This window comes from Pistacia vera, unplaced genomic scaffold (assembly GCF_008641045.1).
Source record: "Pistacia vera cultivar Batoury unplaced genomic scaffold, PisVer_v2 Contig1043, whole genome shotgun sequence".
NCBI classification, from domain to species: Eukaryota; Viridiplantae; Streptophyta; class Magnoliopsida; order Sapindales; family Anacardiaceae; genus Pistacia; species Pistacia vera.
Window position 1 is genome coordinate 1 of NW_022195075.1, and position 64,753 is coordinate 64,753.

General features: G+C 37.8%; 3 protein-coding genes and 1 long non-coding RNA gene across 5 annotated transcripts; 1 reads left to right on the forward strand and 3 right to left on the reverse strand.

Moving 5' to 3' along the window:
• Window positions 1–17,675: 17,675 nt before the first annotated feature.
• LOC116126869 (mitogen-activated protein kinase kinase 9-like) lies at window positions 17,676–18,608 on the reverse strand. The gene has a single exon (XM_031412546.1). The coding sequence runs from the start codon at window positions 18,606–18,608 to the stop codon at window positions 17,676–17,678; it is 933 nt and encodes a 310-aa protein (XP_031268406.1).
• A 5,618-nt stretch (window positions 18,609–24,226) lies between these two features.
• LOC116126879 (probable xyloglucan endotransglucosylase/hydrolase protein B) lies at window positions 24,227–25,085 on the reverse strand. Its single transcript, XM_031412554.1, has 3 exons — window positions 24,695–25,085; window positions 24,505–24,605; window positions 24,227–24,415 (listed from the first exon to the last, which is right to left on the reverse strand). The coding sequence occupies exons 1-3, from the start codon at window positions 25,083–25,085 to the stop codon at window positions 24,227–24,229; spliced, it is 681 nt and encodes a 226-aa protein (XP_031268414.1).
• A 1,169-nt stretch (window positions 25,086–26,254) lies between these two features.
• Window positions 26,255–28,618, forward strand: LOC116126887 (acyl-coenzyme A oxidase 3, peroxisomal-like). The gene is made up of 9 exons (XM_031412567.1): window positions 26,255–26,265; window positions 26,320–26,346; window positions 26,482–26,599; window positions 26,685–26,792; window positions 26,922–27,100; window positions 27,210–27,309; window positions 27,411–27,449; window positions 27,779–27,898; window positions 28,514–28,618. The coding sequence occupies exons 1-9, from the start codon at window positions 26,255–26,257 to the stop codon at window positions 28,616–28,618; spliced, it is 807 nt and encodes a 268-aa protein (XP_031268427.1).
• A 34,101-nt stretch (window positions 28,619–62,719) lies between these two features.
• Window positions 62,720–63,849, reverse strand: LOC116126912. 2 transcript variants are annotated; one of them, XR_004127554.1, is made up of 3 exons: window positions 63,461–63,849; window positions 62,960–63,057; window positions 62,720–62,862 (listed from the first exon to the last, which is right to left on the reverse strand). It is a non-coding gene; the product is annotated as an uncharacterized LOC116126912 (long non-coding RNA). The 2 variants fall into 2 exon arrangements; XR_004127552.1 differs by having other exon boundaries at window positions 63,414–63,849.
• Window positions 63,850–64,753: the final 904 nt, after the last annotated feature.

Sequence of the window (64,753 nt, forward strand, 5' to 3'; positions counted from 1 at the left end):
TGAATTGATATTCCGTGTTTTCATATTGCTTTCTTAATTTAGTTTAACCTCAGTTAAATTTCATTTTGTTGTTTTTAAATTAAAATTTGCTCCCACCAATCCAAAGAATTCGATTGCTTCAACTAGACAACATTAGGAAACTCAGTGCTTTGCTTACAATCCTCGTGGGAACGATACTCTACTCATCAATATATTACTTGTGCGATTAGTATACTTGCTACATTTGCATGTTGTAGGAAACAAGCATCAACACACACTCAAAATGAAACAAGCAATGGCACAAGTCTGCAAACAGGGTGCACTAAGAATGATGTGCACATAATAGATGAAACAAGCCAAATAAAAGGATTGGCAGCTAGTGTGCACACATAACTGTTGTGCACACACAACTCATAAGTTTGACAAAAATGAATATTCTACAGTACTCTTAATATATATGTGTGAAAATCAAAGACCAACAAACAATTATGGTAACTGTATGGGCCAAAAATCGTCTTGGGTCTTATGAGGCCCAAGCATGAAACATCTACTACATGGCCAAATTCTAGTTGGGTCTACGTTAAGGTTTATGTCATGGGCCAGACCCATGACACTAACCTAGCCTGTCCAATTTGGATCATCCAGATTGGGCCTTGTCATTAGCCCATCTAGGGTTAGGCCCTTTGGTCTATGATATATTCTAAGGGTTCAGAATCCCACTAAAACCCTAATACACCTACTTTTTATTTAGGTTTTATCCTAATTCACTCAAGATCTTATATCATATGTAAATAAGGACTCTTAATCCTACAAAGGCAAATAAATCAGTTTCTTTCCTATTTATTAGAACTCTGACATTGTGGACTCAAAGTCCTACTAGGATTCAAAGATCCTATGACCACTATATAAAGAGAGGTCTTGCCTCTCATTAAGGATCTATTACTCAATACCACCTACTTCCAATCAAAGTTCTTGCTCTTAAGAACTAACACCTTCACTGTAGCTCTATTATCCGATTAGACTTTGATAAACCCTTCCTTCCCCTAGCCCTTACTAAATAACCTCATTCAAGCTTACTAACTTGAGCATCGGAGTGCCTACGGCAGACACCACACCGGTGTTTTACGTAAGCTTTACGCTTGTGTAAACCCCGCGATATTATTCCAATGCCTTAAGGTATGAAATTTACTTTTTAAGTAATTTTCTTTTTTTGAATGGAAGGGTAAAATGGTCAATTTACATGTATTTCGAGATGTGGCCATTATTAAGTGTAAGGGGTGATGTCATTGAAGAGAAATGAGGGTAGAATGGTCATAAAGTTGATTGATATGGTTAAATGGCGTAAACGGTAACCAAGGGTATAATGGTCTTTTCATACAAATCCATATATAATAAGTATCCATAAAAGTGCATTAAGGGTAAATTAGTCATTTACCTAATGGGATTGCTTAATTGTTAAGTGTTTTAAAGAAGTCAAATGGCATTAAATGAGTGCTTATCTTTATGTTGTGGTAGAAATGACCAAAACGCCCTTATATGAAAAATTTATGCCAAATGACCTTTATATCTAACTTTTATTGACCAATCACATTAGAGTATCAATGGAATGAATATTTACAAGGTTTAAAGAGAGAGTAGTCGGCCTTGGAGACCCCAAATATATCATCTTCTTCTTCATCTCTCAAATCCACCATAAAAGCCACTAATCCAAGCTTTTATTCTCAAATTTTCTTAGGATTTCAAGTTGATTTTCAAAGGAGATCACCATCCACCCTTAAAGAACTTCAATTTCAGGGTTAAAGGTGAGTTTCAAAACCCTAGTTTTTCTGAATTTTTTAGTTAAAAGAGAAATTCATAAGTGGTTATGTGTGTAAGGTAGAAAGGTGAAACTTTGGAGCCAAGGAGGAGTACCTTTGTGCTTTGAATACTAAGGTAAGGAAAAAATCTCCCTTATGACTACAATTGATAACACCTAGGGTTTATGAAACTTACATTTATTTATGTTAATATGAGTGTGATGCTATGTTTTGGTTATGGATTGTTTAAATGGGTGTGTTGATTGGTGTATGTGTGCATGTGGAGGATGATTATGCCAATTAAGAGATTTGTAGTTGGACGATGTTTTGGCACTTTTTGGTTCTGTAAAAAGGGAGGTTTTTATGGCCTTTTATACTTAGAATGATATGGCAAATAATATGAATGTGCAAATGAAGGTGACATGGTTAAAATGAATAGAATTCGGATTTGGCTTTTTTAGACTTATACTGTACATGCTTCACTGAATCAGTCATAACTGAAGTTATAGAAGTCTGATTGAGTTGATTCTTGAAGTGTTAAAAAGTTTAGAAACAGACCTAAAACGTTTATGTTTTAGCCAAAAATAAATTCGAATTAGAAGATAATGGAAAAATTGCTTGAAAGTAACGAACTGTATGGCATCCACCTTCTTAATGGAAATTCCCATTTGTTTCTAATTCTAATAAACCCCTGAATAATCTTACTACTGAAATTCCTTGTATTGTATGAGAAATTGAATGAATTAAGTTAAGAAGTTTAGTAGGAGAATATAGTATGATTGAGCATGGAATATGTTAGTCCATATGTTTGCATTCATAATGGTAATGCATATAGCTTATTTAGTTGTCTTATGAAAAATTTATGAAATGTTAAAGAATGAATTCCATGAGTCTCTTGAGGTATAAACCAAGATCAGAGGAATGGAATTCTTATGGAAACCATGAGTCCTTTGAGGTGACGACCAAGAACAAGGTAATGGTTCAAATGAATCCGATCGGATAACAAAGACTAATGAAACCATCAAGTATAAAGACAAAAGAAATAAGCATGCCATGTACATGAATATTTCATAAGTCATATATGTTCTATGTTATATTATGTATGATTATGTTATGACTTATGTTTATGAGAAAAGTCCAAAGTGTATGATATGTTTTATGAACTTGTTATGTTAAAGAATGAAGGTCATATTTTGTAGGTAGGTAAGGTCCTAAGTAATATACTTGTAAAATGATGTATAATGAACCTTAATAGTTTATAAATGGCCATATTCCTTACTGAGCGATTAGCGCTCACCCCACGAAATGTTTTAAAATGTTTTGCAGGTAAGGATTAAGGCATGAAGCTGGGAGAGGATTCCGAGGGACGCTATGAGCATGAAGGGATGTTTTAATTATGACTTTTGAATGGTTTTGCTAGTATTTAGTGTAGTAATTATGTTTATATCTCATAATGCAGTAAATATGTCCATGTTATTATGGAGTATATATGTTTGTGTTAATAAAAGAAATCAAATTGCTAGTAAATTTTGTAAAAGTGTGTATGTTCTCGTAAGTACTACTATGGATTTCATAATGTACTCCAAGAAAGGAAACTATATTTTTGACTTGTACAATGAACTTATTATAGTTTAGAAATTAAAATATTTTAAAATAAAAATAGATATATTTTTAAACTACAAGTTTATTCTTTTAATAGGATTTTAAAATAAACTTCTTTCCTAGGCGTGCGTTTTCTAGGTTCTCAATGGCCAAGGGATACTTAGGAAATACTTGGCTAGGGAGGGGTTTTACAGCTTGTTTTCTTTGTGTGCAGGTTCAATGGATTGTCAGTGACCTCAACCTCATAGGATCAGACCTCATTCCGTAGACTTTAGGGTCTACAATTTGTCACGCACCATGGGGCCTCTGGCAATCAATTTCCATTCAGCAATCTGCTCTATAGAGAATTGTGTCATGGCTAAAACCACAATAATGCCTCAGTAGACCTCACGACTAAGGTTGAGGCTCTCATTGCATTAATGCAAAGCACACCAATAAGGTCACAGCATTGGAAATCGAGAATACCAACATTCGGGCCAAGAACTAGAACTTATGGGAAAAGGTAACATGGTTTTACTCTCTTGATTTCCCAATTAACCAAATACCAGAAAACCACTTTCGCGTCCTTGTAAATTCCATGCAACCCCTCATGACCCTAGACCCTAGATCCTTGGCTTCAGACCCTCAGTTTTCCCAACTCCAATCATCTTTAATGGATGGCCGAATCCTTGCCATTACAAACACAACTAACCCAGCCATGCAAACACAACCCTTATCAGTCGACCCATCACTCACCCATGACCAAGTTACTCAAATCATCCCTAATCAGCAACAACAAAATATCACTTGGTCATGGGTGAGTGATGGGTCGACTGATATTTTGAAACACCCTATCTCCAAGTCCCACTCGGCTCGGCTCTTCCTCATGGGTCGAGTAGCCACCCTTACCAAACACCACTCAACTCAACTCATCCTCATAGGTCAAGTGGTCCCCAAACTATCCTTTAACTATCCATGCTAGTTGAAGCACCCAAACTATTATACTCGGGATGAGTAATCCTGAATAGATGAATAGAGATCGTAACACCTAAGCAACCAACCCAGATGGAGCCAACCACCATGCTACACCCTATGACTCGACTCATCCTAATTCTCCGAGTAGGAGACAAACCCATCACCAAGCCATCAATGCCGATCTTCTATCTACCGCCACACCTCTTGAGCAAATATTGGCAAAGCAACTAGCGGACATAGAGGCCATGATGAGGCGCATACTCGAAGTCTCCACCCTAACCAAGAAAAGTCTTCCCCATAGCTATGTTGACTCATATGTCGTGGATTCCATAGCCCTATCCGAGATGCCATGCAAGTTACTATACCCAATATGAGGCCCTCTAATGGCACGATCAAACCGGATGACCACATTGCTTCATACAAACAGAGGATGTTTGTTAGTAAATGATCCAGTTACACAGCGGAAAACAAAAATATTTACGACATGGATTGTTCCTTAGAACCAAGATCAGGGCACAAACTTATAGTTTATATATAAAATAAGAATCTGCAAAAAATCAGTTTAGAGTTTAAGAAATCATACGCACATTTGGAGGCTCCTCCAACTTGTCTTTGAGTGCATTTCGCTAACGACCCAAGTGTAGGATCGAACCGGTGTAGTTCACACAAAGATAACCTCAAGGAACTAGAAAGGGATTTGCTAGATCCTTTTTAGCCTTTAAGAACCAAGAAGAAATCAAAGTGTATTTGATTTTAGCAAAGAATGCAATCTGGCGTGAGAGTGTCTAAGGGGCTGGAATTTTTCCTTTCAATGATTGAATGAGTCAATTAAAATATTTCACAAAGTGTGCACTTAGATAGTGCACACTATACCCTATTCCATCACCCTAATCATAGGGTTCTCACTATCAAGATTTGAAACACTTGATACCCTCGTCACAGTTCTACCATTCTAAGGACATATATCAATACATACAATGATGATTTACCCGAGATAGTATAAAATGCCTTTTATTGATCAATGAACATTATTACAAAGAGTCAATTCTACAATAATTGATTGGCTTTAGGGCACCTACTCTAACAATGTTTACCGCCTCAATACCTAGAAACCTGAGAGAAGCCTGCATGTGTAAGAGTTTTGGTTCCAGCCTCTTAGGACCGGCTTTACAATGATACACCAAGTTCCCCCAAAATACCATAGGTTCCCTCGCCCAACTCATTGACACCTTCGTTGAACAGTTCGCTAGTATCAAGAACTAGAAAAGCTATCAATCGACCTATATCGTGTCTACCAGAAACAAGATAAGCCACTCTAAGAGTATGTCAACCGGTTCAATAAAGAGAAGATATACATTCCATCTTGCAATCCTGAGATAACAGTGGACATTTTTAGGAAAGGGCTTCTCCTTGATGGAAAACTCTACAAGGACCTCACCAAGCTTAGCTGTAGCACCATGGAAGATGCTCTAGGCTAAGTGATCATCCAAATTAGATGGGAGGAAGACAAGATGAACTGTAAGAGATACAACCCCTATGATGACTGTCGACAGAGGCGAAGTGACAAATGCCCTGAACTTCGTCAACATGAAACAAATCATTTACCTCCATCACGTGGCTCCAATAGAAATAATCAAAAACCATATGACCGCCAACCAACTCAACCTACAAACCGACCCCCAAATTCTACTCCATCCATAGTCCTAGAGTACAACCTAAGTATTGAGCCAGCCCAAGTAATAGCAGTAATGAAGGGGATGGGTCCAACAGTAAAGTGGTCGACCAAGCTCAACCCTGACATTAAGAAGGACACTTCCAAGTGGTATGAGTTCTACCATGACCATGGCCACAATACAGTCGACTACATCATTCTAAGGTTAGAGGTTGCAGCTTTACTAAGTAGGGGACACCTTCGAGACCTATTAACAAACAAAGGAAAAAGCACCATCAACCACAGAAATGACAAAGATCAATCCTCCTCTCCCTTAGATCCAAAACCAACAGGCTTCTACAACATCATCTCTGGTAGGTCAGAAGTCAGTAGAGTAAGTCTCAGCCAAAAGACATGTCCGAGCTAACCATCATCCTAAGGCTTGCTCTTCCCATACACTCTCATAAACACCTACCAAACAGGTCATCCAGTTTGAAGTCAATCACCCTAACTGCCCCACATCATGATGCCCTAGTCATAACCCTATAGATTGTCAATATCCTTGTCAAAAGAATATTCGTGGATGGAGGTTCTTCGGCCAACTTCCTTTTCCTATAAGTTGTAAAACAATGTGCCTGGATGAGTTAGACATCAACAGATGCCCTCACCATCCTAGTCGAGTTTAGCTTTGAGCAAAGTACACCATCGAAGAGATCTCACTCCCTGTCTATGCCAACGGAGTGAACAAACAAACAACCTTCCTTGTCCTTAACTGCCCCTCACCCTACAATGTCATTCTAGGCCGACCCTAAATCTATGATATGAGAGCAGTCCCATCAATCTTCAACCAAACAATCAAGTTTCCCACTAGATGGGGAGTGAGAGAGATCAAAAGTAACACTAAGGCTTTAAGAGACTATTACAAGAACGCCTTCAAAGGTAAGTCCCTTGCATTGTAGCAACTATAGACCCACCCGACTCTTCAAACCAAGCTAGATCAACCATCCATGGAAGAGTTGGATGAGGTTCAGATTCATCTAGACCATCCTAACCGAAAGACACAGATTAGCTCCTAACTAAGTCTTGAGATAAAAGAACGACTCATCGGCTTCCTCAAGCAGAACCATGACTATTTCGTGTGGTCTCACTAAGATATGATAGGGATAAACTCTTATGCAACTGTGCACCACCTCCAAGTCGACCCTTACTACCACCCAATAAAACAAAAAAGAAGAAAAGTTGCTTTGAGCGTAACCGAGCTGTCAATGAAGAGGTAGATAAGCTGCTAAGTAATGGGCTAGTCTGGGAGATACATTACCTCAACTGGCTCGCCAATGTGATCATGGTCTAAATGAAGAATGGGAAGTGGTGAGTCTGCTTAGACTTCACAGACTTGAACAAGGCATGGCCCAAAGACTCCTTCCCACTCCCTCACATCAACAAGTTAGTCGATACTACAGCCGATCATGGGTTACTCAGCTTCATTGACACCTTCTCTAGCTACAATCAAATCCGCATGCACTTGGGAAACCAAGAGAAGATAACTTTCATCACGAGAGGGGCATATGATGTTACAAGCTGATGTCATTTGGCCTTAAGAATGTCAGAGCCACGTATCAACGACGTCAACAAAATGTTTGTAGATCACTTAAAGGACACAATGGAAGTGTACATCGATGACATGCTCGTCAAGTCCCTTATAGCCAAGCAGCACATGGATCACCTCAGTCAAGCCTTCACTGTTCTCATAAAGTATAACATGAAGCTCAACCCAACCAAGTGCTCATTCGAGGTCTTCTCTGGTAAGTTTTTGGGATATATGGTGATTTAGCGCAGGATAGAGGCTAACCCTAATCAAACCAAAGCTGTCATAAACATTCCCTCACCCTCATGCATCAAGGATATCTAGTATTTTTCTGGAAGAATGGCAGCCCTGAGTCGGTTCATCTCTCAATCAGCCGATAAGTGTCACCACTTCTTTGCAACTCTTCAAAAATCAAAGTAGTTTGAATGGACCTTAGCTTGTGAAGAAACCCTACAACAACTAAAAAGGTACTTAACTTCTCCCCTACTCCTCTCTAAGCCACTAACTGCCCTACGTTGCAGTCTCGGAGTTAGCTATCTCAGTCGTTCTGGTTAGCAAAGATAATGCGAAATAGTTATCAATGTACTATGTAAGCAAGTCGCTACTCGACGCTGAGACCGGGTTCAACCAGTTAAAAAAATGACACTCGCACTCATCCATTCATCTAAGAAGCTCCGACCCTACTTCTAGTGCCACTCCATAGTTGTGCTTACCACCTTCCCACTCAAAAAGATCCTACACAAACCAGAGCTCTCGGGTCATCTCTCCCAATGGACAATCGAGTTGAGTGAGTTCGGCATCTTTTTCCAGCCACGCACTATCATCAAGTCTCAAGTTTTAGCTAATTTTATAGCTGACTTCACACCTAACACTTCCATTCAAGCAGGGAGAGAGTTACTATGCATGAACAGTATGGCACCTTCAAAGTGGACCCTCTTAGTTGATGGGCCAAGTAACGTGAATGGAAATGGGTTGAGCATAGTACTAATCACACTTGAGGGAGACAACATTAAGTGAACCATCCGATGTAGGTTCAAGTGCACAAACAACGAGGCCAAGTATAAGGCCCTAATAGTCGGTCTTTCACTTACTAAAGAGATAAAGGTAACAAAGTTGGAAGTTAAGTCTTATTCCCAACTCGTGGTCAACCAACTACAAGGCACCTACCAAACCTGAGACTCAAAGATGACAACCTACCTCAACCTGGTTAAAGAGCTCCAGTCAGCCTTTGAGGAGTTCACCATCAACCAAGTCCCAAGGACTGAGAAAGCCCATGCTGATGAACTTGCTAATCTTGGCTCAGTTATTCAAGGATCTTCCCAATCATTCCTCCCACTACTGTTTCTCCAATGGTCGGCAAACTGGAAAGAGCCCCCAAGCAGAAACAAAGTTTATCCCCAAAGAACCTTCTAAAGTAATAGAAATCTACTCAACTTACTCATGGATGACACCCATCTTTCAGTACTTAGAAAGTGATGTACTCCCCTCTGATGAGAACGAAGCTCACCGACTCAGAGCTGAAGTAGCTAGGTTCACCATCCACAAGGGTTAACTCCTCAAAAAGTCATTCTTCAGGCCTTACCTTAAGTGCATCAGTCTGAAAGAAACTTAATATGTAGTTGCAAAACTCCATGAGGGCAAGTGTGGGAACCACGCTATGGGGCACAGCCTGGCCCATCAAGTGATCACTTCTGGATTCTGTTGGCCCATTATGCGCTTAGACTCAGCCTTATATGTCAAGAAGTGTGACAGTTACCAACGGTTTGCCCATGTCTCATACCTACCTTCTGAACAACTCAACTTCATCCTCATCCCTTGGTCATTCATGAAGTGGGAAATAGACATCATTGGTATGCTTCCAACTGCACTTGGGCAGTGAGTATACATGCTAGCAATCATCGACTATTTCACCCAATGGATTGAGGCTGAGGCATTCGCCCAAGTTAGAGATAGAGAGGTAAAAAGGTTCATTTTGAAGAATGTCCTCTATCGATTTAGGATACCAAAGGAGATAGTCACCGATAACGGGTTTCAGTTCATCAACTATAGCTTTAGAGACTTCTATAAAATGTGGGGAATTAAGCTCAACTTCTCAACACCTCGCAACCCTCCATCAAACGGCCATGCCAAGTCATCCAACAAAATAGTCATGCAGATTATGAAGAAATGCCTTCAGAAAGCGAAGGGCACATAAGCGGATAGACTAATAGGAGTCATTTGGTCTTACCAAACCACCGCCCACTTGTCCATTGGAGAGACACATTTCTCCCTTGCATATGGCTCAGAAGCAGTCATCCTAGTCGAGGTGTCGATCCCATCACTCAGACTCTAGTGGATGGACGAAGAGTCAAATAGCCAAAATCTATGCCACAACCTAGACACCATTGATGAACTCTAGGAACAAGCTCACATCAGAAACGCCATCTACCAACAGTATGTCACTCGACATTACAATCGTAATGTCCAAGTGAGGACATTCAAAGAAGACAACTAGGTCCTCCGCAAAGTCTTCCAAAACACCAAGGAGATCAATGCCGGCAAACTTGGTCCCACCTAGGAGAGACCATACGAGATCATCAAAATAGTCGGCAAAAGCGCCTACAAACTTCAATCACCAGAGGACAAAGACATTAATAATAACTAGAACGTCATCCACCTCAAACGCTATCACTTCTAATAGGTCGTGGCTTAGCTTCATTTTTTATGTAATTCAAGGGGATGAGTGGGTCTGTCCACCTCCCCACCTTCAATTGGCTTAGTCGAACGATGCCTTAGGGCACTTATGTTTCAATAAATCAATAAAATGTACTATTCATAAAAAATTCTAAATGTTCACTATGCATTTACCTTCAATCGGTCATGCCGACTCGGCCTTGCCGACTCGGCCTTAGGGCATTTGTGTTTTATTGATTTACAATCATTCACATTCAGTCGGTCATGTCGACATGCCTTAGGGCATTTATGTTTTATTCATTTATAGTCGTTCACCTTCAGTCAATCATGCCGACTCGACCTCAAGTCATTTATGTTTATTGATTTTACTATCATTCACCTTCAGTCAGTCATGTCAACACGACCTCAAGGCATTTATGTTTTATCGATTGATTACAATGCATTTATGCCTTCAGTCAGGCCATACCAACTCTATCACAAGCCTTAAGTTTGAAGTTCATTTAAACTTATCACGATCAGTCGGCATAACCAACCTAAGGGCATTCAACCCTCGACACATTCAATTTGTCTATACCAACTCGGCCACCAAGCCTCAAGTTAGAAAGAAATTCTAACTCGCCATGGTCAGTTGGCCTACAGACCCAAAAGGCATTCAACCCCTCACACCTTTAACAGTTCATACGGACTAGGCCATAAAGACTTATGTTCTAATGAGATCTATTTACAGTCAGCACACCGGGCTCAACCAAAGGAAACTCAACCCTTTACCAACTGGCCCGACTCATCTTGACATTAACTCAACACTTGGGCCAAGAATACAATCCATAAATCAACATTTATAAAAAGCCTCAAACAGTTGAGTGTCTAGTACATGATAGAAAGGCATCATATGCCTCAAAATTTAAAGACAAAAAATACAAAATACACTAAGGATCACCATGCTCTTACTCATCATCCCAAGCCAACTAATCTACGTTCGACCTTACCTCATTTTTCTTCTCTTTCCTAGCTTACTCCTCCACATCTGCCTCATCCTAATGAGCAGCTTCAGTTGACCTTGCCAAAAAGCCTTCCAAATCCTCAGCAAACTTTTTCATCAGATCTTTGGGATTTGGCTCGGCTCAATCCTCCTCCTCTCGACCTACCCCATGGTTGACTCGGCCTCGATCTCCTCTTAGGGTTTGACGTCTTTATCAAGATTCCAATGCATAGTGTTCCTGGCCTTGTATTCCCTCATCAGTTCGGCACAAGCTTTAATAATGGCATCTCTGGCAATAGACTTGCATCACTCTCTAAAAGCCACCGACTCTTCCTCTTGCTCAGCCAGCTTCTTCTTTGCCTCTGCCAACTCCAACTCTGCTTATTATAGCTTGGTGGAGCTCTCTTTCACTATCTTTTTTGCAACTGCCTCCTTCGTGTGCAGATTGGTGTTAAACTTGGCCAACTCTTGAATTTTCGCGTCCGGGGTGATCACGGTCTTCTTCAAATAAAGGCTCATGCACAAGAACATACAGTTAGGAAGATTACAACTTAACAAAAGAGTAAGTTAGAATATACTTGAAGTTGCCAAGACACTTCCCACTTGGCTACAGTTGTCATCCCCATTTGAGTCAGTCGACTCTCGTCTGTGGGAAGAAGAAGAAAGTTGGCCAGGTTCCCAATTCTAGCTACGTTAGAGTAAAAGGAGGCTGGGTTGGAGGGGTGATGGTTGTCAGTAAATCGATGTGTAGAGGCAGTGGAAAAACAAAATTATTGCCTATCAATTACTCTAATTTCGCCAAGATCAGGGTTTGATATATATATATATATATTTTGCATGCTTAAATTGAAATAACAAAGATACATGTAAGGATTAGATTATACCAACGTTTAGAGGCTCTGTTAGTATCTCTGAACGTGATTTTGCCACCAATTCAAGAGTAGAATCGAACTCACGTCATCCACATGAAGACAATACATCAGAGCCCAAGGATTAACTTTCGTAGAGTTAATTCTTGGCTTTAAGGAGTAGGGTATTTGGAAGGATTAAGTGAAGAGAAGAAGAGAGAGAAAATTCTCTCAAAAACACTCACCCACGATTGAATCAATTCTTAGGTTAGAAAACCTAAATTTTCTTTATTTATATAATAAGTAAAATATCCATTCCACCCTCAAGTTTAGCATCAACCAAACATTAGGTAGAATTACATGTTAACCCTTATTTAATTATTTAGTTGAATATTAATATAAAAATTAATATTAACTCTAATAATTCAATTTGTAATTTTGCTAAATTACTCCAATAACAAAATTGGACACAAGCTACAACCTCAGTAAATTTAATTACGCAGCAAAATTACTAATATGCCCTTCCAAATTTTACCATCCTTAAATTGTCTCCTATGTGTGTAACCTGTAGGATCCTCATCATACCAGCAATGAATAGTATCACGATTGACACCAATCAATCATCTAACTACACACAGACCAATATTGTCCCCTAGCAAGGCATCATGGCCACCCGATAGATTCAAATTCAGCAAAATAGCTACCTATCAACGATATGGTTACCATGCAATCAAATCCTTTCATCATCTGTTATCTCATCGAGACTGAGGTACAGAAATAGTGTCAACCTCAGTTATTCTCGATATGTTTGTATTCAATTACTGGACCAATGACCAGAACAATAAATTGGATTGGGCAACAACTCAATCCCACTTTGGCCACAACTTTAGTGTCATTGCCATTTACTGAATTGCGTAGTGAGTTAACTTTTCCCGTACCTAGGAGTAATGAATCCTCTGTCGATCCACCATAGTCTTGATACACTCATCGATGCAGCCAATCACTACCGTATTGATAGCTCTAAATAGAACTACGTTAGGCTAGTGTCAAACTACACAAATTGATGCACAAGGCGCTCCGGTGATCTCAAGTCTAAGGATCACATGCACCACCATTCGTTAGATGATTTGTTCCATAGATGCTAGGGCTATCATCTATATGGAATCCTTTGGTGGGATAATCTAGTGAACTTGCCTATAGCAAGCACTCATGTGTTGCACTAGCTTGTTGACAAATAACCTTGACAATTGAGATCAATCACAGTCTTTCTACAAGATCGTTCAACACTATGATAGCCTTACTATACTTCTGTGTCCTTGGTCAGAATAATACTAGGGCTATGAACATTTCTAGAATGGCCACCATATGTGATCGTAATATTCTCACTATCAAGATTTGAAACACTTGATACCCTTGTCATGATTCTACCATCCTAAAGACATATATAAGATATACAATTATGATTTACATGATATAGCAGAAAATGTCTTTGGTTGATTAATAAATATTATTACAAAGAGTCAATTCTACAATAATTGATTGGCTCTAGGGCACCTATTCTAACAATGGTCAACTTATCACCCACTTCATCAATCTGAACATTCTTTGACATCCCAGCCTCGGTCGAGGTCTGTCTAGCTGGTAGAGTCGACTCTGTTCGCTCCACTAGAACCTTCTTCTTTGGCGTCGACTCTCTTTTCTTCTTGGCTCGGCATTGTGTGGCTGCTTCACTCTCACTCAGTATGTCCACGTTAATGTTTTTCATCAGCCTCTCTGTAAGGTCAAACTTTTCAAGTGTTAGAGGGTGAAGAAACGAATGCCAGTAGAGGATGTGATTCCAGTAGCGAATCAACAATACGTTTCAAACTCGCTTCAGCAAAGGGAAAAGGGTACCTCTCCTGACAGTTGCGACTCGTCTTAAAGGTGACTCGCCCTTAGGTTCGCTTCCTGCAGCACCATTCTCCAATCTCGCTATTCTTTCGGTATGGCAAGAACCTTCCTTGTGACCTCCACTAACCTGTCACCACTCTGCCCGACTCGGTTGAATGCGAGATCAGCAAAAGATATAAATTAAGACTTAGTTATCAAAATACAAAGACAAGTAACAAGTAACTCACCTGTGGCTCTCCAAGTGGGTGGGATGTGGTTCTATCCTCTCTTGCCAAATATCCTCTCTCCCTTTAAGAAAAAAAAGTTTCCCTTCCAATTCTTGTCACCTGACCTGAGGCACGTCACTAGGTGGTCATGCTTCAGGGTGATGGCATACCTCCCTTGGTCCTTGTCGTGCTCCTTCGATTAATAGGAGTAAAGGAGCTCGTGCAACCCAAACCTTACTCGGTTCATTGTACAAAAGAGCTCCAACACCATCAATAACCTCCACCCATTATACATAAGTTGAGTCAATGCGATTATAAAGTGACTCAACACCTCCTAAACCAATCGGGGATTTGATAGCCTGAACCCGTCATAGAAGTAGATATCATACATATCGATCTATCCTAGCACGTCCCAGTCAACCCTCTCATTATCCCTCGGAATCCTGATCTCCACCGAGTTAGGAATGTAGTACATGGTCTTTATCCTCCACTCATCATGTTTCTTGAGTTCTGGAGGGTAATCCGCAAGTAGAATACCACCATCTAGTCTTCTCAACTTGTCCCCGAAACTCCCACTCGTTGAGGGCTCATCATCAGAACTATCACTTGGCTCCTCATTAATCTCTTCCCCACTCTCCCCTTGCCCGGTGGAGTCATCGCCACTAACTCAACAAGAGACGGCTTGGCCACAAATACCAACACACCTTCAACCCCCGCAGGGAGCTCTCCCTCTCTTGGCATCCACACCATAGTGAGGGCAGACTCATACTCGTCACCGCTATCCATCACAGCTCGATTTAGCTCGCCCTATATAGTGATTGACTTGACTAATTAGCCCGCTTTGTGAGGTGATCCTTCTTCATGAGGTGATCCTTCTTCACTCGGCTCAGTTTAACTAACCGAGTGATGTCAAACTCACACTTGAAATCTGCTGACTATTCCTCACCCCAAAATCAAACTACACTCGACTTGGTCAAGCACACTAAGACATGCTGAATGGAGACCCTAGGTAACTTAGCCTTTTCTTCTTTCCTCCAAAATCCAAAAAACCCAAAACCACTGTTCTCACTAAAATCTTCTACTTTTTCCCCAAAACATCAGTTTTGCCATGAAAATGCCCAAAGACTACTAATACTCCCACACAACCCACTCCAGTGTCAGGTTAGAGTGAATTTTCAAAGAAAAACCGAAGAAACCAAGTAGAAAACTACAAAACTTCAGCCTTTACAAAACCTCTATAAAAACTAGCCTAAATTCACCCAAATTGCCTCAAAAACACAAAGAACATGAAAACAAAGAGTAGGAAAGTCAGAGTTTGCAAAGAAGTGAAATTTTACCGTGAACAAAGGCAAGAATTGTTGAAGTGGCTCCATTGTAACAAAGAAAAGCTCAAGCGAAAAAGAAACGTAGATCGATAGTAATGAAGATGTACAGTCGCCCAAAGGTTTTCTACTCATCCAGCTTGTTAGAGGTCACACGAGGCATCAGTCGATTGGTCGTGACTGTTCAAATTCCCGCTCAAAAGGAAGATGAAATCTTAGCCTTACACGTGTCATGTGATAGGCTCACCTCAGGAGTTGCAATCCTCCATTTCCCACTCAAAGTCTGCAAAGACCCTACATTACACGCATCGCATTCTCTTGGCACCACCGACTCTAACTTATATAAAAATTGACTTGCCTAGTCGAGCCGACTTAAGGACTAGTTCTTTAAATGTTGAAACTCTCCACTCAAAGTTCACACAAGCAGTTTACGCTTGCACTCGACTTAATTAGCCGACTGGAAACATCTACAAAGGATGCACCTCACATCCTCTTACTTGGCTCAATCAACCAATTGAGTACACCTGCAAAGGATGTACCTCGCATCCTCCCACTCAACTCAGTTAGCCGAGTGGGGACATCTACAAAGGATACACCTTGCATCTTTCCGTTTAGCTTAGCTAACCGAGTGGGGACATCTACAATAGATGCACCTTGCATCATTCCTCAACATTGAACACCTTCACTTAATCGAGGGTACTCTCACTCAGTTCGGGACATTGTCATCCGGCCTGATTAATCTCCATTCGAGTCGAATACTCTCCAAGCTAAGTACTTCTTAACTTAGAGAGTGGGAGGCTAACTGTATAGGCCAAAAATCGTCTTGGGCCTTATGAGGCCTAAGCATGAAAACATCTACTACATGGCCCAAGGCCATGGCCTAATTATGGTTGGGTCTACGTCAAGGTTTATGTCATGGGCCAAACCCATGACACGAAACTAGCTTGTCCAGTTTGGATCATCCAGATTGGACCTCGTCATTAGCCCACCCAAGGGCCAGGCCCTTTGGTCCATGATATCCTCTAAGGGTTCATAATCCCACTAAACCCTAATACACCTACTTCCTATTTGGGCTTTATCCTAATTCACTCAAGATCTTGTATCTTATGTGAATTAGGACTCTCAATCCTACAAAGGCAAATAAATCAGGTTCTTTCCTATTTACTAGAACTCTGACATTATAGAACTCAAAGTCCTACTAGGATTCGAAGATCCTATGGCCACTATACAAAGAGAGGTCCTACATCTAGGATCCATTATTCAATAACACCTACTTGCAATTAAAGTTCTTGCTCTTGAGAACTAGCACTTTTGTCGTAGCTATATTCTCTTATTAGACTTTGGTAAACCCTTCCTTCCCCTAGCCCTCACTAAATAACCTCATTCAAGCTTACTGATTTGAGCGTCGGAGTGCCTACGGCAGACACCACACTAGTGTTTTACGTAAGCTTCATACTTATTTTCTTTGTGTGCAGGTTCAACGGATTGTCAGTGTCCTCAACCTCACAAGATCAAACCTCATTTCATAACTGTAGATTTTAGCGTGTATATTAACGAGGGCTTAATTTCCAATCACTAAATGAATTTGTGCATGGCTTGTGGTTGTTGTGAACCTTTTTCCCAAATTCAGATATGCAGTAGGTCTTCTTATTTTATTTATTAGTTATTGTTCCACTGTTTTGAAGTCTTTAGTCTTTGGACAAAAGATTCTTTCTTTCAAAGCCTTAATTTCCAACCGAAAATGGACAAACACGGTCAAAAATAAAAAAGTACACCTATCATATTCATCATTTTTCGTTTTGTATTTTAATTTAATTAATGGCATATTGGTTTACTCACAGCACAAACAAGCCGCGTGTGCCGTGTGCGTGGAAAACCTCGCTAATTTATGTGAGATGCGTGCTGCTTCAAAAATATTATATCCTTCCACCAACATAATTAAGCTTTTCCTGGATAACACGATGCAAGTATTGCAAATAACTGAATTTAGCTATTATAAAATTTTATTTCTTCCCTACAATATATATAATTTTAAATACATATTGCATGTAGGATGTGAGTAGAACCCCTAAACTATTAGTTCGATGCTGATAAGTTGAGTTCACAGCTTCACTCAACGATAGATTGACTTCTAATTCTAAACTCAGTTTATTTCTAGAGCTGTGGATCAACAATTAATGCTAATTCATTTTAGCCATCTCTCACCCCGCAAACGAAAGGGTGAGATAATAGTTTCAACACTGTCCATCTCTTACCAGGCTCCTTCTCCAAACAACACTTGATAAAGCTTAAAAATTCTCCTGTTGCTGTCTCTGGGATATTGCTTGTAGGTTCCCCAAAGCATGTCACCAACGCCACCTCCATCCAACTGGGTTTCTTCTCAGGTGGGAAAAAAGGAAAATGACCCACACAGAGCTCCAACAAAGTCACACCTAAGCTCCATACATCTCCCGCATACACATATTTGGGATCGTACCTAGAAGAGTCCAATCTTTCAGGACTCATATAAGCATATGTTCCCACGTAAGAACAGAAACTTTTGGGTGTTTCATGCTCATGCACTATCTGGCTTACTCCAAAATCAGCAATTTTCACATTCAGTCTTTTATCAACTAGGAGATTTGAAGGCTTGATATCTAAATGGACAATGTTGCCTGCATGAAGGTATTGGAGACCGTTGAGTACTTGGTATGCAATGTGGGCAATCGAGGATTTAGAGAAAGGACCATTAGTTTTCAGTAGTGAACCAAGTGTTCCCGCATCCATGTGGTCCATAAGAATGGCTTTTGAACCTGCCCACGCCGGCGGTTCAAAGATACCGTGGCATTTGATAATAAAAGGGGAGTCTGTACGACCTAGAATTTTGGTTTCATGGGAGGTTTGAGAGTCAGTTGTTATAATTTTAAGGGCATAGATGGCTGAAGTGTGCTTGTGGCGTACCTTGTAGACAATGCCATGATTGCCATGACCTAGAACACAAATTTTCTCAAAATCAAAGACGTTGCCTACTTCTTGGAATGCAGTGGTGGATACGGCGGCGGTCTTGGGGAGATAGCCAAGGGTAGAATGCGGTCCTGGAAGAAGCTGGAGTTTGAGTTGTAGTCTATGCCTAAGAAGAGACATATGACTTCTCCACAATCTCAATGATGTGATATGTTTCAAGTTATAACAAACTGAAAATTACGGAATGTGAAATGTGATGAAAAATTAAAATTATGAAGACGAATAGATGGAGATGGATGGAGTTTCATGCCGCCATGCGAGGATTATATATAGTGGTAAAAATACTCGGCCAGATGGTATTAGTGGATTAATCCATTATCATATTGTTCCGCGGAAGCAAAAATCAGCTTAAACAATGATCAAAGTTAAGCGAAAGTGGATATAATTTTTAATAAATATAGTAGTTAACACGGTAACTGTAGTGGTACGCATTGCATGGGCAGTTGAATTGAATGAGCTTTGTTTACTTTTCTACAGTTAACTAGTCCGGGTAAGCTTGAATCGCAATTAAATCAAAGAGTCTAGTGGAGGTATCCTCGTTAATTTAACAAGGATAAATAGCGTGTAGCGTACCAATTAGGTCCATTAGGTAATCAATATAGAGTTAATTAATACATTTTCATCCGTAAAGTCTTAAAATAGATCCAATAAAATCAGAAAAAATCCCACTTTAGTCCTTGTCAGACCAAGGTTATTACATTCCATTAAATGTGTTGATGCTTGATTTTGACACTAACTACTTGCACGTGTGAAATGCTAAGCGGGCTCAGAAGTCACACATGATATGGGAATATTAAGTTAACTAAGGGATGAGAGGCAATGTTTAAAGTGGTTCGGATGCTCTAAAGTAAATCCTACATCCACTGCTATTTATTAATAAGAGAGAGTAGTCAGGTCGCGTTCAGCGAGCTAAGTTACATTTTAGAGAGAGAGAGAGAGAGAGAGAGATTTCAGCGTAAAATTAGCTAATCCTCACAAATTAGAGGGAAGTCCTCTATTTATAGTGGGAAAGTTCAAGGTAATGATTATGAAAGTTGCAAGTGGGTAGGTGCCGTGCAAATTCTTTCTTTGCATCTCATTGATCACATGCCCAAGGGATTTCCTCGATTAAAGCAAGTCTTTGACATGTGGGCGATTTCTAGCCACTTGCTGGCCTGACACTCTCTTGCTGCACTGATAGGAGCTATGCCACTTGCGCTAGGCACGACGTGACCGCACCTGGACGGCGCATAACCCTTCTGAACTCTGACCATCCGTTACTGACGAGGCTCCACGTCAGCCCTACTTTTTCTAGCATAACAGAAGTCCCCCAGTTTTTAAGAACTTCATAATTATGCCATGATTTGACATATCCAAATGAAGCCTGGTTGAACCGACCTAGCTACAAGGAGGTCGTAGAACATTTTTCTACGAGCGACCTGAGATGGTCTTCATCCGCGAAGTCAACGACCTAGATTAGACCCTACTCAGTGCCATATCGATGCACATTTTATCTTAACCGAGGTCTACAACCCGATTACACTTGGAATATTTTTGTTGGAGGCAAGGAATCACATTGCTTTGCAACCAACATGCAACAAGGACTGTTCTTTTCCAACGACCTCTCCAGAAGTTATCCGTTGCGCTTGACAGCTAATCCATTAATGAAGTGTCCTTTATTTTGACAAATGTGTCTTGTGTGCAATAAGTGTCAGCCATGTACATTAAATGCAAGTCATGTTGAAACGACATTCCTTATCAAGGCACCAAATGCAGATGAGAGCGCATTTAATGTGAAGGAGAGAATCGAGCCGTCGCTCGATTATTTCAATGGAGAGTCGTGGTGATTGAATTTCTTGAAGTGTGGCGGTTTTACTCCTTCTCACCGATTGATGACACGTGATCGCGATCAACGGTGAGAGACGCATTCCGTCCAAACGTCGCTTGGCTTCGGGAAGACCAATCGCCGTTTCCCTAGGCTCACCTTAAGCAATGTCACAACACTCATACTTTTAGAAAAAGCAAAAAGCTCTCGCGAGACCAGATTTTCAATCCTTCAAGTTGGTGCACACTTTTCGTTAACAGTAAGAAGTTCAACCCCCACAGCTAAAAAAAAAGTAAGGAAGATCCTTCCATTGCTTTCCTTTTTCTGTTTCGTGGACAACATAACCAGGTGATAATGGTGGGTGTGTATAGCTAGACTTTTGTAAGGAATAGGTTTTCAGGGTACGAATCATTGGGGGTGGTCCCCATGGATTTTTTAGGATTTTTGGAAGATACATTAGGGTTTTGTTCTTTCACGTCGTCGTAAAAAATTATGTACGGAGACTGAGTAATCTGTACGTGTCTCCCTTTTTCAGACCGTAGAAGAGATGGACCCTATAGGGACCAAAACAAATGAGGGGATGAGCTCGCAGGCGCAGGATGCCCTAGTGGGTCCTGCGTAAGAGATTTTGTCAGCGGCTTCCTGAGAGGAAATACAGAAGGCAGTAGACTAATACGCACTTAGCGTAGAAGTCTATCGGTATAGGTCGCATACAGCTCAGAATCCGCCAGAGCGAATGACTACGATCTCTGAAGCTATATTCAAATGCGGAGCACTAATTCCCTTCCATCCTTTTATTAGGTCAATCATCGATCACTTCGGGGTCACACCTTTACAGCTGATGCCTAACACATATATGATAGTTGTGGCTATGTATATTGCGTGTGCCAAGTATGGCCTTGGCCAGTTGACTGCGCTGGAGCTCGCTTGCTCGTACTATTTAAAAAGAGCAAGGACAAAGATTCTTACTACCTCTCGAAGCGATCCACGATCGAGGGAGGCATATTCAATTACCACAGTAATGTCGGGGCATATGAGACCAAGTTTTTCTTTTTCTATTACGATGGCATCTACCACTTTAGGAAGCCGAGCAGGTCTTCCCTTTTTGTACTTAGCAAATTTTTTCTTTTCTTTTTGGGATTTATTTTCTAACGATCTTTCTTGTCTCTTCATAGGAAACAAGTCGACCAAGTTGACAGATCTCTCTGACTTCAACCAAATAATTTTATTCAGTAACCTGCCAGATCACTGTCACGACGCAAAATTGCTCGTGACAATCGCCAATTTGAGGAAGTATGGCTTCATCAATTCTGAAGTGACCTTGGAACCCTTACTTCCACTACAAGAAAAAGTACTCTTTGCAACCAATTTTTTTGCAACTAGGAAAAAATAGCTGCAGATACCCCACATTTAGTAACTAAATTCCAATCAGTCGAGCAAAGGGGAATAAAATTCTAGGGCCAATTTATTCTCGCATTTGGTGTCTAAAATTAATATTCTGCGACTAATTTGATTTGTTGCCTAAAATATCACAATAGCGACTAATTAATTGCACGAACACAATTGGCAACTACAACAAGAGATCCCGCAACTAAAATTATGGTTACAAAAAACAATTATTAGCAACTACTAGTTGCTAAATTAGATGCAAATATTTATTAATTAATTTGTAACTAATAAAAATAGTTACAAAATAATACAATTACCGAAATATCCAAGCTTCTGACAATAATTACAAAGGGCCCAGGGTACATTTGGCAACTAATTATTTTGTGCATATTACAAATAGTTGCAAAAACTCATGTATAGCAACTAAAATGTATTTAGTCGCTAAAAGTTGATGAATTTTTTTGGCCCCAACTTTCCCGGTAAAATGAAAAAAATAATATTTTAATTTGTGACTAAAATTATTGTTGCGTAATTAATTAGTTAGTTGCAAATTATCTTCTTTTGGCAACTAAGATGTTTAGTTGCCAAATGTATGGTAAATTTTGCGAATGAGTTTGGGCACCCCATGTTCCTATTTAAAATAAATTGAAATTTTGGGTATGTTATTTTGGTAACTAAAATTATAGTTGTTAATAGGATTTTTTCGCAACCAAAATGTTAGCCACCAAATATTGTTTATTAAAAATGATATATACTATTGGTAGTCAAAATCAATTAGTTACAAAAAGTTTGCAAATCAGAAATTTGAAAGTGGCAACTACAACATTAGTTGCAAAAATATTTTTTTTGGCAACTACTAAAATATTAGTTGCTATTGATGGTTGACAAAACATGAAAGTTACAAATGGTGACTACAACTCACTATTGGAAAAACCTCATTTCTTGACAGAATTAGTTGACAGATTTTCTTGACCATTCTCGAAAACTATCAAGAATTGTAATTCTTGACAGATTCTTGATAGTTTATGAATTGTTAAAAATTTGAAAAAATTCTTTACCGTTTTGGATGATTCTTAACAGTTATTAACTGTCAAGGAATTTGTTAAAATAAATTTTGCGAATCTTGTTCTTGACTGTTGTATTATTAATCCTTGACAGATTTTAACTGTGAATGATTAAGTGTATAAAAAACAAAAAACAAAAAAAATTTCCTTAAACTTTTGCAGCCCTTTTTTCATTAACTATTTCCACAATTTTTTCCCTAGAACTTATGCTTACTCGCTATTTCACTCATTTGTGCAAACCCTCATAATCGACCTATTTTTGGCACTAGAAAAAAAATTCTTGTTTCTACCACTCTCGTTCAATAGACGATGACTTGCTCACTGACTCTGATGCTTACACCATGCCTATTCTAATAGAGATTGTTAACTTCAGTGAGTTATTGGCGAGACGTATCCTCAACACCTAAATGTACAGGTGTTAAGAAAAATGTAGAAACTGAACCGAACCAAACTGGTTTTCCGATTATCCGGTAAAATGGTTTGGTTTTGGTCCATAGAAATATAAAAAAACCAAATTTTTGATTTTATTAAAAAACAAATTAAAAACTAAACAATTTTTTTTTAAATTTCAAAAGTAAACAATTTAAATTAAAAAGTCCCTAAATCTAGAATTAAAGAAACACAAAACCCCAAACCTGGTTTTATTAAAAAAAAAAAAAATTAAACAATTTTGCCCAAAATTCAAATTGTTTGAACCCTTCAAATTAAAAAAAGTAAAATAAATAAATAAACAATCTAATTAACTTCTCCACTTCATTGTCACTATCTATACAAAATCCCCAATAATGCTGGAAAGGTAACCCGTCCGGCCCGACCCGACCCGGCCCGCGACGGGTTACTGATTTTGGCGGGCCGGTCCTAACCCGCCTGCCAACAAAGTTAGGCCAGGTTAGGCCCGCCTTTTTTGGGGATTAGTTGGCCCAACCCGGCCCGCCAACCCTAACCCGTCGGGTTAGGCTGCGGGTCGGGCCGGGTTAACCCCTTTTTTTTTTTTTTTATTTAGTTAACTTTTCAAATGAATAATTAATAATTTATAAATGTAATTGTTTTTAGTTAACTTTTCAAATATCAATAATTCAATTAAATTAATTTTTTTTTTTTGTCTACCCAACTTCAGCTTTAACCGGTTAGAATATTTACAAGTGTGTAACATTTAATATAGCCAACCTACATATGGAGAAATGTTCCAGTCAAGATAATAGATTTCGTTTTTTCAAAATTTTCATGCTCATAGTAGAAAACACAATAGTTTTCACGACTATATCAAATAACGGGTTATTAGATACTTATTTTAAAAATTAAGAGAGAAAAAAATACACAATTTTCTTTTGTATCAATAAAAGAATATTGTTTTATTACTCAAATGAAAGTTTTTAAAGTATATCAGACACATATCAAATTTGTATTTTTTTTTTTTTTTCCTCTTGTGATAGATTAATGATGGAATAATGAGAAACAGGGAGTTGAAAAACTTACACAATCTAATACATATTCCAGAGAACAGAGTAGGAGTGGTAACCTTTTGTTGGGTCAAACCAAAGGTAAATCCTTTTTTCTCTGTTACCCTGACCCTCGCTGAAGACATTTGTCTGCAAAATGTATGGCTGGCCGGTTCTGTTTCCCAAGAACTCAAAATCTATTTCATCATGCTCTGAGTTTTGAGAAGAAAGCTGCAATTGATGATACACAACACAAGATTAATATAAACCATAAATGCTTTGTTTAAAAGAAGATAAAATAAAACAAAAACAAAACTTACATAAAAAGCAGTAACAGTTCCTGCAGAATCCCCAGGAACCAGTTTGATTTGCATACTGAAGTGACCAAACAAGTAAGATCTTTTGGATTGGAAGCCAGTACCCTTATTTCCAAGTTACATTTTTCAAATGTTAAAATAAACATTAATCAACAAGTCTTCAATGAAATGAAAATTACAAATTGAAGCATACCAGTGTATTTGTCAAGGAGAAGCTGAATCTCAGAGCCGCCATTGAAGTACTTAATGTGATCAAAAGCCCAAGTGGGCGCGTAGTTTCTGCCAAATGGGACATCCACAAGCCTTCTTGGGGGAGCTCCCATTGTTGCTGACACCATAAACGAGATGCCCAGAAGCAGAATCCAAAAGAAGGAAGCCATTTTTTCTGCAGAAACACAAAGCATTTTGACTAGTTTAGTTTCTAGCAGAGAAAAAGTAGTAGCATAAACGAGATGCCCAGAAGCCCAAGTGGGCGCGTAGTTTCTGCCAAATGGGACATCCACAAGCCTTCTTGGGGGAGCTCCCATTGTTGCCGACACCATAAACGAGATGCCCAGAAGCAGAATCCAAAAGAAGGAAGCCATTTTTTCTGCAGAAACACAAAGCATTTTGACTCGTTTAGTTTCTAAAAGAGAAAAAGTAATAGCAAAAGAAAGAAATGTATGATCTTTGCAGGGTCAAGAGCTTACAGTAGAGAGAAAGAGAAGAAGAAACAGGTCCCGTTGTTGCAACAGCTAACCCGCCGGGTTGGCGGTCCTACTCCAAAAAGGACAAAATAGTAACCCGTGGGTCGTCAGGTTCTCATATATTAACCCGACCCATCCGGAGTTACATACGGATTAGATTCAATCCGGCCCGTCTTATTTACGGTTCGAATTAAACCCTCTTTAATGCGAACCGGGTTAGAATTGACCCGTCTACCCCGATCCATTTGTTCCACCACTAGTCCCCAAACCACTAAAACCCCACCAATGACGCAATTGCTGTCCACTTCTCCACTCCGTCCGCCTCTTCTTCTCCAATTTTTGCCTTTAATCCTTATCTTCTCCACTCCGTTCGCCTTGTCTTCTCTATTTGACGGCTGAATCTCCAGTTGCTGAACTCCCTTTTTTTTTAACTTTGTGGAAGTGCTTTCATTTCTCTGGTACTACTTTGTGTTTTTCTTACCTACTTCTGATGACTTTTTGTGAATCTTCTTTGGCTATTTTGTACCATATAGTAAAAGTACCCCTTTTCCAAAGTAAAAATCCTGTTAGAATGCTGAATCTTCTTCGCCTACTTTGTGTTCCTACTTCTGCTGACTTTTTGTGAATCTTCTTTGTTATATCATGTAAGCACTTAGGATTACTTTAACGAGACAGTGCCTCTTACTTTTGCATGTTAAAGTAAGATAATGCCTCTTAAACTTGGGCTTCGTCTTTTTTTTTCTGTCTCTTTTTTATCTGGGATTTTTTTTTTTTTTTATAGTCTTATTGTCTCATTTGGGTTTCGTCTTTTTTTTTTTTTTTATCAAATTTTAGTTTATTGATTTTTTCTTGTGGGGTTGTGTGCGTGTTCAGTGCTCGCAAGAAGGAGCTGAAGAATAAGCAGAGAGAAGAGGAGAGGAAGCGCAAAGTAGAAAAAAAGGCGAAACAAGTACTTAGCTTTCGTTTTAAGTTGATGATTTGTTGAGTTTTTGATATGGCTTTTGGGTATTTTTGCATTCATTTTTGTTTGCTAATTGGCTTTTTCTTTTCTTATTTGAGATTTTGATATGGCTATGCGGTATTTGGCATTCGTTTTTGTTTGTTAATTGGTGTTATTTTGTTATTGTTTAAGGATTAAGAGACAAGAAGGTGGTGTCATGTAGTTATTCATTTGAAGTTAGTAACATATGTGTTTATGAATATTGGTGTTATTTTGTCCTTTTTTAAGGATTAAGAGACTAGAATATGTGTAATGTAGTCATTGATTTGAAGTTATTATGGATTTTGAATGCAGGGGTGGGGCCATAAAGTTTTTGGGGACGACGCGACACCACGACAAGTGTCTGAAAGACACTGAGAATTATGTGGTAAAAGGTTGCTTTGCAATGACGGAGTTGGGACATGGAAGTAATGTATGTATGTCAAGGTTGTTAATTGATTTGTGGAATTTATTATGTTCTTAATTTTTGAACTTTGTGTTGGGTTTGTTATTTTTAGGTTAAAGGAATTGAAACAGTTACCGCTTATGATTCAAACACTGGAGAGTTTGTTATAAACACTCCTTGTGAGTCAGCTCAAAAATATTGTATTGGTGGAGCGGCCAATGTAAGAAATTTTTCTTTCTTTAAGATTTGGTTGGCAATTTTTGTTGTTCAATTTGATTCCCATGCCATGGGTGGAAATTGTACTTGCAGCATCTGTGTTTACATAGTTTTTGTTGTTTTGCCTGTCTAGCATGCAACACAGACGGTGGTCTTTTTGCAGCTTGAAATTAATGGGAAAAATCAAGGGGTTCATGCATTCATTTGCCAGATCAGGGGTGCAGATGGTAAAATTTGTCCTAATATCCAGATAGCTGATTGTGGTCATAAAATTGGGTTGAATGGGGTTGATAATGGTCGAATTTGGAAAGAGTTATAAGAACTTTTGTAGCTAAACTGCTCAACTTTATGTTTGAATGACCTTAAAAAATTATGCTCTCTATAGTTAAGATGTAACTCAAAAGTTTTGGAATTTTTTCAGGTTTGATAATGTCCGAATCCCCAATGAGAATTTGTTGAATTCAATTGCTGATGTTTCACCTGATGGAGAATATCTTAGTGCAATCAAAGACCCAGATCAGGTAATTACCTTACTGATAGATGGTATATTGTTATCTTCTTCTAGCTTAATTTTTCTGATAAGATGACTTTCTAAACTCTTATATATTTGTGTTATTTTTAGAGATTTGCAGCTTTCATGGCCGCTTTAACATTTGGTCATGTAAATATAGCAGTTTAGCTAACATCTCGTCATCTATTGATGATTTTAACTAATAAACTAGTGCTGTTAATTCTATTGCTATCCTCCCCCTTTCCTCCCCATTATTGATTCTGCAACAGATATGCTTTGAGTTCTGCTGCAAACTACATGAAGATGTTATATGTTAATAGGACACCTCAGTCAAACAAAACCATTCATGTTATTTCAAGTGCATTCAAGGCTACTTTTACCTGGCACAATCAACGAACACTACAGGTCAGGAACTTCAACTACACATCGATTATTTACATTCATGTTAAGTGGTCTGATTCAGACTACTAGTCTTTTAGGAATGCCGTGAAGCAATTGGAGGACAAGGCCTGAAGACTGAAAATCATGTTGGTCATTTGAAAAGTGAAATTGATGTGCAATCTACTTTTGAAGGGGACAACAATGTCCTGATGCAGCTGGTTAATGTCTATGGTCTTCTTTCTTATAAATTATGACAAAGAATTGCAATATATCCCTATTAATTGTTTACAAGTGACCTGCATATCTATATACTACATTTTTGTTGGAGACAGGAATAGATATCAGAGAAAATGTTAGATTTTGACTTACCTTCTTTCGAAATGACATGAATTGTTTAATGGCCTTCCTAAAAGCGTTGGGGCATAAGAAGACTTTTGAACTTGATCTTTTATTGAATTAGTTTATATTTCCTCCATGTTTGACCTTTAGTAGATTATAGATTTTAGACTTCTTAGTACTATATTATAGCCTGCTATTTATGTAGATTGCATGTTAATAATCCTCTTGTTTCTTTTAATTCAAATTATGCATATTGCAATAATCAGTTTTGGTTTCCATATTAATTTGGAAGCTTTGCGTACCAATTTTAGTGTCTTGATCAATGGCTAAATATTAATATGGAACTATATTTATACTCAATTTTACTTTCTCCATAAATCTCACTTCGAAATGGCTATGCATGTTTTTCCATTCCTCCAGGAAATGAAACTTTGCTACTTGCTAACATAAAGAGCTTTAAGGTAATTGTTTCTTGGCCATTTTTCTTTTCACAGAGATATATGGTTGGTCAATGTAAGGGGGTTTATCTAGTTGAGGATCTTAAAGTTGACTTGAAGACCGAGGCTGAGAACACTGCACCATTGCTACTACAACCATAAAAAAGAAGGTATAAGTTATGTAAATTGAAATCTTAAACTAGGGAATTGAAGTTTAGATTGATAATCTGTGAGATACTTGCTTTTTTACTCCATCAATTTGATTTTTGTTGAATGTACTGCATTTTCTTATTGTAAAATTAATTTCTGTGAACTTTAAGGTGTAGTCTTTCTTTTCTGTTGCTATTTCATAAGTTTTTGTCACATATTGTATACCTCAGAATAATTATAGTTAATTTTTATTTATTTAGTTTCTTGCTTGACTTATTGATTATGCATTGAATTGATGGTAGGAAAAAATGATAAGAGCTGCAAGATGAAACACAAGCAAGGGAAAGTGAAAAAAATAGAAGCAGAAATATGTGAGGAAGTGTTGGGTAAAGCTTCCGGATTTAACTAAAATTTTGCATTTTCACAGACTCAGCATCATGATACTGCAGCAGAAGCAGAGTTAAGACGTATAGTGCAACAACAAGAAAATAAATTAAACTATTGGAGGAGCAGCTCATCCTATTTGATCAACATAAACAGAAAATAAAAATGCTTGAAGAATAACATTTTCAAATGTTGGAGATGCTGAAGCAGATCACTATAGCAGTTGCACACGCCCAACCTGCTAGAGCTCCAACTCGATTGCGATTGCCATCTCCAATTGATGAAGAGTCTTTCTCATTTGCTACAGCTGTTTCAAGAACCTCAACTAGTGATACTTGAGATGCTAACACTATTGATGGTTAGTTTTTTTTTTATATGGGCAATAGATATTTTGACGTAGGGGCAGGACCATCTTTTTGGACTATTTAGGATTGCTTGCATATATCCCTAGACAGTATACAAGGGATGGGCATTTTGTTTGTTAGTTATGCACAGATAGACAACTACTTATGAAAATGTGGGGTGCATGCTTTCTTTTTTTGTTATGCACATATGATAGTGCATTTTGAATTTTTATTGCTCATCATACATAAAAATCTATGTATATATATATATACATACAGTAAAACCTCTTTACAGTCATAATAGTGTGACTAACTAATTTTATTATTATAAGGAGGTTATAATTTAATGGAGGTGTAGTTACAAAAATTATAGTTTTGATTTCTTATTTTATAATTCATATTTTAGTAATATTAGGATCTCAATTTAGCGCTTCGATTGCCTACTTTTGAGATGGATAAAAGATCGTTTCTTAGAACCAGCAAAAATAAGTGTCATTGATGGAACTGTAAATGCAATTGATGTATGGTCAACTAATGTGAAGCCACAGACAATTGTCAATGGTTTTAAGCGTTGCAAAATTAGGACTACTAATGTCAATGAATTGTAAATTACAAATGAAGTGGATGAGGAGAATAAAAGAGTCATGAGTGATCAAATTCGACAACTTCACTACACTAATCGAATGAATATTAATGTCTTTTTCGATTATTCAAATGAGCAACAAATTGTGTATGCTTTAACTAAAGGAGAAATTATTGTTGCAATTAGATAAGAAGAGAAAGGAAATAATCCTAAGGATAATAGTAAGGAAATATAAGAAGTCTTGTGCCATGAAGCTCTAAACGTGCTTGAGAAATTAAAAATATTTTGGCTTCAACAAGAAGGTATTCATGCTAATGAGCTATTACGTATTCATAAGGTAAAAGATGTGATAACAACTCTAAAGCATAAAGAAGTGTTACTATATATATATGAAAATATGATATTTGATGTTAGTAATTAGATTTTTATATTGTGTCAATTATTTTGTTGATACTGAATGTATAAACTAGGTCGTTTACAAAGAGGAAAAATAATGCTCTTAAATATTAACCAATTAGTTATTAAAGTATTAGTTCTAGAAATAATACAACAGTAAAGACTAATCAATAATATCTTACTAAAATAATTAGTTTTCAAAACTCATATACAATCGGTTACTATATTATTTATATTCAAAAAATTAATTTTTAATGACTAAACATTAGTTATAGAATGTAAGAAACCAAATTGGGTATATACATTTCCTCGCTAAAAGCAAAATGCTTTGGCCGCTAATTATTTTCTCACAAAAAAACACATTCTGCAACTAATTTCATAGTAGCGAAAAGTAATTTATCATATTTGGATTCCACATTCAGCATCTAAAATTATTGGAATTAACTACCAAATTTTTGTCACCAAAAGATACATTCGTCCACTAATAAAATAGTCGCGAAAACCTTTTGGATTCCACATTCAGCGTCTAATTATTAGAATTAACTACCAAATTTTTGTCACCAAAAGATACATTCGTCCACTAATAAAATAGTCGCAAAAAACTTTTACAAAATTACCTTTACACCTTCAACGTCTAATTTTTGTGGCATTCGTGACAAATTATTAGTCACTAAAAGGTACATTTTGCAACTAATTGATTAGTCGCGATACAATTTTACCAAATTACCTTTGCACATTTAGCGTCTAAGCTAGGGACTATTTCAACCAACAATTAGGGACTAATTTGCTAGTCGTTAAAAAAAAACTTTCCGCGTCTAACCAACTTTTTAGACGCCCATACTTTTTGTGACAGCGATTTTGCAACTACGTGGTGACTATGAAAGTTAGACACGCAAGACATTTAGCATCTAAATTTTACTATCGGCGTCTAATTTTGCCAGAATCTGAAAGCCATTTTTCTTGTAGTGTTCGTAAGTGTCCGCAGTCTTGCCAGATTTTCGCTTTTGCATGTAGCGAACTCTTTTACTAACAGTAACTACATGTAGCGAATATGCAACCTAAAGTGCCAAGGTTGTTGAGAGAGAGGGGGTTCGTTTTCCTCTGGGTCGGTGCCATGGAACCAACAGAGGCGGGCCTTAGCGATACTCCTATTGAAGGAGCGCAGGTACAACCGGTAGAACCTTCTTAGCCTGTGGCCGCACGCCCAAAGTAGAAGACCATGGGCCAAAAGTCCAAGAAAAGAAGAGTGCTGCAACCCGAGGAATCAAAGTCCGAGCCGGAAGGCTTGGGGGTGCAGCCTGGGAGGTCGTAGCCTTATCAGGCTTCTCGCTTGGGAGGGAGCTTGAGGCACGTGACCGGGGTTACACTGGTCTATTCGCGCAGAGGATAAAGGAAGGCCGCGACTTTGGGGAAGAGAGAAGGCAAAGGGCCGACTGGCGAGGTGCCCTCTACTTCAAGAGCTGACATACCAGTGTTGGACTCTATGGGTCAACTTCCGGAGCACCTACAGTTGGTAGTGTTCACCCTTCTAGAGTGCTAACTTGCCAAAGTCTTTGAAGAGCTCATGGCCTCCAACCCTACGAACCTGATGATTAAGGCGGTTCAAATGCAAAGCCAGGTAAGACGGTTTGTCCTCGTTGAGAACTTTCCAATACTGTACTCTTTTTAAGGAGACAGTCTAATGCTTACTTATTTCACTATGCAATTTTGCTCGCCATGCATTAGGCCCAACAAAAGATCCAACTGGAAGCTGCCGGGGGACTCTTCGAGTTGAAGGAAGAGAACACGTAGCTGAGGCATGACTTAGCAGCTGTGAAAGAAGAGTTGAGCCTGCACATCGTTGAGACGAACCAGTACATGTCAGAGAGGAACTCTGCTCTTCACACGGTGGACTTCTAAAAGGCCGAGCTGGAGAAAAGGGGAGAGGAGCTTAAGTAGCTTCAAAGGACAGTGGCCAGGCTCACCAAAGAGGGTGGCGAGAAAGAGCTAGAGCTACGAGCGAACTTTGAACGGGCCTTGCAGGAGAAGGAAGAGAGAGCTTAGTTGTGAGAAACTTCCGAGAAGCAGAAGAGGACACTCAAGGCAGACTTCGAATTATCCCAGGGGTAGGTCGCTTCATTAACCGAAGAGATGAAGCGACAAGAATTGGAAATTGAGAGGAAAGCTGCTGACTAGTCGATTCAGTCCATTTATGCCCTTCAGCCAAAGAACCCGACCATGGACCTCACCGACCTTCCGGATGATTACCAGAGGATCCTTGCCTCCATGGAGAGAGCCGATGATAAGGAGGAAGGTCTAGGGCCTCACCTGGAAGAGGATCAACCGGAGGAGTGCGTCTCGGAGGACCTGATAGTTGACAAGGTGGTCGGCGACCAACCTGGAGATACCGAGGTCTCAACTTTAGGGTCTAGGGACGAAGACCAGTAATCACTCCTACCTTTGTTTTTCCCATAACCTTGCTTTTGACTGCCCTTGCGTATTCTCTTGTACTTAGAAATTTATAAATAAAATGATCATTTTTTAAATTATTTGTGAGCACTTATAATCTTTCGTACTTCACAATTACATATGCGAACAGGAGGACGTCCTCTAGCTATTTACGATATTAAATTATTTATAAGCACTTATAATTTTTCATACTTCACAAACATTGCATATGCAAACAGAAACATAAAAACAATGCAAGGAACAAACTCATACATTTATACAAGATGAATTTGGCTTAAAAGTGATCTTAATTAAAAAGCTTTCAAGGGAATTTTTACAAGGAAATTAAAAGAGTGAGTTTGGAATTACTGATAATAGGGGCAAAGATGCTCAACATTCCAAGCTCGCGGTACTTCAGAATCATTGAGCCTTTTGAGCTGATAAGTCCTTGGTCATATCACCTTAGCGATACGGTATGGGCCCTCCTAGTTCGGTCTCAATACTCCCGCGCTTGGTTCCCTTGTACCGAGAAGGACTTCTTTCAGAACCAGGTCACCAACCTGAAAGTTTCTTCTCCTGACTTTAGAGTCAAAGAATCTTTTTGCACGCTACTGGTAGGTTGCTATCCTTAACCTAGCTTTGATGTGATGTTCTTCAACTAAGTCCAAACCTTCATGCAAAAGTGCTTCATTGTCTGTTTCATTGAACAGGTCCTTCCGAAGTGAACCAACCCCCACTTCCACTAGGATCATCGCCTCGCAGCCATATGCTAGCGAGAAAGGCGTTTTTGAAGTAGAGGTTCTCGTAGCTGTTCTATATGCCCATAGGACTTCTGGGAGGTCATCGACCCAATTTCCCTTGGCAACGCCAAGCTTAGCTTTCAGAGTATGCTTGATGGTCTTGTTGACAGCTTCAACCTGGTCATTGGCTTGCTGTCTTGCGACTGAGGAAAACTTTTTATGGATCCCCAGCTCATCGCAAAACTACTTGAATTCCTCGTTGTCAAATTGCTTCCCATTGTTAGAGATGAGTGTATGAGGAATTCCATAGCGGCACACTATATTTTTGAAGATGAAATCCTTGAGCTTCTTAGTAGTGATCGCGGCCAAGGGTTCAGCTTCGACCTACTTGGTGAAATAATCCACCACGACCACAACATACTTGACCCCTCATTTTTCGACTGGCATGGGTCCAATAAGATCAATTCCCCATATGGAGAATGGCCAGGAGCTGGTGGGAAAGAGCTTGTGGTATGTTCGCGAACCGTTGGTACTTGTCACACTTTTTTACAAAGTTGAAGGTATCCTCTTGAAGTAGGGGCCAGTAGTACCCTTGACGAACTTTGTTAGCGAGGGATCGCGTGACAATGTGATTACCGCAGATCCCTTCATGTATCTCCTTCATGATATAGTCTGCTTCCTCGTCGTTATACATCAGAAAAGAGGGGCGCTAAATCCTCGCCTATACAATTTATCTCCTATGAGTGTGTAACGAGCAGCTCTGGTCCGTAGGGTTCTTGCCTCAACCTTGTCATTGGGCAAGGTCCCATCTCGAAGATACTGAATAACTTGGGTCATCTAGGAAACTGATTCTATCGTAACCAAGGCCTGTTCGGGCGAGCTTATACTAGGGATCTCTATGTACCGAACAAGAATACTTTATGGGGCATCTAAGCCCAACGATGAGGCTATTCTTGGCAGGGCGTCGGTGACAGAATTACTGTCTCTAGGAATCTGTGCGATCGCGAAGTGCTTGAAAGACTCGAGTGTGGCCTTAGCTTTCTTCAAATAACTGATCATGTTTTCTTCCTTAGCTTAATACTCCACCAAAATCTGATTAACAACCAGCATGGAGTCATTGTGAATACTGATAACGGTTGACCCCATTTCTTTTGCCAACCATAGACTAGCGAATAGTGCTTCATACTCGGCCTTGTTGTTGGTAGCTTTGAACCCAAACCGAAGGATACCATGGATGCGAGTCCCATCGGGACTAAGGAGGAGAAGATCTGCCCCGGCTCTTTTCCTGTTTGAGGATCCATCGATATAAAGGCTCTAGGTCAATAGATTCTGAATAGTTTTCTGAGTGACTTCGCTGGGCTATTGCTCGGATTCCTGAATCAGTTGGTGTGAAAACTCTGAAATAAAATCGGCAACGGCCTGCTCTTTAATGGTTGCTTTCTGTCTGTACTGCATATTGAACTGACTTAGCTCCATCGCCTACTTGAGCAACTTACCCGAAGCTTTTGGCTTTTGGATGACTTGTTTGAGCGGGTAGTTGGTCAATACGTGGATAATGTAGGCATGGAAATAAGGTCACAACTTTCTAGAGGCGACCAGCAGGGCATAAGCTAATCGCTCTATTTCTGGATACCGCATTTCGGCTTCCAGTAGACGCCTGCTTGCGTAATATACTAGCCATTGGACTTTGTTTTCTTCCCGAATCATAGCTGCACTAACCGCACGCTGAGAGATAGATAGATACAGGAGAAGAATTTCTTGAGGGAGCGGCTTGGACAAGAGAGGTGGCTTTCTGAGATGCTCTTTTATGCTTTGGAAAGCCTGTTCGCAATCTGGAGTCCACTCGAACTTCTTGTTGGCCCTAAGTATATTGAAAAATGGCAAGCAGTGATCTGTTGTTCTTGATATGAAGCCGATATTCACCCCTTAAGACTCTGAACTTGTTTTCGGTTGGTCGGGCTCCTTATATCAAAGAGAGCTTGAATCTTTTTGGGGTTAATTTATATTCCCCTCTAGTTAACCATATACCCTAAGAATTTTCTCGAGGATACTCTAAACGAACACTTCAGGGGATTGAGCTTCATTATGTACCTTCGGAGTACATCGAACATCTCAGCAAAATGTGTTATGTGATCTGAAACGACATGCGATTTGACCAGCATGTCATCAACATAGACTTCCATTGATTTTCTGATCTTCTCGAAAAACATTCAATTAACCAATCGTTAGTAAGTCGCCCCAGCATTTTTTAGGCCGAAGGGCGTAACCTTATAGCAAACAGCCCCCGATCTGTGACAAATAAGGTATGCTCTTCGTCCGATGCGTACATCAAAATCTGATTATATCCCTAGTAGGCATCCATAAAACTTAGCAGCTCGTGCCCGAAGGTAGCATCGACGAGCTAGTCGATCCTTGGCAAGGAAAAGTTATCCTTTGGACAGACTTTATTAAAGTCGGTGAAGTCAACACAGGTCCACCATTTGCCGTTAGGCTTCTTTACTAAGACCGGGTTGGCAACCCAGCTCGGGTAAAGTGCCTCTCAGATGGATCCATTTAAAAGGAGATTATCCACCTCTATTTTCAAGGCGGCATATAGCTCAGGGTCCATTGCTCTTCTCTTTTGGCGAACCAGCCTAACTGCACTATCAATATTCAGGGCATGGCATATAACATTCAGGCTAATCCCGACCATGTCAGCATGAGTCCATGCAAATACATCAACATTTTCCTTAAGGAAACTAGTCAGGTCATTGGTGAGCTAAGGGTTAAGATTACTACCGATCCTCAACATTCGGGTTGGCTCACTTTGATCGATCGAAACCTTGGATAGATCCTCTACCGACCCACTATGAGGGCATTCCTGGATGCGAGGTCCATGTTATCCTCAATCGGGCTAGGCTGTGGCTCAATCCTATTGATCGCCATTGCCTACGTAGGGATGTCAACTGGTGCTCCCTTTCCCTTGCACGCCATCTGCACTGCCCTTACATAGTAGTCGCGAGATACGCATTGAGATCCACTTACTTCCCCTATCACCGTCGAGGTGGGGAACTTCATCTTCAGATGGTATATTGAGGTGATTGCCTTGAAGTTTCGTAGTAGAGGTCGTCCCAAGATGCCATTGAAAGCGGAAGGACAATCTACTACTAAAAACTCAATCATTTTGGTCAGCTCGTTTGTTTCTCCCAACGTGACCTAGAGCGAGATCATCCCCTTAGAAATCAAATGATCGCTAGTGAAACTATATAGAGGGATAGAGGTAGGCTTTAGATCTGCCTCGTCCAGTTTCATCTTCTCGAAGGCTCGCTAAAACAAGATATTTATGGCGCTTTCATTGTCCACCAGTACCCTGTGGACTTCGCACCGACCTATTTCAAGCATGATGACAAGAGCATCCTCATTGGGATGATACAATTGCATCGCATCTTTCTCGGAGAAGGTGATTTCCTCCTCTCTGCGAACTTTAGCGGGTCGCAACATCGTGCTCATGACACTTATAAGGTCATGACAGGCTTCCCAAGCATACCTTTTCTGGGAACTTCAAGAGTTCCCCGCGAGGTGTGGTCCTCCAAAGATGATCCCCACACTGTAGAGACCTTTGCAACCACGATGCCTTTTCCCTGGTTCTTCTTGATTTTTCTCCTGAACAGGAGTGGAGTCATCAACATACTCTTTGAAGTGCCTCTGCTTAATGAAGTCCTCAATTGCTTGCTTGAGGGCCCGACATTCATCGATGTGGTGCCCATTATCTCAATGATAATAGCAGTACTTTTTATTGTTTCTAGCCAACATGGGATTCTTAATAGGCTCATGCTCTCCGAGGAAACCGACCTCCTCTGATTTATCCAAAATAGTCGATACCAAGGTATTCAGAGGAGTGTATTGACTCTTGTCGCGATCGCGACGAGGAACTGGGGCATAGGATTTCTTGGGCTCGTACCGCTGCTTCTTTCCTTTTTGCTGATTGTCATTAGCTCATCTGTGATCAACCCTCCTATTCTCCCTTGGTTGGGAGTACTATCCGACGGACCGGGGTCATGGCGACTAAGAGCTACCATGGAACTTTCGATCCAGAGGTATTTTTCAGTAAGGTTGTAGAAGCAAGTGAGAGAAACATCATCCTTAGATTGCAGTTCCTTCCATAAGTCTATCGCAGGCGAACTCCCACAACGATGAGAGTCCGAACAGACTCTTCGGGAGTATGAGTCACTTTGTGGAGCTCTCTATGGAACCTGTCTATATAAGATTGGAGGGGTTCATCCCTCTTCTGCCGTATATTGCTCAAGTAGCTTAGTGGCATTGATAACTTTCTGTTTGCCTGGAAGTGCCTGAAAATGTCGAGCTCATTTGAGGCCACGAGCTCACTAATCCTGCTGGGAGTGACCTAAACCATTGTTTGGCATGGGCACTTAAGGTTACTGTCAAGCAATGACATTTTGCCAAGTCAGAGACTTGGTGGAGTTCTATGAGGTCGTTGAACTCGTACAGATGATTCTGCAGATCAGAGTTCCCATCAAATGCTCGCATGTCGGGCATTTTGAATCTCGATGGGAGGGGGGTAGCTAACACTTCTGGAGAAAAGGGAGATGCCTCTACAACCTTCACCTGCTCGTTCTGCTAAGCTTTGAGCTGATCCAGAGCTCGATGTAGTTCCTCAATCTGAGGCAGCGGAGCTACCTAGGGATTACTTTTCACAACGTGGGTTTGACCCTCACGGTTGTGGTTAAGGAAAACTGCAAATCGAACTCTTCCTCACCTCGGTCGGAAGCTCCAGCCAATCTTGGCACACGCTGGCTAGAGCCGTGTGATTGCATCGAGTGCTTCGGGGAGTCTTCCCGACCTCTATGGTGGTAAGAACCGACCTGCGAACGATGGGAATCCCCTGTACGACGACAATCGAAGTCGTCATTTTGGCGATATTGGGAATCTCCCTACCTTGCACTTTTGTAGGAGTGCCCTGTTAGGCAACGGTCCATATACGCAGCGGAAAACAAAATCATAATAACAAGGATCATTCCCATTGAGCCAAGATCAAAAATACAATTTTACAATTTATGTTAAAATAGAAATCTGCAGAAAAATAAATCATGAGTTTAGAAAAACATACGCACGTTTGTCAATGAACGTTTTGCTACCGACCCAAGTGTAGGATCGAACCCACGTAGTCCACACAAAGACAATCACAAAGAACTAAGGAGGGATTCGCTAGATCCTCTTTAGCTTTAAGAATCAAGAAGAAAAATCAAAATGAATTGATTTTGGGCAAAATGGAATACTGCCGTGGGAGAGGAAATATGGGGCTGTGTGTTTTTTTTTTCAAAGAGAAATGAGTGTAATGAAAAACTAACTTATTTTACAAAGAAACATTTTCTTTTATAGTAAATTAAGTTGCCTTATTCCTATATGGAATAGGCTTGGGCTCCAACCCAAACACCCCATGTTACCAAACACTCCCAATTAGATATTTTATTTTTATTTCATCATTATCTCAATTAAAATCAATTAATATATATTTAATCTATATATTAACATTTAACAATAATGATGATTTAATTAAATATATGCGAACACATATTTAAACGTAATTTCACTTATTTAATTTTTCTAATAAATTAAATAAAGGCTACGACCTCAGCAAATTTAATTGCACTGTGAAATTACCAAAATACCCTTTCGCCTAAAAAGACGAAAACGCCCTTCTTTCTTCTTGAGTCTTAAATTATCTTCTATGTGTGTGACCCATAGGCTCCTCATCATACCGGTAGTGTATAGTATCGCGATTAACACCAATTAATCGTCTCACTAATACACAGACCAAGATTGGCCCCTAGCAAGGCATCATGGCCACCCGATAGATTCGGATTCAGCAAAGTAGCTACCTGTCAACGATATGGTTACCGTACAATACGATCCTTTCATCATACGTTATCTCGACGAGACGAAGGCATAGAAATAGTGTCAACCTTCGGTTACTCTCGATATTATATATTCAGTTTCTGGACCAATGACCCGTATTATAATCTGGATAGAGCAACAACTCAATCCCACTGTGGCCACAGTTTTAGTGTCATTGCCATATACTGAATTGCGCCGTGAGATAACTTCTCCCGTACCCGGGAGTGATGAATCCTTTGTCAATCCACCATAGTCTTGATACACTCCTTGATATAGCCAATCACCACCGTACTGACAGCTCTGAATAGAACTGCGTTAGGCTAGTGTCAAACTGTACCAATCGGTGCACAAGGCGCTCCGGTGATCTCAAGTCTAAGGATCACATGCACCACCATTCGTTAGAGGATTTGTTCCATAGACACTGGGGTTACCATCCATATGGAATCCTCTGGTGGGTCAGTCCAGTGAACTTGCTGCGGTATATCCGCCTACAACAAGCACCCATGTGTTGCACCAGGTTGTCACCAAACAACCTTGACAAGTGAGATCAGTCACTGCCTTTCGACAGGGTCGTTCAACACTATGATAGCCTTACCGTATTATCTGTGCCCTTACTTCAGAATAATACTGGGGCTAAGGACGTTTCTAGAATGGCCACCATATGTGCTCATAGGGTTCTCACTATCAAGATTTGAAACACTTGATACCCTCGTCACGGTTCTACCATTCTAAGGACATATATCAATACATATTGTAATAATAATGATTTACGCGATATAGAATAAAATGCCTTTTATTATTGATTAATGAACATTATTACAAAGAGTCAATTCTACAATAATTGATTGGCTCTAAGGCATCTACTCTAACATGCCCGTGCGACGTGGCGCGAGACGGCTCATGCTGTGACATGTCGTCGAGTTGCAATGCCACAGGTATTCTATGCGGGGCGCAATCGGTGTTCGCGAGTCCCTCGGGGCCCTTGGGTTTGTTGTGCGCCACTTGCTTTCCCTTTCTCTGACGCGTTACAGTACATGCGGTATGGGCTTTTACCCTTTTCCGCGCTTTCACGCGACCTGCTGGCGTTTTTTACGGTGGCACTGCCTTATTGGATTCGGGTGGCATGACCCGATCCAATCGGTCTAGCCCTTAGCAGACCGTTTGAAGAGTATTATTGAACCTCTCCAGGTAACTCATGACAACTGGGTCGGGCCACGAGCTTGAAGGAATATCCCTCATGATATTTTGTGGGATAGGTGGCACTTCGGGAGAAGTGTCCCCCTGTACTTAGGGGACTTCTTCATTACCATAATTGGTTCACTCAGATTCAAAACCACGAGCTATTTGTTATTGTGGGACCAATTAGTCAGAGATTTTTCTGATGAAGAGTAGGTACTAAATCAGACCCTCCTTCTAGCGCCAAACTATTGATGCTTGATTTTGACACCAACTTCTCGTACGTGTGAAATGCTAAGCGGACTCAGAAGTCACACGTGATATGGGAATATTAAGTTAACTAAGGGGTGAGAGGCAATGTTTAAAGTGGTTCAGATGCTCTAAAGCGAATCCTACATCCACTGCTATTGTATTAATAAGAGAGAGTGATCAGGTCACGTTCAGTGAGCTGAGTGGCAGTTTAGAGAGAGAGAGAGAGATATTTCAGCGTAAAATTAGCTAATCCCCACAAATGAGAGGGAAATCCTCTATTTATAGTGGGAAAGTTCAAGGTAATGATTATGAAAGCTGAAGTGGGTAGGTGCTGTGCAAATCCTTTCTTTGCATCCCATTGATCACCTGCCCGAGGGATTTCCTTGATTAAAGCAGGGCCTTGACACATGGGCAATTTCCAGCCGCTTATTGGCCTGGCACTCACTTACTACACTGACAGGAGCCATGCCACTTACGCTAGGCGTGACGTGACCGCACCTGGACGGTGCAGAACCCTTCTGAACTCTGACCATCTTTTACTGACGAGGCTCTATGTCATCCTTACTTTTTTTCGGCATAACAAAGTGGTAAGGTCATTTTTGTCCTTCTAGACAAATAAATTATGAAATTTTCAACTATAATTCTTAAAATTCAATTAAAAAATAAAAAGTTGAAAAAAATAATAAGAGAAAAGTTAAAAACACTATAAACATAAGAAGAAGAAAAAAAAGGCCGAATCCCTTTCCTCAATCTTGCCACATCTTTAAATTATCAGTGTAGAAAGACAAAAATGCCCTTACATCATTTAATGGAATATAACAGCCTTTGTCTAACAAGGACTAAAGTGGCTTTTTCTATGAAAATGTCATTAACTCAAAAAATATATATTAATGATCATGAGTACTAGAGCTCAGTCTTCCACTACATGCAGTGGATCAGAACCTATTTCATTCATTTTGCATGCTAGTGCTACTATCATTTATAGGATATTATAATTAGGGACCAAAATTTTCAAAACGTTTATGAGAGGACACAAGTTACAAATCTTTCATTGAGGAATAATAATGCTGTAAATCCTTGGACCAAGGGAATTACTTAAATTTAACTTTACGTAAGGGCAAAATAGTAATAATATACATTTACATTGTATCTTTTTTAAAAAATAAATTAAAATTACTAAAAAAATGCAAGATTAAAATAAAATTAAAAAACAATATAAATTAAAAAATTTGAAAAAAAAAAAAAGGAAAAAAGAGCTTTTTTTTAATTTTTCTTTCTTTTTATTAAATTTTTTTAATTTTGTATTTTCAATGGTTTTTCTAAAAAAAAAAAATAAATAATTGGTCCTTTTTAGTTTTTTAAAATTTTTTAATTGAAGAACTAAATTTAGTTTTTAAAAATGGAACAAAAAAAAAAGTTGGTGTCTACTTTTGTCAAGGAGGTGCGATATAACAATCGAGCACAATCAGGGTATAAAGCCACCAATTAAGGTTCAAGGCTCCATTCTAAACCCAAGGAAGAATACGTTTCAAACTCCAAAAATCTCCAGAAAATCATGTTAATACTATAAGGATAATTTTTACTGATCTAGACAGCAAAATGATGATTTTACCACGGGAAGCTAAACATCACCAAATTACCTGTTGATGCTTGATTTTGACACCAACGACTTTGCACATGTAAAATGCTAAGAAGTCACACGTGAGCAGATTATAGTGAGATGATTATGGTGTTGAGATGACATATGTTTTAAGAAACATAAATAAAAGATTGACAAGAGAGATTTTTATAGTGGATCGAATGCTTAAAGTGAATCCTACATCCACTATGGTTTCATTATTCTCTGATTATTTTTCTTATATTGCCTATGAGGCATACAAATATGGAGTAATTAATATTTTATTTGCAGAGAAAAATAATGGTTAAAGTTCAAATATATGTCTAGCTCTCATATGCTCGGCCTCCCTTCGATGGAGATTGTTGCTCATTTATATAGTTGAGTCTGATGTAATGAGTGTTTTTGTAAGTTGTCTTGACATGTGGAGAGCTCTCATTCATCCTGACCTTTTATTTTGATAAAGTTGGCACAAGTGTTATATGATATCTTTTTGAGGCGGTTTGGGTTTTGACAGCTAATACCATTTTGTCTTTGGTTGCTTGCTAAACTTTGATTGATGGGATTGACAGCTCATTATGATTAGTGGTGTTAATGTCAGTGTGTATTTTTGGCATAATAGATGCCACTCAACAACTCCCCCCCCCCAACACAAAAAAAAAAGTTTTTGGAGTGCATAATCCCGCTTCAAAACTCACATCTTTGATCTGAATGGCTGTCCCACTATAGGTTGCAATCTCGAGCCCGAATTATGCCTGGCATGATTGGGTGCTGAGATCTTGATCTGCTATAACAATCTGAAAGCTAGGACTGCTATCCGAGAGCTAGGAGCGATCCTAAGCTGATCACTATCTGATAACTGACAAAAACATCTAATAGATGAATTCCTAAAGAGAGTTGAGCATCAAAAGCCCAAACGCATGGTGTTAATCCTATTTTTCACAGTGATTTGTATTGAATTTCAATAGGATATAGGATACTTCTCACATAGTTTGGGTCATACTTGCTACGTAATTTTATTAATTTTACTTTGCAGGCCTAAACGATGATTTTGAGCATAAATGACGGTGTTGAACGTAAATTACGTAACTTGAGATTTTCAACTCAGAATGACCTGAATTTAGAAGTTATGAAAAGCTAAGAAGCATAGATACAACTTTCATGTTTAGGTTTTTTCCTTATTCTGACTGGAAGATGGTGAAAATTTGGCTTGAAATTGTGAACAACCCGTTGAGAACTGAAGAACAACGTCTTTGAACATGCGTCAATATTTTTCCATAACGTGATCTGTAGACCTCAGATTGGGGTAATTCTTGACCAATAGAAACATAAGACATAGGGCTACAACTTTTATTTTTTGGTCGTGATCCAGTTCAGCCTAGAAAATGGTTAAAAATTGAGCCGAAAGTTACATTAGTGCATGGAAGACAAGCAGATTTGTTATCATGTATTTTTAATTTAAGTGTGGCTTTTTACCATAATACCCTCACGAATTTAATACCAAAAAGAGAGGTCCTTAGCAATAGGAGAGGAGGCTAGGGTTTTAAAATTAAAAAAAAAAAAAGATCAAAGAGGATGAGGAGATCAAAGGAAAGACGCGAGCACATTTATTTGGGAGAAGTTGGCGCGATACTTTTCCAGAGATCAATTCTTCAAGATTTCAGTTTTTGTTTTCTCTTACTCTACTTTTATGTATTAGTTTGGAATTGTTATGATGATGAGTTCAAAACTGATGTTGATTGTTATCACTTTGATTATGGAGTAGATTGTTATTGTTAAGGGGTAGACTCTACCGAACCATGTTGACTTGATTTTCAATTTTATTAAAGCACTCAGGAATTTATTGTTCTACAAGAATCTGTGTGATTTGCTTTATGCTTTTGGATCTGATGTTTCTTTAATTATTTAGGGTTCTTATTGAATGACGAACCAGACGGTGAAGTTTGATTAAAAATCTTTTGATTAGGGTTTCATTGTGTTCAACTGTTTTATTGATGTGATGATAAACGGGCGATGAAATCACTTTAGGTCATTAAAATAGTATAGATCATAGATTGAATAGGATACTCGGGAGAGTCTTATGAGGTTTATGTGGCTAGTTTAGGTTTTAAGCAGGAGCGGAACCTAACCGTTAATGAATTTCACAATTGTGTTAAATTGAGGGATTTAGCCATCTTTAGATCAATAAATTTCCTGAATCTGATTTTTATAGCATGTTTGTCAACATTGGTTTAGGAAAAAATCAAAACCCTTAACATTTTTATCATATAGTGATATTTGTCTTTGTTATTTAATTGTTTTAATTTCTAGCAATTCTTGTTTTAATTTTAAATTCTCATCATCAATTTCGTTATCTCAAATAACAATTAAGATTAGTCAATTTATTTGTTTGTTTAGCATTCAGTCCTTGTGGGATTCAACACTTTATTCATCACTTTATTACTTGTCAATTAGTGCACTTGCTAGCATATGAAATAGTCACAACACATGGTTCAGAGGTCCTAAACGAACATATCAACTTAAAACAGTCATAATTTTTTATCTGTGAGGAGTTTTGGAGCCTGTAAGATATCAACGAAAAGGTTGTCTCAACCTCTACATCATGGCAATAGTGGAAACACATTTGGGGTCATTTTCGGGGCCAAAATCCATTGTTTTGACATGGTTTGGGGCTATTTTAAGTTTTTCTACTAGTTTTTTCTAATGCTGGTAGTTGATCGCGATCTAAGAACTGAGAACTGATCATGATCTAAGAGCTGAGAACATGATCTGAGGTTGTTCGCAATCTCAAAGTTGAGAGTTGATCACGAATTTGAGAGTTAGAAGTTGATCGCAATATGAACAATCTGAGGCGCGCGATCTGAAGCACATGATCTCAAGATGAAAAGCTTGATCTGGACCGTACGATCCTAACGATCTGAGGGGCACGATCTCCTACGAATGAGTGAGCTTATGAGCTCAATTAGAGAGCATAAAGAGCTTTGATCTGAGAAATTGAGAGCTCTTTGCTATCTGAGAGCATAAGGAGTTCGATCAGAAAACATTGAGCACAAAGAGTTTGATCAAAAAGCGCAGAACTTGATCTAAGAACAAAAGGAGTTCGATCAGAAAGCAAAAATAGCTCGATCAGAGAGCATAAAGAGCTCGATCTTGAACGCGCGATCTGTTTGCCAAAAAGCGCGATCTAGGCACTAGGAAGCATGATCTATACGCTTGGAAGCGCAATCTATATGCTCAGAAGCACGCAATCTAGGCGCTTGGAAGCGCGATCTATATGCTTGGAAGCATGCGATCTAGGTGCTCGGAAGTGCGATCAAGGCACTCGGAAGTGCGATCTGGGTGCTCGGAAGCACAATCTAGGCGCTCAAAAGCACACGAAAAGGCGCTCAAAAGCACGATCTTGGCGCTCGAAAGCAGGCAATCTAGGTGCTCGGAAGCATGCAATCTAGATGCTCGGAAGCACGATCTAGGCGCTCAAAAGTGCATGATCAAGGCGCTTGGAAGCATGATCTTAGCACTTGAAAGCATGTGATATGGGTGCTCGGAAGCATGATTTGGGTGCTCAAAAGCGCAAATCTAAGTGCTTAGAAGCACGATCTAGGTACTCGAAAGTGCACAATCGTAGCGCTCGAAAGCGCGCGATCTGGACGCTCGAAACGCAAGATCTAGGCACTCGAAAGTACAAGATCTGGATACTCGAAAGCGCATGACCTAGGTTCTCGAAAGTACAATTAGGGCACTCGAAAGCACGGAATCTGGCCGTACGAACTGAAGCTGAAGATCCGAGTGATCTGAGCTATCTAGCCATATGATGTGAAGCTAAAGATCAAAGTGATCTAAGTGCACGATCTGACGATCTGGCTATGTGATATGGGTGCTTTGATCTAGAACAGGCTTCAGTATGTTGACGATAACTTGAGTTGTAGACTTCAGATTTGAATGATTCTTAGACCATCGGAAAGCTAACTCAAAAGGCTACAATTCTTATGCTTACTGCGTTGCCAGATTCAGACTTTATACTACTTAGATTTCCTCATCTGATAACGTGATTCTAGAAAAAGAAGCTAAAATTTGCTAAAGAAGTCAAAACTTGCTAAAAGAAGGTGAGAGTTGCTGAAAAAGCATAGAGAGCTGATGTGAATCCGCCCTCCATCTAGCGCCAAACTGTTAATGCTTGATTTTGGCACCAACGACTTCGCACGTGTAAAATGCTAAGAAGTCACACGTGAGCAGATTATAGTGAGATGATTATGGTGTTGAGATTATATATGTTTTAAGAAACATAAATAAAAGATTGACAAGAGAGATTTTTATAGTGATTCGAATGCTTAAAGTGAATCCTACATCCACTATGGTTTCATTATTCTCTGACTATTTTTCTTATATCGCTTGTGAGGTGTACAAATATGGAGTAATTAATATTTTCTTTACAGAGAAAAATAAAGGTTAAGGCTCAAATGTATGTCTAGCTCTGATATGCTCACCCTCCCTTCGATGAAGATTGTTGCTCATTTATATAGCTGAGTCCAATGTAATAAATGTTTTTGCAAGTTATCTTGACACGTGAAGAACTCTTATTCATCCTGATCCTTTATTTTGATAAAGTTGGGACAGGTGTTATATGATATCTTTTTGAGGTGGTTTGGGTTTTGACAGCTAATACCATTTTGTCTTTGGTTGCATGCTAAACTTTGATTGATGGGACTGATAGCTCATTATGATTGGTAGTGTTGATGTGAGTATGTATTTTTGGCATAACATTTTCAAAATACCCTTTTTAATGTTATGACCTCTTAGAATGTGTTTTTTTTCAAGTTTCTTATTTTTCCCATATAGCAAAACAGGTTCAAATGTCATACTTTTATCATGCATATTCTATTTTCTATGAGTTCTAAAAAAATCCTTGCTTCTACAAAGTTTTCACGTTATTGGAAATTCCAATATCTGATTTTCTCGGGCATTACTAGTCTCCAAAACTATCAAACAACTCTTTCAAAGGTTTTACTTGCAATATTAATCAACTTTGATTCACTCAATTCTACATAAAAACCCGTAACTCCGTAAGGGGCATTTTAGTTAAATGATCTCTCCTATTTATTAAATGCTTTAATAATTTCTTTTTCCATTTTTATCAAGAGATAAATTATTTTCAGATTTATCCCTGACATTATCAATCATATTATTAAAATCCCATACTTATTTTAAATTAATTTAAATTTTGACATTTAACCTTGATAAGACATTATTTTATATATTTATCTCATTAATTTAAGATATATTTATTAATTCCGTGGATGTTTATCATCCAAAATCCTTTCGATATAAATCATTTTCTTTATCCCATTTATTTATTTCAATCCAATGAATCTTGACGTGCCTATTTCTATGTAATGTTATTATTTTGATTATTTCTCTTTTATTAATTCATTGGCTATGCATCGTACATTTATCTCTCTTTTAAAATGATTATTTTCTCAAATGTATGTAGACTTATAACTTATTTAATTCTACATTATTTCCTTATCATTTTTTAAAAACATTTATATTTTATATAAATCCATTTCCTATTTATCAATTATTTATTATTCTATTTATTTCTGAATGAAAAGTCCATCACTTATCTCCAAGCCTCTATATAAAGAAGCTTTTTCATTCAAGTGATCATGAAATCATTTACTCATTGATATCATTATTTTCCCATCCACCACTAAAGGAAAATCAGAAGAATTTTGCTCCAAACATCAAAACCCTAGTTGATTCCCTCATTCTTTCCTTCAATTAAATTACTCAAACACCACATCCACCATTCTAAAGCACTACAGGCACGAAACCAATAACCAAATACCATACAAATCACCTATATGGGCCAAAAATCGTATTAGACCTGACGAGGTCTAATAACAAAATAAACATATTACGGTCTAGTGTCTTAACCCAACTTTGATTGAGCCTACATTTAAAATCTAACTTGTAGATTTACCACTCAATGAGTTGGGTCTTCTTACAAGTTAAGCTAAATCGGGTTCCAGCTCATTAGCCTACATTCATCCCAAAATAGGAATCAGAATCCTATTTACTTTCCACTTCAGTCAAGATCCAGAATCTTGCTTGAATTGGTAATGTCAATCTGATAAAGGCAAGTAATAACACTTCCTTCCTAATTGAGACTCCTCAACCAAGTAGGACCTAGAGTTCTACCAGGACTCCAGCCTCTTTGGTTCATTATATAAACAGAGGTCAGCCCTCTCATTATTCATTCGAAAATCACCCATAGCTTAGTTACGACTAACTTACCACCTTTAGTCACCACAAAGCTGTGCTTTGGCCACTTTGTGTTAGCCTAGCCCTAGCCACATTACGGTAAACCCTTTCTCACTCTCAGCCTTCACTAAATACCTTCAAGCGTGCTGACTTGAGCATTGGAATGCCTACGAAAAACACCACACTTGTATTCCCCAAGCCTTCACATTTGCTCTTTCTCTTTGTGCAGGTCCATCCAATTGTCAATGGCTCGCTTCTCACAAGATTTGTCCATTCCAAATCAACTATAGATTTTACCGTCTACATCACCCCAAACAAATTAAGATTTCTTTTCACACAAACATTGGAATATAGTTACCTCCCCCAAGTTTCCTCTTTGTTGCCTTTTGCACTTTTTTGGGAGAGCTTTTCATACATTTATATTAACAAGTCCCTTGGTATCTTATCCAGGTCAAAATACATATTTTTATGCCCAAAATTAAAGTCAAAAGACTAAATCTCGTAAACCCTACAAATTTCCCTTGGATGCTTGTCTCCCATATCTTTTCTCCACAAACTTTGCCTTTAGTCTTATTTGGCTGGCTTAGTGAGAACTCTTGTAAGGTCACAAGTTAGCTTGTCGTTACACAGAAAGCATGGTCGAAGTCCCAAAAAAAAAAAAATGGTGAAACAATCCACAATTAGGCCTAAGTCAATAATGACCCTTCATTTCGTTGTAATTTTCTTATTTTTTGTTAATTTTTTCATAAATACAAAAGACCACCAACAAAAGTCAAAGTTATCTAAGTCTTTTTATCAGTTACGTTAAAGTTGACAACAATCACCATTAAATGTCCCTTAATTGAAGGATTTGCAACTTTTGTCCCTCCATAGAAAAATTCAGAGAAGTTTGTACCTTATAAATAATACCCGTTCATTTGGTCCCAAATTTTCTACCAAATTAAACAAATTAAGATAGAAGATAGTAAACATGCAAACTATTATATCAACTTGTATAGATTACTTCGTATAGCATTAATCATATCTTCATTACGTATTTAATAGTGGTTATATCATTACAAGATTTTGCCGAACTTAAGATCAAAATTAGCCTCAAATCAGAGAAGGATCCAAATGATTTATGTAACTCATAAAGTTCACATCTCTTGTCCAAATTTTATTTCGTGACTGAACGATTGGTAAAATAAAATGAAAACATCAATATCAATAGTGATTCTATATCACAAAATCCTTCATTTTTGATAAATACCATATAATATAGGAGACGATTTATTATTGAAATGATATTTATATCATCATCATCATGCAATTATTAACAGGTGTTAATACCCTAGTTTAAATTTAAAAAAATTATAANTCCGTATCCGAATTTTATGACCGAATTTTTATAAACGTATTTTTCACTGTTTGTCGTATTATACCCGTAAAATTCTCGTACCGTTTTTTTACCGTACCCGTATTTACTAACTAGGGTATAGATTACTTCGTATAGCATTAATCATATCTTCATTACATATTTAATAGTGGTTATATCAGTATAAGATTTTGCCGAACTTTAGATCAAAATTAACCTCAAATCTGAGAAGGATCCAAATGATTTATGTAACTCATAAAGTTCACATCTCTTGTCCAAATTTTATTTCGTGACTGAACGATTGGTAAAATAAAATGAAAACATCAATATCAATAGTGATTCTATATCACAAAATCCTTCATTTTTGATAAATTCCATATAATATAGGAGACGATTTATTATTGAAATGATATTTATATCATCATCTGCATCATGCAATTATTAACAGGTGTTAATACCCTAGTTTAAATTTAAAAAAATTATAATAATAATATAGTAATTAATAATATTAATAGACGCAAATATTTATAATAGTGGACATTTACTTATCCATTTTAATTTTAATTTTCAGATTAAGAGTTTTAAGTTTCAGTATAATATCATAATTAAATGTTGTCTCAAATCTAAGTATATTTTTCATTTTGTTTAATTAAATTTGAAATCCTTTAATCAATTATTTATTGGAGTCAATGTCAAAAGTTTGGGCCTGTTTGGTAGATTATTTGAAAAATGTTATTCTAAAAAAATGTTTTGAGTTGAGTTGAGTTGGATTAAATCTAATAGGATTAGATTCTAAAAATGTGTTTGATAAAATATCTAAAAACTATATCAAAGTTGGATAAAAAGCTGGAATAGTTGTTTGGTATATTTTTTGAAAAATGTTTTTAAGACAAAATAGTTGTTTAGTACATTTTTTGAAAATATTTATTATTAGGGGTGTTCGGTTCCGGGTACCCTGAACTTTTTGAAGGAACTGGAACTGACGGTTCCTTGAAATTTGGAACCAGAACCGGAACTGACAGTTCCGGTTCCTAGGTACCCAGAACCAGAACCTGTAAGAATGGTTCCGGTTCCGGTTCTGGGTATCCTGTAAAATTACATGACCCCCCAAAAGTTTTTAAAATGGCAAAAAAACCCTTAAAAACTTACAAATACCCCCCCACCTAGCACTTGTTAACAAAAATAAAATTACAAATTATAAATTCAAAATTCAAAATTCAAAATTACAAACTCCATTACTTTGTAAAGGTAAATTCTCAAAAGTCAAACCAACTTACTTTAAATGTTATAAAATATAAATATAAATGTATTCACATTACTTTTTCTACAAAAGTTTTTATTAACCCCCCTAATCTTTAATTTTATTTTATATTAGTCTCAGTTCCTGGTTCCTGGTTCTGGTTCCGGTTCCGGTTCCTAACTATAGGAACCGGAACCGCACAGTAACGGTTCCAAAAATTTGGAACCGAAACCGCACAGTAACGGTTCCAAAAATTTGGAACCGGAACCTACCCATTGACTACTGGTTCTGGGTAGGAACCGGAACCAAACCCAGGATACTCGTCGGTTCCGGTTCCAACCGGTTCTTTTGAACACCCCTATTTATTATTATTTTTAACCCCTATATTTGTTAATTTAGCTAAACACCTCCACAATAAAAGTTTAAAAATTAACAAAAACCTTCCGACCACCCAAGAGGACAACCAGTCGTCGGCCACCACTACAGGATGGCAGTCAGCAGTCTTCGAAAAGGCACATGACTAGCTGGATCTAGCCAGTCATGCGCCAATATGGCCGTTTTTTGCTAGATCTATGGCCAAAGATCTAGCAGTCGTTAATGGCCAGATAGCCAAATTAATAGTTAGATCTCGGTTAGATCTAGTCGTCAACAACCAAATCTTTGGCACCATCAACCAAAATTGATCGGTCATGCACCATTCCGGTCATGTTGGTCGGCGGTAGCCAACGCCAGCAGTAGTTACTACCAGGTGGTGGTCTTGGGAGAATTTATTTTCAGATCTGAATGAGAGAAAAATGAGAAGGAGAGAAAGAAAAAATTGTTTTGAGTTGAATAGAGTTGGATAGAAAAATGTTTTGGGTTGAATAATCTGAAAAAAAATACCCCCCCCCCCCCCCCCCCCCCCCCCCTCCTTTTCATTTTTAGACAAAAAAATGTTATTTGATTTGGATTAATTTTCAGAATAATAATCCCAATAAGTAAATAAACACATATAATGATCTAGAATAATGTAACAAACAAAGGCTTATTTTTCTAATTAGTTACGCTTAGCTTGTTATTATTTATAATGTTTATTTTATTTGTGCAGTAGTTGCTGACCTACTATTTAGGAACTCTGTTAATGTAGGTTAGTGATTAGTGACGTAGGTTAGTGGTTAGTGATGTGCATTTCTTTAGGAACACTCCCGTAGTGGAGATATAGTCATGGAGTCATGGTTTGTTGGTTCCTACTTTTCAGTTCAGTTTCTTCTATTTAAGTTGTAATCTCTCGCTATTTCAATACTAAGTTGAGTGTATGTATTCCAAGAGGTTTGAGCCTTATCTCTTCTATTGTCAATATCTTTTTATTTTCAAGATCTAGTATCACAGCCCATTAAGCCATATTGTACTCTTCTAAAAGAAAGAATCTCTACAAAGCAATAGTTTCCTTTGGTCCATTTTAACGATCACCCATAAAAAAAAATAATAATAATAATAAAAGGGCCCATCACCCTTTTCATTACCAAAACGTAGTTCTTTCTTTTCATCTGAACAGCAACAACTCTTTTAGGAAAACAAAAAACGTAGCTTTCTTTTTGTAGTAGCAAGAAACCATGACATCAGAGAGGGTGGTTGATAATTTTGTCTAGCCAGTCATACCCCGTTTTGATGGTCACTACGATCTTTGGAGCACGTTAATGGAGAATTTCTTGAGGTCCAAGCAGCATTGATCTCTTGTGGAAACTGGTATTGAAGAACCAAAAAGAGGGGTTGTTCTTATAGATGCACAACAACAAAAAAACTTGATGAGTAGATGCTAACTAACCTGAAAGTGAAGAATTATATGTTTTAGGCAATAGATCGTTCTATTTTGGAGACCATTCTTGACGAAAGTACTTCCAAAGAAATTTGGGATTCTATGAAGAAGAAATACAAAGGCTCGGTGAAAGTCAAGCGTTCTCAACTTCAAGCTCTCCGTAGAGATTTTAAGACTTCAAATGAAGCAGGGAGAGTCGGTGAATGACTATTTTTCAAGAACAATGGCGATTGCAAACAAAATAAGGCTATATGGTAACCAGATGACTGATGTTTCCATAGTTGAGAAGATTCTTCAATCAATGACACCAAAGTTTGACTATGTCGTTTGTTCAATTGAAGAATCAAATGACACAGATGAACTCTCAATAGATGAGTTATAAAGTTCTTTGCAAGTCCATGAACAAAAGGTGAATCGGAGCACCACCACCACCACCGAAGAGCAAGCTTTGAAAGCTTCAACCTTTATTGAATCCTCGAGTTCAAGAGGAAGTGGTAAAGGAGTAGGAGGTAGAGGAAAATGGAAGTAGGGATCCAAGTTTTCAAGCTACTAGTAATCAGTTCTCAGATTCCAGTAAGGGACGCGACAAATCCAATGTTGAATGCTTCAGATGTCATAGGTATGGGCACTATCGTTCTGAATGCTACTCCAACCTTCATAAAAATAAAGGAAAAAGTGGAGAGAAGTCAAGTTTTGCAGAGAAAAAGGAGCAAGAAACATTGTTGATGACGTTCCATGTCAAGGAGAATGAGGTTGAACTAGACATACATCTAGACACAGGCTACAGCAATCATATGTGTGGTAGTAAGTTATTCTTTTCTCATTTAAATTAAGATTTTCATACTACTGTAAGTTTTGGAGATCATTCCAAAGTAAATGTCATGGGAAAAGGTGATGTTCAAATCAAGACTAAAGATGGTAGTATAATTGAAACTATTCAAATGTCTTTTATATTCCTCACTTGAAAAGCAATTTGTTAAATATGGGACAGCTACAAGAGAAGGGATATGTGGCTACAAATAAAGAATGACACCAAACAGGTTATTTCCATTGCAAATCAAGAGCATTCAGACTTGCTTTATGACAAAGATGAATGATCCATCGTGGCTTTGGCATTTTCATTATGGCCATGATTGCCATCGTTGATTCATTCCGATATTTGTGGTCCCATTAATCCTGTATCAAATGGCAAAAAGAAATATTTTATTTTTGTTATTGATGATTATTGTCGAAAAACATGGATTTATTTTTTGCAGGAGAAATCTGAAGCTTTTATAGCATTTAAAAGCTTCAAAGCTCAAGTAAAGAACAAAGCTGGGAGAGCCATTAAAACTCTCCGTACTGATCATGGTGGTGAATACATGTCACAAGAATTTACAAATTTTTGTGATGTGCATGGAATTCGAAGGCAATTGACATCGGCCTACACACCCCAACAAAATGGTGTATTGGAGAGAAAAAAACCAAACAATCTTGAGCATGGTGAGAAGCATTTTAGCAAATGGAAGGATTCCAAAGCATTTTTTGCCAGAAGTAGTGCATTGGAGTATACATGTTTTGAATCGAAGTCTCACATTTGTTGTTCAAAACATGACACCAGAAGAAGCTTGAAGTGGACAAAAGCCAGCCTTTGATCAGTTCAAAATCTTTGAGTGCATCGCATATGCACACAATCCAGATGAAAAGAGGAAGAAGCTAGATGACTCTTTCTTGGGATTAATGAACAATCAAAAGCCTACAAATTGTTCAATCCTATCACGATAAAGATTATCATCAGTAGAGATGTTACTTTTGATGAAGAAAATACATGGAACTGGACTGAAAACCAGCGAGTTTTGATGAAGCTAAAGCAGAATTGCAGCTACAGCCAACTCTTCCTATTAATACTACTTTGATGCAGTTAGACCAACAATTGCAGTAGCCACTTGACTTGTATGAAGCCCAAACAATTGGGGAAAACACTCGATCTCAGCAAACAAGGAAGAGACCTGTATGGATGCTAGATTATGAGGTTAGTACTGATGAATCTGATAATCATGATACACTTGCCAATTATGCCTTATTATCAGATTGTGATCCCATCGTGTTCCAAGAAGCTACGAAAGATTTGAAATGGCAAAAAGCCATGGATGAGGAGAACAAGTCTATAGAGAAGAACAACACATGGCAACTTGTAGAGCTTCCTAAGGGGCATAAATCCATCAGTGTCAAATGGGTTTATAAAACAAAGCTAAAAAAGATGGTGGAGTTGACAGGTACAAAGCTTGTCTCGTTACTAAGGGATATAAACAAGAACTCGGTGTTGATTACAAAAAAGGTGTTTGCTCCAGTTGCAAGACTTGATACTGTTCGTTTATTGTTATCCATGCCTGCTCAGAATTCATGGTTACTTTATCAATTAGATGTGAAGTTTACGTTCTTGCATGGAGAATTGGAAGAAGAAGTCTACATCAATCAACCCTTGAGTATTTGAATCAGGGTCATGAAAAATAAGGTATACAGGTTAAAGAAAGCATTATACGGGCTGAAACAAGCACCAAGAGCTTGGTACAGCCATATAAATGCTTACTTTGCCAAAGAAAATTTTCTTAAATGTCCTTATGAGCACACACTTTATACTAAATTTGGTGATGATGGGAAGATGCTTATTGTGTGCTTGTATTTTGATGACCTTATTGATACCAATAATGATGGAGCCATGCTTGATGTTTTTAAGAAATCTATGATGAATGAATTTGATATGACAGATTTGGGGTTCATGCCTTTTTTTCTTAGCATTGAAGAAGTACAATCGTAGTGCAATCATCTACTGGAGTCTTTATTTCATAGAAAAAATATATGATGGAAATTTTAAACTGATTCAAAATGAAGGATTGCAATTCCGTCTTAACCCCAAATGAACTTTGGTCTGAAGCTCACAAAGAATGGGACAAGAAATAAGGTGGATGCTACACTTTACAAGCAAATTGTTAGGAGTCTTATGTATTTGACATCAACAAGACCAGATATTATGCATGCTGTCAGTTTAATTAGCAGATACATGGAGAATCCGACTGAAATTCATCTCTTAGCTTCAAAGAGAATTTTTCTCTATTTGAAAGGTACTGCAGACTTTGGAATTCTGTATAAAAAAGGTGGAGAATCAAATTTGATTGGTTTTTCAGATAGTGATTATGTTGGAGATATTGATGATAGAAAAAAGTACTTCTGGGTTTGTATTTATGTTGAATTCTGGAGTTGTCATAGCTACAACATCAAGTTCATGTCAAGCTATTTGGCTACGAAGGTTACTTGAAGTTCTACACATTCAACAACAAAGTCCAACCTTAATTTATTGTGATAATATTTATGCAATAAAGCTTTCAAAAATCCAGTTTTACATAGAAGGAGCAAGCATATTGATGCGAGATATCACTTCTTGCGTAATTTATGCAAGAATGGTATTATTGATTTGGTGTTTTGTAAAAGTGAATATCAGGTTGCAGATATTCCGACTGAGCCACTCAAGCCTGCTGTGTTTATGAAGCTTCTAAGCCTACTTGGAGTATGTTCAAGGAATGATGCTATTTCTGAAGATTGAAAGATGTGTTGATGGAATTATTCTAGTAAACTAATGTCTTAAGGATATTTAGTTTAATGGAGGGTGTCAAAAGTTTATTTTTCTATTTAGTTTCTGTTGAACATGTTATTATTTTTAATGTTATTTTATTTATGTTGAAGTTGTTGACCTATTATTTAAGAACTCTGTTAATGCGGGTTAGTGATTAGTGACGTGGGTTAGTGGTTAGTGATGTGCATATCTTTCTAGTTAGTAAATACGGGTACGGCAAAAAAATAGTACGGGAATTATACGGGTATAATACGGTAAACGGTAAAAAATACGTTTATAAAAATTCGGTCATAAAATTCGGATACGAAAAAAATACGGTACGGGTATATACGGGTTTAATACGGTGTATTGTCAATAATACGTTTTGAAAAATACGGCAATATCAATCTTAGTTTTAACACTTTTATGGACTATCTGGTTAAAATCAACATAACATTTCAAATGCAAAGTATTCAATTAACCAATAACACAAATACACAATATATAACTGATATTCAAATTATAGTCTCCAGACTCAAACACAATATTTAGCCAAGATTCAACTATAGTGTCAAATTAAACACATAAGTCATAACATAATTGGGTTATGAGATGTGATAATTTTAACGCTACTGATGAGTGATGAGCCCTCTTCTGTTTTTCAGGCCTTGGGATAAGAGGGTTAAAATTAATCTAGTACTATAATCAAACTATTTTGAAGTATATTTATTTATTGGTTATAATTGGATTATATAGTATATTTATTTATTTGAATATAAGAAATAATTTTTATTTTACAATTAAATAATAGAGAGTCACATATTTTAATAGAGAGTCACATATTTTAATAGGCTGAATGACATTTTCTCAACCCAAAGTTTGGCGAATCTACATTTTCCCACCCATTATTAAAATTCTTACGTTAGTTTTAATGGTTAAAAGACATTCTTGTCAGTCTAGTCTGCACAAATTTTATTATAAAGTTAATATTACTTACCGCCCTAAAATACAAATAGATGGTAATTACCTTCATTAACTTGGAAATTAGTCACTTAAACTCCTATCTTCAATTTCTATTAAAAATTATATTTTTATTAAAAATCAGGTTATTAAATAAAAGAAAAGTTAAGTTTTATAAAAATAAAATAAAATAAAATGTATAAATTAATAAATAACCATTTTTAATAATTAAGAAAAAAAATCAAATTTAAAAAAAAATATAAAAATAAAATAAAATTGCCCCAGCCCCTTTTATCCTTCTCCCACACCCTACCGCCACAAAATCCTCCACCCCCAATATTTGCCCCAGCCCCTTTTATCCTTCTCCCACACCCCACCGCCACAAAACCCTCCACCCCCAATATTCTTTCAGGCTTTCAAACTTACCAGTACTATTTGTTCCCTTGCTTGCTCTTCGCTTTGCCACTCAAAAAGACAAAGATTTCAGTCTAAACTAAAGGGGTTACGCACCTTCCCTCATCCCCAAAATCTAACAACCCTTGCGCCCACCTTCATCATCTTTCGAAACCACTACGAACTCTAGCAGGGCCACCTCCTCTAATTTCTTTTCTTCTTTCTCTTCATTCTTGTTTTCCCTCTCTCACTATTAGTTTAATGTTTTCATGGATTTGTTCATTTTCAAGGTGAATTTGATGGTTGTTTGGGGCGCACTGCTGACTGTCGAAGAATTGAAGAAGGAGGACTGAACCAGATCTATTTTTATTTTTTGTATAAACCCACCAAAACGACGTCGTTTTGGGGGTGTGAGATTTTGTTTTTTTTTTTCAAAAATTCGAGAATAATTCGTGAATTATACGCGAATTATACGGGAAACCTTATTATACGCGAATTATACGACAGATTTTATAAAATATGTATACACACGTTTTATACGCGAATTATACGGCTGTCCGTATAATTCGCGTATAATACGCGTTTTTACTAACTAGGCATATCTTTAGGAACACTTTCTAGTGGAGATATAGTCATGATGAAGTCATGGTTTGTTGGTTCCTACTTTTCAGTTCAGTTTCTTCTATTTAAGTTGTAATCTCTCACTATTTGAATGCTAATTTGAGTCTGTGTATTCCAAAAGATTTGAGCCTTTATTTCTTTTATCGTAAATATCATTTTTATTTTCAAGAATCACATCACCTAAAAGATCAAGAATGAAAGTCATTTAAACATGAAGCCATTGCAAAATCTTTTAAAAGATTAAAACATGTATAGTCGATCTATTTGACACCGACACATCGTAAGAAACCCCAATCTTGGTAAGGTTGAAAACTCCACTATGGATGCCAATCATGGTGAGGTTAGAATAAACTCCACTATGACGAGAATAGCCAAAAAAGCCATCTTGGTTGGCTAAACTAAAGATAACTATAACCTCAAAGAGGAAGAGGAAGAGAAAGCAAATGCTTAAACTCTAAATATATTTAATAATATTCAAGGATGATTACAACGGACAAAGTAAGGTTTTATTTACAGCCTCCCAAGTGAAAAAGTAAAGCATATCTCTCCCAGGTAGGACAAAACAAAAGTCAACATAAATATAATTAATTTAATTTATTTTCTTTTTCTTTTTCTTTTCTTTTTCTTTTATGCTCCTGCATCATTATTCCGGGGTTAGAAGAGACTCGCCATCAAGCCCCATGTCTTCATCATGTTCTTTAAAATTCATGTAGTATGCCATTTTTTTAGGAATGACAGAGCCAAGAATGAAATCAATAGCATGTTTCATATCTTGCATTGGTGGCAACCTAAGAGGTATCTCATCCAACGTAATATTAGAGAATGCTTGAAGTAAGTGCTTGACTTTCTCAGGCAAGGCAGAAGACACTTCATTTTCTTTACACAATAGTAACAAACACACCTGGTTTATTTCCCAATAAGCTTTCTCAAGACCAGATCTCATGATAAATGCTGCAAGCTCCTTTGGATTCTTTAAACGATTTTTTGGTCTCATAGGGGTCAACATTACCCATACCCCATCCTTTTTGAAAGAATACATGTTCTTGTATCCATCATGAAGAGCTTGACAGTCATACTGCCATGGACATCCTAATAATAAGTGGCAAGCATCCATCGAAACAACATCACACCAAACTTCATCTTGATACTATCCCCAATGGAAAATTAAACACAACAACGCTTGGACATCTTGACTTCGTTTCCTTTCCTCAACTATTGCAGTTTATAAGGATGAGGATGTGCTACGGTTGGAAGGTTCAATTTCACTACCATATAATTGGCAACAACATTTTCACAGCTACCCCCCATCAATAATGATGTTACAAACCTTCCCTTTGGACGTGCACTTTGTATGAAAAATATTATGAGAAAGCCAACTTGCATCTTCGGTTGTCATAACGGTGCTAAGACTGCAGCATACCACAAGGGATTCTCCATTATCAGCATGTACTTCTATTATGTCCTCATCAAGCACTTCTACTTCACCTGTTGTATCCTTCTCAGCATGATTTTCAATAACTTCTTCCTCCACAAGTGAAACAATTCTTCGATTTGGACAACCAGAAGTAATAAGCCCAAAGCCTTGGCACTTGAAACATTTTCTTGAAGCAACATTAGAAGTGCGACTAGAATCACCCTCTTTATCGTTTCTATAAGGAGGCTTGAAGGAGTTTACTTTAGGATTTGGAACGGGTGCTAAGCTTTGTTTCCCACAGTTTATTATAGTCTCCCTTTGTCTAATGTAATTTATAGTGTTCTTCCGTGCCCGTTGCTTCTCAACCTTAATTGCCAACTGGATAACATCAATCAGACTCCAATATAGTTGTAATTGTACGACATCTGTAATCTCTACGTTAAGACCTCCCAGATAACAAGTGATAGTTTGCTCTTTTGGTTCATGCATATCACATTTCAGAAGAAGTTGCTCAAACTCCATCGTATACTCTTTTACCGACATGGTTCTTTGTCTTAAATTATGAAATTGAAGAAAAGTGTCTTGCCGATAGTATGCTGGAAGAAACTTACGTTTGAGTTCTCAGCACATCTTCTCCCATGATCTGATCTTCTGACAGCCTTCTCTTTCATGTTGCCGTTTCAGATTCTCCCACCATATAGATGCATATTTCTTTAATTTTATTACAACCAATTTCACACGCTTCTCATCAGGAACATCTTAAAGCTCAAAAAAAATTTCTACCTTGTGTAACCAGTCAATAAAATCATCTGGTTGAAGTCTTCCTTAAAACTCAGGAATATCTACTCTGAAGCTTGAAATCCCAAATTCACTGCCTCGACCCCTCGGACAGAACCTAAGAGATTCATCTCGAGATAAAGAGTCTTCCCCAAATGGATTGGTGCCCTCACCTTCACTATTGGAGCTACTACCGATTTCATCATCTTGATCTTCTGTTACTCCCTATCTTGCAAGTTGTTCTTGTAATTCTCTGATTTGGTTTTGTAATTCCTCCATTTCAACATCTCGAACAGTTCTCTGATGATTTTGGGATTTTGGTGGCATTTTTGTGGTAGGGGTGATGAGGTATAAAAATCAAATAATTCATAGGAACTTGATATAGGAGTAAGTGCTACTATAGTTCAATACGCACCAGAAAAATTCCCAGGAAAGTGGAGGGGTCACAAGCAGTCCCACTTAAAACCCACTTTCTTTAGACTCTTATTGTTTTGTTGACAGAATTTTCGTAGACATGTATATGAATTAAATAGCTACTCACTATCCTAAACCAAATTTCTGTAAACTAATGACTAGGCAAGGAAAAAAACTAAAATAATGGCTACTTGAAAGTAAAAGTGATAAAAAGGGCAAAAAAAATGTTTGAAGAAGAAACCAAAGCTCTAATACCAAGCGAATGCGGGGACGGTGCGAAAAACCTCAATCTTAGCGAGGTTGAAAACCTCACTATGGATGTCAATCGTGGTGGGGTTAGAATAAACCCCACTATGGCGAGAATAGCCAAAAAGACCATCTTAGTTGACTAAATCAAAGATAATTATAACCTCAAATTGGAAGAGAAATCAAATATTTTAACTCTAAATATATTTAATAATATTCAAGGATGATTACAAAGGATAAAATAAGACTTTATTTATAGCCTCTCAAGTGAAAAAATAAAGCATACATCTTCTATGTGAAACAAAACAAAAGTCAATATAAATATAATTAATTTAATTTAATTTCTTTTACTTTTGCTTTTTCTTTTATGCTCCCGCGTCACTATTATCCTATAGTGCCACTTATAGTTCCAAATAAATCCGGGGTTTCGTTGCGCAGGAAACAGTCAATTCTTTGTCTTATCCTTTTAACTAACTAGCTAACCAGATCATGAGAAAATTTAATTCAATTGATAGCTAATTAAATAATTCTAATGAAAACATTTATAATTTGGGAAATTCATTTGTACATGTTGCATATGAGCAGTGCGATATTTCAAAAGTGATTTAATTATAGAAATATTCCTAACAATTAGTTAGTGTTTAATTAACCCAAAGAGTAAATAATGCAGAATCTAGAATTATACTTTGATAACTAAGGGCTTCAAACGCATTATAATTGTTAATTAGTATGCAAAACATGTTTATAGACGGACCATTAAGCACAAATAATATAAATATATAATGAGTATCACATGTTTATGAGGAAGGGTGGTATTGGTATAGATGGCTAACTCGTGTTTTTCATCTTTCAATTCCACTTAGGTGGTAAGTTTTACAGGTCTTAAAAGCAATGCTAGTTTTATAAAGACAATCCTCATCTTTGATTTTTATGATTTCTTTCTTTCTCTTATTTTTTATTTTTTTTTTTTCTTTTCTTCTGGATGATGTCACTTTGTAACCCTTTTTATAAGGATAGTATTTTTCTTATCTTAATTACTCTTCATCTCAACAATTATCATTAGGACATTAGGAGTAATGCAATTTGTAAGTTATAATTTATATATCAGATGAGATCAATCGTGAACTGATTAAATACAAACTGCCTCGTAAAGTTGTAAGAGAAAGTTGAAAAAAAAAAGTCAACATTTTCCACATCATTAGATCTGGCAAAAAAAGGGATTTGTATCTATGGGTCCATGGGTATCCCCATAATCTTTATAAATACCCGTGGGAAAATTACCCAGTCCGCCCGTTATTTTTATGGGTGGGCCGGGTGATACATGAGCAAAATTAAAAAAAAAAAAAAAAAATTAGAGAAATGCCTTTTCTTATCTGAATCCTGCAGTATGATCAAGAATCAGAGAAGAATTAGCCAAAAAGATTCACTCTTCCTTTCAACTGTTTCACAACACACACCAGAATTTAGGATCACTTACATTGGCTAGTTTCTACTTGGAGTGGGCCACAAAAACCCTCTTGATTTCGGAAAACCAACTCCCTTTCTTTCCCATATTTCCAGCATTACCCTTTCGACCTGGATATGAAATAAACAAAACAATTAAGCGTATGCAGCTCCAAGAATGATATGTAGCATGTGAATGTTCGAAATCACAATCTGCTATCATCTGTAAATCACATACGAGCAGAAGCAGCAATGAAAATCATATTAGCCTTAACAGATATCATAAAGAACACAATAATCCGAACAAGTTTAATTTCCTAAGAACTCCAAAATTTAAGTGCTATAACTAATTAGCCATCAATCCATTTAAACGTAAAAAGAGGAAGATTTCATTACTACGCTACACTGCTACTTTACTGGTATACGTTAATAAAACAGAACTGATTCTCTTTTCATCTACAAGACTCGCTAATGGCCTCAACACATACAAAACCATTTTTTGTCTGAAGAAAAGGGGGTTTGTTAGAGTCACTACTGGTGGTGGTGGTTTGGCCTTGAGGCGTCACGGGTTTCCGGCGCGTGCTGCCGCCGAGTGAGTTTCGGTTGGTTGGTGCTAGCCTGCTAGGTGATTGTGCTCTGCTGTGCATGCTACTATGAACATAACCGGATCCGATCTGTTTCGTTCCACTTGTTTACGGGCCAAACACCCCTTTGAATTGCTACATCTGTAATAACCCCTGTTGCTCAATAAACAAACCAAACCTCAATCAGTTACACCAAAATTCAACTACAAGATAGAACAATAAAGGAAGCCGAATCCCAGATCTAAGTAATCCTCAACCACCATCACCGCCATAGAGAAAAAAAACAAAGAAAACCCTCCTCCATGGACACAAAGGATAAGAAGAGAACAAAGAACCTATTTCACAAATCAACAATCACATTCACCTCTTTAAAAATTAAAAATTAATAAGATTTAAATTAAAAAATCAAAATCAAAAGGCCCGATTGGTTATTTGAAAAAATATTATTTTGAAAAACGATTAGAATAGAATAATTTTATAGGATTCTGTAAATGTATTTAGAATAATATCTTAAAATTAAAATATTTGTTTCATACATTTTTTTGAAAACATTTTCTGAAAGTCGTTTGGGTTATTTTTCAATTGTTACATTTGTTAATTTAGTTGAACACCTCCTCACAATAAAAATTTATAAATTAATAAAAACATCTCTAACTACCCAAAAACTGTCGGTAGTTAGTCACCATTGCTAGACGGCTATCAGAAGTTGTCAAAATAGCGCGTGATCGGCTAAATCTGACCGATCGTATGTCAATCTGGTTTTTTTCTGACCAGATTTCTAGCCGTCAATGACAATCATATAGATCTAGTCGTCAACAGTCAGATCTCTAGCCATAGATCTAGCTCGAAACAGTTAAGTCGACGCATGGCATTCCAAATCTGGCCGATCATGCATCGTTCCGACACTGATAGTGGCTGGCGATGGTAGTGGTGGTTGCTGACAACTGGTAGTGGCTTGGGTGGGTGGGGTGTTTTTGTTAATTTATATAAACTTTTATTGTGAAATGTAATTATTTTTAGTTAAATAAAGTTGGAAAAATATTAGAATAGGATAATAGAAAAACAAGTTACACCCACTTTTTTATTTTCAATAAAAAAAAATCTTATTTGATTGGGAATAATTTTTATAATAAAAAACAAATACATATTCTAAATTAAAAGTTGAAATTTAAGTTGTAGTAACTTGGACAATAAATTTGAATAATTTTATAAATAAAATTAATTTAAATAGAAAGAAGGAAAAT

What these genes read in the sequence shown, in the direction of transcription:
- LOC116126879 (XM_031412554.1), bottom strand. Translation starts at nt 25,085, where the DNA reads ATGGCTTCCTTCTTTTGGATTCTGCTTCTGGGCATCTCGTTTATGGTG. An exon ending in TCTCCTTGACAAATACACTG is followed by an intron (nt 24,606 to 24,694) that starts GTATGCTTCAAT and finishes TTGGAAATAAGG; the next exon opens with GTACTGGCTTCCAATCCAAA. An exon ending in GAACTGTTACTGCTTTTTAT is followed by an intron (nt 24,416 to 24,504) that starts GTAAGTTTTGTT and finishes CATCAATTGCAG; the next exon opens with CTTTCTTCTCAAAACTCAGA.
- LOC116126887 (XM_031412567.1), top strand. An exon ending in AGTTGGGACATGGAAGTAAT is followed by an intron (nt 26,600 to 26,684) that starts GTATGTATGTCA and finishes TGTTATTTTTAG; the next exon opens with GTTAAAGGAATTGAAACAGT. An exon ending in ACAATGTCCTGATGCAGCTG is followed by an intron (nt 27,899 to 28,513) that starts GTTAATGTCTAT and finishes TTCTTTTCACAG; the next exon opens with AGATATATGGTTGGTCAATG.
- LOC116126869 (XM_031412546.1), bottom strand. Translation starts at nt 18,608, where the DNA reads ATGTCTCTTCTTAGGCATAGACTACAACTCAAACTCCAGCTTCTTCCA.